At 43.0% G+C, this 51,437-nt stretch overlaps 2 protein-coding genes across 2 annotated transcripts; one reads left to right on the top strand and one right to left on the bottom strand.

Annotated features, from left to right (window-relative positions):
- Positions 1-10,801: 10,801 nt before the first annotated feature.
- Positions 10,802-16,112, top strand: hdac3 (histone deacetylase 3). Its single transcript, XM_085361151.1, has 15 exons — positions 10,802-10,959; positions 11,656-11,738; positions 11,893-12,035; positions 12,296-12,377; positions 12,995-13,051; positions 13,141-13,196; positions 13,282-13,415; positions 13,846-13,926; positions 14,019-14,092; positions 14,179-14,243; positions 14,343-14,432; positions 14,508-14,566; positions 14,816-14,895; positions 14,993-15,150; positions 15,233-16,112. Exons 1-15 carry the CDS (start codon positions 10,905-10,907, stop codon positions 15,300-15,302), a joined length of 1,287 nt encoding a protein of 428 aa, XP_085217277.1. The 5' UTR covers positions 10,802-10,904; the 3' UTR covers positions 15,303-16,112.
- A 93-nt stretch (positions 16,113-16,205) lies between these two features.
- Positions 16,206-50,017, bottom strand: myot (myotilin). The gene is made up of 18 exons (XM_085361140.1): positions 49,864-50,017; positions 43,548-43,580; positions 43,117-43,303; positions 42,848-42,910; positions 42,582-42,723; positions 37,775-37,798; positions 36,974-37,093; positions 36,688-36,889; positions 27,239-27,458; positions 26,155-27,116; positions 24,776-24,926; positions 24,487-24,588; positions 23,864-23,901; positions 22,573-22,711; positions 22,251-22,458; positions 21,979-22,144; positions 21,725-21,858; positions 16,206-18,653 (listed from the first exon to the last, which is right to left on the bottom strand). Exons 2-18 carry the CDS (start codon positions 43,553-43,555, stop codon positions 18,511-18,513), a joined length of 3,009 nt encoding a protein of 1,002 aa, XP_085217266.1. The 5' UTR covers positions 43,556-43,580; positions 49,864-50,017; the 3' UTR covers positions 16,206-18,510.
- Between the last annotated feature and the right edge of the window lie 1,420 nt (positions 50,018-51,437).

The following is a 51,437-nucleotide window of genomic DNA, read 5'->3' as shown; positions in this document are numbered from 1 at the left end:
TCTGCTGGCAACCTTGAAACATGCTGGAGTTTGAAACACCTCCCCTGACATCCTTTGCGCACTAGAGGAAAACCAAAGGAAGAAAAAAACATTATGTACAAGCTGAAAGAAAAATCGTGGAAGAGAGATTTTCCTCCTGATTCGAAAAAAAACATCTGGGATTTATTCATATTGACCTTAATATAATCCTGTCATTGTTGGATAAAATACAAGCAAACTTTTTATTGTTAGCTCACTTGCCATTTTTTTTCTGGCCTCAACTTTGACATAGATACTTTGATAGTAGGTAACTGCAAATATCAGTGTCAGTTTTTGTGGATTTCTGTCTCTTTGCAGTTAAACTCTGATGCACTTTAAAATGATACTTACTACTTATATATGTCACAGACAACACCTCTGTGTGTTGTCTATATTGCCATGGCGATAACACACAGGCATGAGTTGGAGAGGTCGCTTGTCCTCTGTGTGTGTGTGTGTGTGTGTGTGTGTGTGTGTGTGTGTGTGTGTGTGTCTTAACAAGCCGGCAGAGACAGATGCTTGACAGAACAGATTTGGACCCTGGGGCCAAAACAAGCCAGCTAAGGAGGAAGCCCACACACACACACACACACACACTTCATAGCTATACAAATAAAAATCTTGACAAGCCTCGAACTCTGACAAGTGTGATGCAGTTATTAAAGTTTAAAAGGTCCAAGGTTGACTGTTTTACAGGCTGCAGGATCAACAGTGTGTTATAACTGTGTTATAACTGAGTGTTATTTATATATTCAGCACTGGATATATCCAGAGAAGGCTGCTGTCACCAGTTGGTAATATTAGTAAAATGTATTTTAATTCAATTCCCGTGTGCCTCTTCCACCACACACTCAGGCCTTCCTTCAGTGATTTTGGTCTGTCTGCGATTGTGAGTCACATTTGTGTATTTATTTCTTAAGGCAAACCTCCCGTCCACTTCCTGTACTGTAGTAGTCACCACCACATCACATGTGACACAGCTACTGGAGGGACTGGGCTCTCCCACCTAAGGCCACAGATGAAAATATCTGTTGACCCTTTGCAGTTTGCATACAGACCTAATGTGGAAGTGGATGATCAAATCTGCAGAGAGCTTACTCCTTTCTAGAGCGTGACAACTGTACAGTGAGGATCTGTCAGTATCCACCGTGTGTATCATGGATTACTGACTACCAAACAGACAGGCTGCAGTGCGAGCAGTACTTGTTTTGATTTGCAGATGTGCAGTACAGGAGCTTCACAGGTGACTCTGCTGTTTCCATTCCAGTTCAATTGTACACCTTAAACTTTCAGTACAACTTTGGGTCATGCCACCTACAGAGAGACAATTCTGCAGTGGCTGGATGTGTCAGCAAGAGAAGGATAAAGAGCACTAACAGATGATTTATGGGACACCATCTGGACCCCCTGCAGTTTGATTATTGGGCAAACAAGTCGGTGGATGATGCAGTGAACATGGGACATCCTGCAACATCTCAACTGTCCGGGAACTTATGCCAGGATCCTATTTGTGGACTTTAGTTTGCCTTTAAATAGTATTGTGCAGATGACACCACCGTCATTGGCCTTATTTAGGATGGTGATGAGTCTGCGTACCAGCATGAAGTTGAGCAGCTGGTGCTCTGGTACAGTCAGCGCAATCTGGAGCTGAACATGCTTGAGACTGTAGAGATGACAGTGGACTTCAGGAGACAGCCCTCAACCATATCAGACAGCCCTGTGTCTACTGTGGAGATCTTCAAACTCCTGGGTACCACCACCTCCCAGGACCTGAAGTAGGAGACCAACAGCTCCTCCATCCGCAAAAAGACCCAGCAGAGGATGTACTTCCTAAGACAACCGGGGAAGTACAGGTTTCCACAGGAGCTGCTGATCCAGTTCTACACTGTAGTCATTGAGTCTGTCCTGTGGTCCTCCATCACAGCCACTAAACAGGACAAGTGCAGACAGCAGCGGACTGTACGGGCAGCAGAAAAGATCATCGCCACCCCCATGCCCTCCATCCAGGACCTGCACCTCTCAAGAACCAGGAAACGGGCAGGGAAAATCATCATAGACCCCTCACACCCTGGACACAGACTTTTTGACCTGCTGCCTTCTGGTAGACGGTAGAGCCTGCAGAACAGTTTCTTTCCCCTCACCATCTCCCTTCTAAACAGTTGAACTGTCACATTGCTTCACACTGCCAGACTGCAGCTGCACTTTATGTACATTCTGTGGTATTAATTTTTGTAATCCTGTATTTTTTATATAAGGATTTAGACTGTTTATACTGTGGTTTATTTATAGTGTTCATTGTGTCGCTCATAAATTGTGTGTTTTACATTGCTGTGCTTGAGAGACACCAAGCACAGTAGGTCTGTGAGGAATTGTCTGAAAGATGGGGATCGACTTGAGAAGGACGAGGAAGGTTGTGTGACCAGCATCTATCCTGGGACAGGATATTGATGTGGAGGAGGAGTACGAGTACCTGGGTGTCTGCATCGGCTGAACTGGGAGACCAAGACAGAGGCTACAGAAAAGAGATGAGCAGACTCCTGTTGCAGAACGATGCAGATTTTCTATTAGTCATTAGTCTATCGTGGGAAGTGCTGTCTGATGGGAGAACCTGTGACAGCAACAGACGGAACAAACTGATTAAAGTTGGCTCTGTGATTGGCTGCAAACTGAACAAAAGGTTGTCCAACATGAATAGTGGTAATGACTGTGCACCTGTCATTAATATTTTATTATTAGTAGTATTAGTATTACTATGCATCTTGGTATTGGCTTCAGTCCTTTATACACATTAAATTATTATTGCAAATAAAAAGTTACATTTATACATTAATACATTTAAATCTATACATTGTGATCTGCTGGGGGAGGGGGGCAGCAGCATCTCTGCCGGGGACAGGAAGACTCTGAACAGGCTGATCCGAAGGGCCAGCTCTGTTCTAGGATGCCCTCTGGACCCAGTGGAGGTGGTGAGTGACAGGAGAATGGTGGCTAAGCTGTCATCCCTGTCGGACAACATCTCCCAGCCCATGCAGGAGACTCTGACAGCACTGAGCAGCTCCTTCAGTGGCTGCAGCACCCATGATGTGGGACGGAGAGATTTCGCAGGTCTTTTCTCCCCACTGCTGTAAGACTCCACAACAAAGACTTCAACTGATCAAACACACACATCCACACATGTGCAATAACACTAAGTGCAATACTTTTCTGGCATCATTGTATTATACTCAATTGTATATAGCATTTGTATTCTATTTTATCCTATTGTACATAGTATTTTATTTTATTCTATTCTATACAGTTGTGTTCAGTATCTTATTCTTATCTTATTCCAGTGTTTTTCTAATTTTTCTATGTAAATTTGCACTGTCCACTTTCTGCTGTAACAAAACTAATTTCCCACGTGTGGGACTAATAAAGGTTATCTTATCTTATTTTAAGTTTTCAAAATAGTTTTATTAATGATTTCTGTGTTAGTCGAGCTCTGGTAAGGACAGCTTGTTTACTGTAAATGTGATCTTCTAGCTACGGTGGCCCCTAGAGACAAAGCATGTATAAACTCCAAAACACTTACAAATTCCAAATAGCACGCACAAACTCCTCAACACATACAAAATCCAAAACACATGCAAACTCCAAAACACATGCAAAATCCAAAACACGTACAAAATCCAAGACACGTACAAGCTCCAAAACACATACAAAATCCAAAACACGTACAAAATCCAAAACACGTGCAAAATCCAAAACACGTGCAAACTCCAAAACACGTGCAAACTCCAAAACACGTACAAAATTCAAAACACGTACAAAATTCAAAACACATGCAAAATCCAAAACACGTACAAAATCCAAAACACGTGCAAAATCCAAAACACGTACAAAATTCAAAACACGTGCAAACTCCAAAACACATGCAAAATCCAAAACACGTACAAAATTCAAAACACATGCAAAATCCAAAACACATACAAAATCCAAAACACGTGCAAAATCCAAAACACGTACAAAATTCAAAACACGTGCAAACTCCAAAACACATACAAAATCCAAAACACATGCAAAATCCAAAACACGTGCAAAATTCAAAACACATGCAAACTCCAAAACACATACAAAATCCAAAACACATGCAAAATCCAAAACACGTGCAAAATCCAAAACACGTACAAAATTCAAAACACGTGCAAACTCCAAAACACGTGCAAAATCCAAAACACGTGCAAAATCCAAAACACGTACAAAATTCAAAACACATGCAAAATCCAAAACACGTACAAAATCCAAAACACGTACAAAATCCAAAACACATGCAAAATACAAAACACGTACAAAATACAAAACACGTGCAAAATCCAAAACACGTACAAAATTCAAAACACATGCAAACTCCAAATCACAACGGAAGTGCTCCAGGACGCTAGGGGCAGTGTTGAGCTCGATTTGTAAAATAAACGGCAAGTTTGTTGCAAACACATGGGCTCTAGTCTCCGTTGCCTAGCAACTATGATACTAACAGCTGGAAACGTGTCATACAACTTTTTTTGACAGAAATGAAGGAGAACATATTTTTTTTTCATTTGTTTGTTTGTTTCTACAAGAGCTTTGTGTGATTTGATAAGTATCTGAGGCTGAGACCACAGGACAGTAAAACATGATTTTTGGGCTTCATTTCTGTACTGAACAGTCATTTAAGATTAGCTAGTAAATAACAATTAGCTAATGTTGTTCATGAGACTAAAGTCATATCACTTTGGTAATGTAAATATAATATGGCCAATATTATGGTTATTATATTAGTCATTATTAGGTATTACAGCAGTGAACATGAACTCTTTGTCAAATACTGAGCTTCAGTACAGATTCAAGTTGCAGTTATTTACATGTCTTACCACCTTAAATCTTCACTCAAAGACAAGTATATAGGAATGACTGCCAAATTTATTTGCCACTGAAGCCGAAGGATGGCATCTGAATAAAACCTCTCTTGACATGCCTAGATGACATTAAAGCTTGGTTGGCTCTAAACTTTTTAAATTTGAATGAAAAGAAAACAGATTTGTTGGTGTTTGGACCCAGTGGCCCCTGTGAGTCCTCTTCTTTTCATTTGGAACCCCTGGAGGTTTATTTTAAACCTGTTGTTACTGCCCTTGGTTTTAAGTTGGACCAGTCCATTTTTATCATTTAAGGCGACTGGCAAGAGTGAAATCGTTTCTTTCTAGGCAGCACTTTGAAACCGTGATCCATGCTTTTATTTCTTCCCCTGTGGACTACTGTAACGCACTTTATGTGGGGGTCAGTCAGTTGTTACTCTGACATCTGCAGCTGGTTCAAAATGTATATTGACAGTGCATATATAGGTGTATCATATATAAGAGACAAATGTTGTTCCTTCAGTATGTTGGCATTACTAAATTTGGCTCAAATGCTTACATACATGTGTAAAAAGAAAATGTACAAGCTGTGAGCTGTTTCAAATCAAATCACTTTTATTGTCACATCACATGTGCAGGTACATTGGTACAGCACATGTGAGTGAAATTCTTGTGTGCGAGCTTCACAAGCAACAGAGTTGTGCAAAATACAATAATGTAAACAAGCAAAATACAAGAATGGCTACATCTGAAACTAATAAATATATGTACAATATATAATAGTATATATATGTTTCTGATAAAATGAAGAGTAGACTGATGTATTAAATATTCCTTTATTGGGTGAGAAAATCAGACCATGTCATAACTGCTTTAAGTCATACAGAATAGATATCAGAGCTTTAAACAGGCTGACGTCTGCTAAATGGGTCAAACTGGGCAGAAAGTATACAAACACATAACATCCTTATAGAATATGATGTAACACTATAGATCAACTTACCTCAGAATATATAAAGCATATAAACAATTACAGCAATATGATGCAACAAACACAGCAGTGCTACTGATCCAAAATACTCAAAGCTTCATAGAACTGAAACAAACATTTATTTTTAGTTCCATTCTGCTGCTGATACAGACTTTAGGTTTCTGAACATCAAACTTGTTGCTGCCTTTCATAGTGCGTAACTTGAAGGCCCTGAGTACTTTCTCCCACACTGGAAACACTGGAATGATAAAATTATTTGAACATTACCTAATAAGACTGATTCAGGACAGACAATTAGTTATTTTAAACTTTTCTAGCAGTCCTTCACAAACAGGGAACAGTCTGTCTATTCTCTCCATCTGTCAGCTGCTGCTGGCTCTTCCTCCTCCTCTTCCTCACATACTGCTGAGATTGTCCTGGTGGATCATCAGGGGTGCAAAGCCTCACAGATGATGTAATGCAGTGGGTCCCTCAGTCTGTCCTCACTCTGGACACTTGCAGGTGTCACACATAGAAATCAAATGTGTGATAAGCTGCAGGATTCAAACACAAGTGTGACTTATAAATACATGTTCATACTTTTATTCCACAATCAGAGAGAAAGAAACAGAGAGAGAGTGCAGGACAGACAGACAGGTGACAGTCTCAGGTGTACACACTGCTACAAAACAGCACCAGAGAAGGAGGATTTAGTGTTTGTGTCATTACGAGTGCTAAACAAGAAGAGTTCCCAGATGGTACAGTGGACACATGTGTGACTCCTGTGATTAAAGCATCTTTCTTTCAGCTTAAGGAGTGAACCGTCAGCTGACTGACATGACTGACTTTAATTACGCATAAAATCATCACATTCTCTGTAAGATTAAAGTCAGCTATTGAACGGCGAATATTTTGAAGTGAAGGCTTTAAAACCAAGTTAGTACAAACGTCGCTAATGTCACATAACTTTCCCGACATGTTGCCAACAGTAATGTTTTAATGTTCTTCATTATAAAAACATTTGCGCATAAATAAGTGACATAATATTCAGTACTTACTTCTGGAAGTTTACTCTTCGTCCGCTCCGCTTCCGCCGTTTTTTTTTTCGGCAAAATTATCCAAACCACCGCCGCGCTATGAAGTCTGGGATATGTTGGGCCATGAAGGCTACACAGACCCATCCTTAAAATTCAGGGAAATTAAGGACGCATTTGAGGGCCGCATTTCGAGCAGCCTTTGAATTGGGACAGTCTTTGTCGTGTCGCTGTGACATAATCGGCCTTAAAATGCGGCCTTTAAGGCTGCAGACCCCAAATCCGGTCATTGGTACTTCCTGGCTTGTGTAGTTACTAGGTAACAAAAGCTCAACACTGCCCCTAGCGTCCTGGAGCACTTCCGTTGTGTTTTGGATTTTGTACGTGTTTTGGAGTTTGCGCGTGTTTTGGGGTTTGCACGTGTTTTGTATTTTGTACGTGTTTTGTATTTTGCACGTGTTTTGTATTTTGCACGTGTTTTGTATTTTGCATGTGTTTTGTATTTTGCACGTGTTTTGGATTTTGCACGTGTTTTGTATTTTGCACGTGTTTTGTATTTTGCACGTGTTTTGTATTTTGCACGTGTTTTGTATTTTGCACGTGTTTTGTATTTTGCATGTGTTTTGTATTTTGCATGTGTTTTGGAGTTTGCACGTGTTTTGGATTTTGTACGTGTTTTGTATTTTGCACGTGTTTTGGATTTTGTAAGTGTTTTGGAGTTTGCACGTGTTTTGTATTTTGCACGTGTTTTGTATATTGTATGTGTTTTGTATTTTGTACGTGTTTTGTATTTTGCATGTGTTTTGTATTTTGTACGTGTTTTGGAGTTTGCATGTGTTTTGGATTTTGTACGTGTTTTGGAGTTTGCACGTGTTTTGGATTTTGTAAGTGCTTTGGAGTTTGCACGTGTTTTGTATTTTGTACGTGTTTTGTCTTTTGCATGTGTTTTTTATTTTGTAAGTGTTTTGGAGTTTGCACGTGTTTTGTATTTTGTAAGTGCTTTGGAGTTTGCACGTGTTTTGTATTTTGTACGTGTTTTGGATTTTGCATGTTTTTTGTATTTTGTACGTGTTTTGTCTTTTGCATGTGTTTTTTATTTTGTAAGTGTTTTGGAGCTTGCATGTGTTTTGGATTTTGCACGTGTTTTGGATTTTGTAAGTGTTTTGGAGTTTGTACGTGCTTTGTCTCTAGGGGCCACCGTAGTGTTGAACTCTCTGTAACTTGCAACTTCAGCAATGAATAATACATAAACGATTCAATTCCAGAGCAGCACTGCCTTTTAGCTCCAGGCAGAAAAACACGGAGCAGGGAGGGAAACAGAGACAGGGTGAGAGGAAGCAAACAGGCGCAGATAGAAAAATCAAACATACCTCCAGAAATTCCAGCGCAAAACGACTGACAAGCCAACACACATACTGCAGAGTGAAGGCTTTAGTTGTGCCAGCCTCTCCAGCACACTCCTTAAAATTCATGGATGACCACCTGTCCTTCCCCTCCTGTACACCAGCCCAACATAGTGTGTTACTATAAACTTAACCACAATACTGCACAATAACCCATTTACCCTGCACTAAACTGTATCAACTCCCCTGGGATTTTCATATAACCTTTCATGCAGCAACACAGGCATAGATCCAGTCTCTCATTTAAAGTGATTGAATTTTACTCGTTGAACAGTCCTTGTCTTTTAATAATATCTCCCATCCTCCCCTCCTGCCCTCCCTTTTTCACACCTTTCTCCAAAATCCTTAGGGACCAAACTGTTTTTAGAACAGGTTGTAATGATGCTGTAAAGTTGCCTCTTTTATAATGACTGACTGGGATTTGGAGCCAGGTTTTTAAGCTTCCAGTGCCAGAAGTTGTTGCTTGGTCCTTACCAGTGTTTGTGGTGTGGTGTGGCATATTGCTGGGGCATAGCCCCTTAGCCCTAAACCTAACCATGAAAAAGGATTGCCTAACCTTAACCCTAACCATAACCCAATTGTAACCCTGACACTAAAACCACATTTTTAGTCTCTATAATGCCTTCAAACTCGTGGGGACCAGAAATTTGGTCATTTAGCCATCTAATTCAGCTGTGATGGATCAAGGACACATCTAAAACCTGCAGGACACTGACCTTTGAGGCCTGGAGTTCCCCATCCCTGCCATAAGGGCTGTTGGTCCCCACAAGTATAGTAAACTTCCAATTTTTTAGTCCTCACAAGGATATGAATACACACACACACAGATTTTTTATTTTTTACTGCAGAAAAAAAGGAGGACACACGTGGACAAGACAAGAAGAATACAGACGGGCACGAAGAGGTGAAGGAAATGATGAAGAGGAAATTTCAGTGGGAGCATCTTTGAAAGACATTAAACTTTTAAAGCTTCACAGTGCGACCACATGTTTACTGACTTTTACTGATGCTGGATACAGTGGATAGACAGTAACATGGTTGCTTTGTTTCCTACCTCTGTTAGCGTCCTTTCATTGCCACGTGTATACAGTCTGCCCTTTTTTTCTTTTAAAAAAAAAAGCATTTTATGATGCAGAGAAGCTCCAGCAAGTTCCGCTTCATCATTTTTAAATGAGCAGGTGTTCAAGAATTAAACTGGTGCCACTGTTAGTGCTTTGGTGCTGTTCTGAATTCGTCCTCATCTAATTTGTCAGTAAGCTTGCAGAGACATGCTGTCTTGGATGAATAATAGATGCTGTCAAAATCACCTGAATAGCAAAATAATCCTCTAAAAATAGCTCAAAGGTAAACATGAACTACATTTAAACCTGACACTGCCAAGTGATAGCATGCAACAGATTTTAACCAGAAAAGTATTCTAACAGTGTCAGATCAGATTTATTGAACTGTTTGTCCAAGTTGTGGCTATTGGGGAGCAAAGAAAAATAATAATTGCATATGACATACATCAAAAAGAGGGTTAAAACTGATTAAAATTGGTTTGCAAATGGTTAGGATAAGCTTTGTTTTCTTTTCTTTTTCTCAGGTTTGTGTAACATTGGGTATACATAGGATTTATACAGGTAAACAGAAAGGAAAATAAATCCTTAGCAGGTCTTAGCAGGCAGTAAAGATGTGATGTGAACTATATGCTCAAAGCACTTCATAACGATGGAGGTGAATGCTACTGGGGGATAGTCATTGAGGCAGCTCAGATTCTTTGGGACAGGTATGATGGTGGTCCTCTTAAAGCATGAGGGCACTACAAGTTGAAGATTTCTGAGAAGACATCGTGAAGGCATGCTTTGAGAGCACGACCTGGGATGTTATCCGGTCCCGGAGCTTTCTGTGTGTGGTAGTTACACACGTCTGCTTGAGGGATCTAAAACAGACCGGATTATTCTACAATGTTTCTCACTGCAGAATAATGCACTTCAAATTCTTTTAAATGCCCTTTTAGCCAACTGCTAAAACTTTTTACACTCACACCAATCAAGTGTGTTACTCTCTCAATCACAGTTGAAACATTAAAAGTGCATTGGCTTTTCACACACTGCTTCTGTATTTTCTATTTAAAAATAAATAAATAAATAACACAGTGTATATCATATGCCGTGTTATGCTGTTCAGTCTGAGATTTTATTTTCCTAATTTTAAGACCCGACCAGGGGATTTGTATTTGCACTGATTTGTAAAAAATATAAGTTTTAATTATGTGTGGATGAGTTTATTAAAGTAAACTGTATATTATATGTACTGTATAACTTAAGCACATTGCTCAAGGTATCTTTCCACTCTTTTTTAATTGCACTTCTTTACCTTCATGTAATGAAAAATACAGAAAGCTAGTGTAACTTTCTCTCCATCTGTCGCGGCTGTTTTGTTGTTTTTCTTTCCGGCTCCGTGGCCCCACCCATCCCCTCCCCGTCGCTGCTGTCTCCGTGTGATGACGCAGACGCCTCGGTGTTTACTATGGCGGCTATCTGCTAATTGAAAGAAAAATGCGGGTTTTGTAGCTGCAAAGACGACAACAGTTTTTCGTAGAAAGTCGGGAGACATTGCTTTCAGAATGACCAATAGAACATCTTACTTTTACGACCCAGACGTGGGCAATTTCCACTACGGTAAGTTTAATTATTATAGTGAACCGCCCTACTCAGGGAGCTGATGCTAAGGAAAGCTAGCTACATGCTAATGTGTACGAGACTGTGCTTTATTCTTATTTTCTCAGTTCTTTTCTTTCTTTTTAACATTTAGTTTTGCGTCACTGCTACGCTTTAATATTTAATTTGATTTGTTTATATATTACAGTTGGGCTTTGCTTGCGCCTTTAACCTTAAGATGTAACGTTATTGACGCGTATTGTAGCCCTGTGTTCAGTATTTGCCTGTAAAGCTTTTATTAGGATGTCTCGGTGCTTCCTACGGTGTCCTGAATGGATAACGTGGCGGTTGTGTAACAGTAACGATAAATAAAGTAATATGTCTGTCTACGCTAATGCTGCTTTTACGAAATGATACACTGTACAAATTCAAACTTTAGTGCTGCAATACGCATGCTCACAGGATATACTTACCGTGCTTATTTTTTTATTTTTATTTTGCGAATTACCTCAAGTATTTTCGCTTTTGTAACAGCGCATGGATGGCTGTTTCAGTGTTCCAAATCTCTTTCGTCATAAATTGTACCAATTTCAACCGTGTTTCTCTTTTAGGTGATTAGCCATAATGTGTACACTTAATTCTTTTTTTTTGACCTGATTAATGTCTGTGAGATGCAGATATAAGCCCTGTAATGCATGAACTGTGTGTTTCTGTTAGGTGCTGGCCACCCGATGAAGCCTCACCGGTTGTCTCTCACTCACAGTCTGGTGTTGCACTATGGACTTTACAAGAAAATGATGGTGAGCGAGCAGTAGTGACAGATACTGTCACGTGTTCACACCTGTTGATGCTTTTCACACTGAAAAAACATTTGATAAATCTTGTGTTTGTTTGTTTTTTATTAGAAACAACAAGTTCATGCTGCACTCTATCAAATGTTCTTATTCCCACCAGGTGTTTAAGCCCTACAAAGCGTCTCAGCATGACATGTGTCGCTTCCACTCTGAAGACTACATTGACTTCCTACAGAAGGTCAGCCCCAATAACATGCAGGGCTTCACAAAAAGTCTCAACGCGTTTAATGTGGGAGATGACTGGTGAGTGTCTCTTTCTCGTTAAATACGTTTTTATCGAGAAAAAGAATCTGAAGGATTTAATGAAGTTTTCACAAGACCTGTGAAAAACTAAGTACACCTTTACTGCTTCCATAGGAACTAAGGACTGTAGTTTTCAAGCAGCTAACTTCCTTTTCTTACATCTCATCTGTCAGGATTGTAAATGTTTCAGCATAAAAGCCTCTCTGATCATCATGGCTGACAAACCCATAACTTAAATATTTCATGTCTGTGTGTTTTAGTCCGGTGTTTCCAGGACTGTTTGAGTTCTGCTCAAGATACACGGGAGCATCCTTACAGGGGGCTACTCAGCTCAACCACAAGGTACCACGCACACATAAACCCAGCTGATGGTTTTGGTGCTACAGAGAAAAAACAAAACAAAACAAGACTGAGGTAGCCTAGGGTGGCATCTGTTGGTTTCATTTTGAATTACAACTTAAAGTGTCGTCAGAGACACTCATTTATGTGATATCCTTGAGGAGTAGGTTGAGTCATTGATTGTTCTATGTGGCCAAGGCTCTCTAGCTGAAGTAAGAAAGAAGAAGAAAGGCCTCTCTTCATGTTTGCTGGAGGGAACGTATCTCTCTCTCTCCCAGCAGCAGTAGACCTGCTGTTCAGTCTTTGGTCGTGACCAAATTCATGTAGACCGTGAAGGCCGGGTCCTCAGAAGGATGCAGCCCATGAATTTGGACACCCCCTTTCTGTTTGTAAAGGGCAGCTAATCAGAAAAAAGTGAACTTAAAGGGAGGATAGGAGAAGCATTGAGGAGTTTTGTGAGAAAATTTTAGTTTGTGTTTAAAAACTAAAATCGTTACTCATCAAAGACATTTCTGATTTCTTGTTTTGCTTTCCATCCTTTAAAACTGTCATGGTCTTCAGCTTCGTGGTCAGTTAAAGGTGTGAGCTCTAACTGATGCTGACTCTGCTTTATTTTCCAGATTTGTGACATTGCTATAAACTGGGCCGGAGGTTTGCATCATGCCAAAAAGTTTGAGGTTAGAACAAAGCCACATGTATTGATGTGTGTCTTCTCTGTTCAGCTCATTTGAGTTAAATGTCTTTTTTGGTTCTTGTGTTGGTGTAGGCCTCTGGGTTTTGCTATGTCAATGACATCGTCATCAGTATACTGGAGCTCCTCAAGTAAGACGGCGCTCCGGAGTAACTCTCCTCGAATCTTTACCGTGTCTGTTTGTGACATAAATCTCCTGCTCTGTGCTTGTTCAAGGTACCACCCCAGGGTTCTTTACATTGACATAGACATTCACCATGGCGATGGCGTCCAGGAAGCCTTTTACCTCACAGACCGAGTCATGACCGTGTCCTTTCACAAATATGGAAACTACTTTTTCCCAGGGACAGGTAAATGCAGCTTTAATTATCTAACAAATGTTTGCTGTCCACATAGTGGTGTTTATATCATTTATTATTTTACTTGCGTGCATATTCAGCCCCAAAAGTCCAATTTAAAGACATAGAAATACTGAAGTAGTCCTCTGTCAGCTGTATAAGCAGATAAATGATAAGTGTATTCCAGGCGGGTTTCTATCCGTAGACTCAGGGTGTATCTGACCCTGTTGTTATGAGCCGTTTGGTCCCTATTAAGTTTGTCTTGGACTCTGTCCGGGCTGCCCTTTGTCACTGAGTCAGCTGTTTAGCAGTGTTATTTATTTTATTTTTAAATAAGACTCTAAAGTAGTGTTTGTTTTTCTGACTGTGGAAACATTGAATGGAATTGAAAGTCCAGCAACAACAGAAGTTCGTCATCTGTTCTTCGCTCTGCTTCCTGTAGGTGACATGTACGAGGTCGGGGCAGAGAGCGGCCGGTACTACTGCCTCAATGTTCCTCTCAGAGACGGCATCGATGACCAGAGTGAGAGCAACAACACATGAGGTCACACTTTCTTATTGTTCTGTGACTATCACATGAGATTCGACCAACGTGTTTGCATGTTTTGTTTTCAGGCTACAGGCAGCTGTTCCAGCCTGTTATTAGACAGGTGGTGGATTATTACCAGCCGACCTGCATCGTCCTGCAGGTCAGTCAGTAGCTCCTATCATTTGCTTCTGTATGATTTAATCTGCGTGTGTGCGATTGTCTCACCTGGTGTGTGTCTGTCTGCAGTGTGGAGCGGACTCGCTGGGCTGTGACAGGCTGGGCTGCTTCAACCTCAGTATCCGAGGACACGGGTGAGACATAAAGTTTTTTCCAGCTGAACTCAAATATTTTTAAACAGCCAGCACATGAGTACTGATAGTTGCAACATAATCTGTGTGTGTGGTTTTCAGTGAGTGTGTGGAGTTTGTGAAGAGCTTTAAGATCCCTCTGCTGGTTCTGGGAGGAGGAGGATACACAGTGAGGAACGTGGCTCGCTGTTGGTCAGTCTGATGTGCACTTTCCATGAATACAGCTTTAAGATGATGATGATGATAATAATCTGTGCTGTGTTGTAGGACCTATGAGACGTCTCTGTTGTTGGATGAATCCATCAGTGATGAGCTGCCTTACAGCGGTGAGCTATGTTTCATGTTTCAGTGAGATTTTAATATCTTTGTTGGATTGTTTTTGTGCGTTCTTGTTGTCCAGGATGTCACAATGAGCCTGAAAAATGATTTATGCATAAACAACAAATTAAAAGCCAGTTAGTAGTTACTCTTAGAGTCGCTACACGTGACATTACAGAGGACTGCGGGTGAAACAAGAAGGAAAGTGAACAGAAATACTTGGAACATCCTGTTTGTCTGATTTGGTTCGTCTGCAGAGTATTTTGAGTACTTTGCTCCAGACTTCACGTTGCACCCTGATGTCAGCACCAGGATAGAAAACCAGAACTCCCGACAGGTAAAAGCATCATTCCTCTTTTCATTGGTGTAAAGTGCACAGTAGAGATCCTGACATGCAGTCGGCCGACCCTCTCGCTGTGTTCACGTGTTTGCAGTATTTGGAGCAAATCCGTCAGACGGTGTTTGAGAACTTGAAAATGCTGAACCACGCGCCCAGCGTTCAGATCCACGACGTCCCGTCCGACATGCTGAGCTACGAGCGCAACGACGAGCCCGACCCCGATGAGAGGGGAGCTGAGGAGAACTACACCAGGTCAGCACGAGTCAGCAACACGCGTGTATTTATAAAAGATTGGTGTGCACAATCCTCACTGTTCATGACGTGACTCCCACAGGCCGGAGGCAGCAAACGAGTTCTACGATGGTGACCACGACAACGACAAAGAGAGCGACGTAGAAATTTGACGGTATTTTCAAATCCCCTGTGGTGCAACAAAGAAAACATTTCTTGAAGGACTCGAAAGACTGAGAACAGACTCCTGTGCGTTCTGGTCTTTGTATACACACAGAAACGTGACATATATCAGACGTGCTGCTCTTTTTCTCGTTTGTGCTCCAGATGTTTTGTTTCATTTTTTTTCTGCTCATGATCTTCATGTTATCTTAATGAAATGTTTGGCTTCTGAAAGACTTCTGCTGCACACAGCCTACGATTTAGATTCACCAGTCAGTCCACAGGAGTTGTGAGCAGCTGGTTGGAGGGCAGAGCGCATTAGGCGAAAAAACTGCAACACCAAGTTAGCACCAGGTGGGAAGGAAAAGGCATAACAAGAAACAAACGTGGGAGTGCCTGCTCGGTGGCATTAGTCACACACAGGCCTGCTCAGATGGTTGCTGAAGTTTTCAAAGACACAATCTCAAATATACTCATTATTCATGTGCCTTACAGCTCTGAGAAGTCCAGCACTAGCACAGAGCAGGGCACTATTTCAACTCTCACTGATCTGGCAGCTTCTGTATGCAAGGCCACCGAGCAGAAGCTGATCCAAGAACTGCCCGTGCTCCAGTTTCTTCTGGTACCCGTTGCTGTTCTGCACAAAACTGAGGATAACTGCTGATGAAGCCTGTAAATTATCTGATCATGCTTTTGCAGATGAACAGTTCTGTCTGTGGTCTTGGCAGCCACAGTAGAAACACTTTGCCCTCTTTTAGTCATAAACAGCTTTTTTGTCAATTTTGATATCGTCTTCAACTTGTTTTTAATAAACTGACTCACCCGTGTGTGTGTGTGTGTGTGTCACATTATCTGTACGTTTTCTCTGCTGCCACCTGAGGGCGACATCGTGACATTGAACTGAAGCTGATCAAAAAAAGAAAAATGCAGGAGGTCAAGGTCGTGTAGACTTTATTCCTCATTCATCCAGTGATATTTAGAAGTTCTTGTCACAACAAACAGTACAGGAGAGTACACACTGCAGTTTAAAATCTCTGAATTATGACTTAGTCCTGTGCTTTATAAAAGTTTAACCCCATTTGAGCCGCATGTCTTAGTGACCAACTGAAGATCAACTAGCTAAACCAGTGGATTAGACCAGTACAGGACACTGGTTAGTCCAACTACTTATTGTAACACCTGGGACTACATTAAGGCAGAAAATGTAGTTTATCCAGACCTCAGCAAACAACCGTCACTGCGAGGCCGTGGCCACACAGGGGTCAACACCAGATTTTCATGGCCACAGAACACACGTTTCCATCTTGGTTTTTGTGACGTGAGCTCCAGGCTGGTAATAGCAAGCAGTTTCAATGTAAGCACGCAAATTAAGCATATCTGATGAATCCATTTGGATAAAGTCACCAAAAGACAGACTGAGGCTGACATGCTGATACCTGCCTGTACGCTTAACAGGAAAAAACATTTTCTGTCTGGAGTTCAAACGTATCTGCACTGCAGATGTGACCAAGTGTAAACGTTTAAAGTTCAGAGCACGTTTTGGGTTCAGGTATCAGGATGGCAGCCTGTGTTTAGCAGCAAAAGGCTGCACACATGAAAAGTCTCAACACTGATAAAAAGCTTCAGTCACATAAACTGTATCAGAACATTTCAACCCGATTAAATTCATACAACAGCAGAGAATCTGATCATTTAAAAAGCGTTACAGACACACCACAGGCAGCATTAATGCAAGGACACACAAAATGATCCTTAGCAGTAATTCACGAGTACAGAACTCTTTCTCCTCACTGGCAACCTGTCCACGGCGTCCCCACCTCTCACCCTGTGACAGCACAGAAAAGATGGACGTAACTTTAAGCAGGTCTAAAAAGTGGAGCCGATGCTTTGCTTTGAAGCTGCATTGTTGTTAAATGGACAACAGGGGGCAACGTTGGTTGCAAAAAGACTTGATTGTATAGAAGCTATGGGGGAAAATAGCCCTAGGCTTTCTTCTTGTGTGACCTCTGTAAACACTTTCCTGATGACTCCGTGACTAGTTTCGGGTTACACTGAATAATGGAATTACGGTTATTATTAGAGCCAGAAAGGAGGAATGTCCAGGATATTCTCATTGGCTAACGACGCGTCAATCACAAGCATGCGGTGTTCTCAGTTTCACAGTCCGAGTCGCCCCTACCCTATCACATCCTGTTTCAAAACACCAAAGACGGAAACGGCTCGAGGCTTCAGAGGGGACTTCACTAATCAGTGACGTCACAGTGGCTACGTCCATCTTTTTTTTTTTTTTTTACTGTCTGTTCCCGTGACAGGTGGGATAGGTTCCAGCCCCCCCCCCCGCAACCCCAAGTTGGATAAGTGGTTAAGAACATGGATGGATGGACAGAGGAGTGATAAGCAGACAGCTGTCAGGATTAAAGTGGAGTGAGTGTGATGTGTAGAGACAGTGTGGGATTGTGGGAAGACTTGGTTCTGTTTTCTACTCTCTACCATAGAAGAGTTTATCTGAAGGGTGCACTGCAACACATGCACTGCTGTGCAGAGGATGTTTGTCCTCCCCTGTGCAGCAGCATCCAGTTTGTCTGACTTGGCCTGCTCCAATCACAGATTTTACAATAAGACATGGGAAAAAACTTAAAATGTGCAAATGTTAAAGAACCTTTTAAATATTCAGTACATGTAGTAACATATGGCCGGTGTCCTGTCATCATTGCTTGAAATGTGCGTTTTGAAAATGGTTTCTGGACTGGAGGAGATTATGTTGCAGTAATGTGGCTGCCCACTGGGACCAAACCTGACAGCAGCGCAGCCTGTGCCACAACATACCCAGCTCTATTAATACATCCATGACCGAGGAGCCGCATTCTGCTGAGAGCAGCCAGGACGGGCACATGAAGAGACGGAGAGGAAAAAGCAGAGCAGACAGACAGATGGGCAGAAACAGTGTGACAAACAGCAGCACATGGACGAGAACAAGTCCTAAACTCTCCCACAGTAAAAAGTCTCCAATGCTGCATCATAATCATTTTACCCAAGTGTTGTAAAGATGGCAGATGTGCTTTGCTGTTGCATGAAGCTTGGTGAATGTGTTACTACTGTGAGTTGTGCGCGCTGCGATGATTATTAGTCTGCACTCATGTTTCGGCCCTGACGCGACAGTCAGAGGCTCCTCTTTACAGTTCTGACATGGTGGTTAGTGGAGGGTGGGAGCGTGTGGGTCTACAGCTCTTCGCTCTCGTACAACGGCGCCGTGTGCTGGGCGGGGCTCTCCACCGTCAGAGCAGGGACGTGGCTCAGAGAGGACAGCAGCTTCAGAGTCTTGGAGCCAGCAGGAGCAGTCTTCATGGCCGGAGTTGTGCGGGCTGGTAGGGGCGGAGAGACGATGGGTTAATATATTGTTTTGGGTTTTCAGATTATTTATTTAAACTTTGATTATAAATCAAAGTTTTTAAAGAAAGCAGAGCAACACCTTTCCTGTCCCTGAGAGCAGCATCAAATCTTACTAACACTCAGGGGAGAAAAATTCCTCTCATGCCAGGTGTCTGAAAATAACTCTTCTACCCTGCATGCCACAGTACAGCATAGCTCAGAGGCAGATATGTGACCAGCACATATATGCAGGAACAGTGGATGCACAGTGTTCACCTCCACAAGCCTGAATGAGACAAACCCACAACACCAACTCATCATATCCACATACAATAATGTCACCATTAAAATTTGATAATTTAAAAAAAAACAAAAAAAAAAAAACATCTTTAGTAAACATAGAAATTCACCACTTAATGTAATTTACCTTTTTATATTTTCAAAGCAAACGTTCTACTCTTTAATGACGAGGCTGCAGACTCTTGTCTGGTACAGAATTAGTTCAGCTAAACTTCACTGATATATGTTGTTATTAACCTTCTAGGACCTGCCGTCCACATATGTGGACGTCACATTTTGGGTTGTCTAGACCAAAATTTTGCTCTACGAGGGCCTGATATCCACTTACGAGGACGTTTTACTGCCACTGTTCCATTGAAATTTAAAGCAAATGTCATATGTGGATCTAATTTTTCTCAGAAAAAAAAAATCAGGTAAAAACAAAAAGTAATTCTTTGTTTTTACATTAATCAGGTCCCAATCATCTCTGCTTTTCGCAAATGATGTGGTTCTGTTGGCTTCATCGGGTGAAGGCCTCCAGCTCGCACTAGAACAGTTCACAGCCGAGTGTGAAGCAGCGGGAATGAGGATCAGCACCTCCAAATCTGAGGCCATGGTTCTCAGCCGCAAAAGGGTGGAGTGCCCACTCCGGGTCGGGGATGAGTTCCTGCCCCAAGTGGAGGAGTTCAAGTATCTCGGGGTCTTGTTCGCGAGTGATGGGTGAAGGGAGCCGGAGATCGACAGACAGATTGGTGCAGCGGCCGCAGCGATGCGGATGCTGCATCGGTCCTTCCTCTGAAGGGTGGCTGGCCTCTCCCTTAGAGATAGGGTGAGAAATTCAGCCATCCAGGAGGGGCTTAGAGTAGAGCTGCTGCTCCTCCACATTGAAAAGAGCCAGTTGAGGTGGTTCGGGTATCTGACAAGGATGCCTCCTGGGTGAGGTTTTCCAGGCATGTCCCACCAGGAGGCGGCCCCGGGGCGGACCCAGGACACGCCGGAGACATATCTCTCAGCTGGCCTGGGAACACCTTTGTGTTCCCCCGGATAATCTAGAGGAGGTGGCTGGGGAGAGGGAGGTCTGGGCTTCTCTGCTTAGGCTGCTGCCCCCGCGACCCGGCCCCGGCTAAAGCGGAAGAAGATGGATGCTTGGATGGAGGTCCCAATCAGCCCAAATAGCAAAGAGAAATTAAAAATGCATGCCACGAAAGAGTTCGGGTCTTAGGAGGTTAAGCTAAAGTGCATTTAGCATTCCTTTCAGTTCACCATCAGCCTTCCCTGCTGCTGAGCCCTAACTGAATACTGTTTTAGTAAAGTTCTTGTAATAATGCATTGTATGAAGACACAACTATGGTATCTATTACTATTCCCTCCTTTTTAAAAACATTTTCAACACTGAAAGGCTATGATGTAAAAAACAAAAAAAAACAAACAGGAACAATTTAAAAATGATTAAGCATAAAGGCCTAAAGTTAAGATCAGATAACCTCTACTCTTCTGGTCTAAGTCTGAAATGTTATCAACTGACTAAGGTGTCAGATTAAAAACGTTTGGACTAAACTCTGCACCATCAAATGTTTTTCATTTTAATTAAGATGAATAAACATGGAAAGAGTTAGGAGACGTATCCAGACGCTGTGCTTTTCAACTGCATTTTCACACACTGAACTCTGTCATCACTGAGTAACATCCTAACCCAGTGCAATCCACACTATTCAGTCACATAACCGACTTAACACCTCGGTGGGCAAAACATTACTCTATTGTGACAATCCGATAGAACGTTAGAGCACTTTTGCGAATATGTGATGTCTTGATAAATCGAGCAGGTATTTGAAGTTTACACAGCACCATTCTCGCATGAAAATATCTTAAAAGTTTATTTTGTGACCCAGAAAGAGTAATATTTCAAACTCCGCCCCTCTGTGTTCCTCCACCACTGCCTCGTTTGAGTTTTGGACGAAATGGAATCTGGGATATTGCATTTCGTCATTTCGAGCTGATTGGAGACCAAAACAGCCAATCACATTTTTTTTGCATCCAAGTCTGTGATTGGTGGGTTTTGTGGAACAAATATAACGGTGTACAGAAAGAGTTGAGCGCGCACGGGCAGAAATGTTGAGAGCACGTGCAACACATTGCGAGCGAGCGCAAATGCAAAAACTGAGCGAGAGGGGCTGCTGTTGTGTGTGTGGATAATAGCAAACACTGAAATACAGCAATTAATTTTGTTCACTCAAATTCAGTTTTTCTTTGCTCAAAATAAATTTCTCCTCAAAATGCAACACATGCACAATGTTTTTTTTAACGTGCGCTCAGAATAGTGGCACAAAAATAACGCCATAGTCTTCACTTCTAAAAACCTCCTGATGAGTTCCCGTTTCTGAGCTCTGGTTCAGACAAAGTGCTTTAAACTCACTTTCATGTTTGCTGTGTATGGAGGACCTCTCCACGGAGCAGATGGTGTTATGTGAGAAAGCAGAAACCTAATAGCCGTGTTGTATTTGCCTCACAGTTATCGCTCGGCGATTATACCGTATTCCTCGGCAGCTCGGAGCCTCGTGCGTTCATCGAGTTTCCGCTCGATCACATAACGCGCCATTTGTTTGATGAGCTCCCAGAGACAGAGCGGGATTCATGGAGACACCGGGCACACAGCGTTTTCCATCTGGTGTTTGATTTTACAGCCTGGGCTTCTATGGTAACGAGCAGCGTGTCGTATCTCATGCAGCAGATAGCTGAGGCGGCCTCTCAGAGCTTATTTGCATATAAAAATGAACAGACTTACTTCCTACATCCAGCCTGGCGTTGCATGTGGACATGCCAGCTTCGTTGATGGCAGACAGAGTGTACCAGCCAGCATCTGACTTCATCACCCTCTCTATCAACAAGCACTGGCGGCCTGACCCGTCCTGGTACAGACTGCAGTGAAACAGTGAGAGAGACTGCAAAGTTACACATACGGGCTAAAGTGTCACAATCACAGAGTCGATGCCAGGTATCATCACCTGAACAGTGGAGTCTGAACTTAAGCTGACGCACCTCATTCTGTTGGGGTCAATGCGCAGCATGTCTTTATCCTTCTTCCAGAAAAGCTGCGGTGGAGGGGAAGCATCCACTTTGCACTCTAACCTGATCGTGTCGCCCTCTAGAGCTCTGGAGTTCACCATCTTCTGGACAAAGGTAGGAGGACGGAGCGCTTCCTGAGCTGCAGAGACGAACGAGGATACATGTGATTAGGTCCTCTCCCACGGTGAAAGGCGGTATCGTTAAATCAGTCGCCATGACGAAGAGCACAGTATGCTAATATTTACCGATTACATTGAGCCTCATGGTAAATCTGCTCTCCCCGGCTCGGTTCCTGGCCACACACTCGTACACACCAGCATGATGCACCGTCACAATCTCTATGATGAATGAGTGCATCCCTTTCTCACACACCAGCATCTTATGGTAGTCATCTGGACGAATGGCTTTACCGTCCAGATACCAGGAGACATCGGGCGTTGGGAGGCCTCCCACCTGAAATTAACACATTTTTCATGATTCATCACTAGTGAAAAACAGCTTATTGAACCTAATTTTGTTAGGCTTCTGGTAAAGTTTATATGAAGTATTCAGTCTTAAGAGAGCCACCTTGAAGTCAAGCCTACAGAAGCGCCCCTCCTCCACTGTGAGGTCTGGGGGGACCTGCAGGAAGCGAGGCGCGTAACATTTCTCCTGGATAGCCAATCCTTCGTTACCCCTCTCATCTGTGCGCGAGTGGTGCCTCCCCCTGCAGAGGACATTATTTATTTATAACCTCACTTTCAATGACTGAACTTTACAGGAAACTAGTGACCACACACAGACGCACGCAAGCAAATGCACTAACACCGACTGCTTTTCCTTTTCTGTCCACTGACATCACAAATATGCTATGAAGAACTTAAGCCTCCTTACCAGCAGACAGCTGGGGTTGGTTTGCACAACGATTAATTGCTTGGCTTTTGTTTTAAATTGAGGCTTTAACTGAGGTAAAGTGTATAATTTCACAACTTTGTTTTCATTTTTCTCTTGCTTCAGTGATCTGCTATTAGAATGGTATACATTTGCATTTCATGCAGCACAGACTCTGCAGATATAAAGTCAGTTTTAGCCAATTCAAAAAAATAAACTAAGACAAAAAAAGGATGCTGAACAGGTTGAATGGTCAGCTACTGTTTGAGCCAGGAAGTCAGGACGTACTCTAAACTGTCTAAACTGAACCCTTGATGCCCCAACATCCTTCACTGTGCCTAAATGCATCACCTCTATGGAAGCATATGATATTATTAAAGGAGCAGGTCTTTGTGGAAAACTATAAGATTTAAACAGAAGTAATAGGAATTTAGCTTGGGCAACCAGGGTTTCTTTCCAGCAGGTTAATAACAACAGTGATAATGACACGGTGATCAGGGATGTTACACACCTACAGCAGCCGCAGAGAGGTGGAAATGCAGACAGTGAGCTCAGGTAAAGTGAAAGATAACTGCCAACTATAACAAGCATTAGCTACATTGCCTTCAAACCTGGGGGGGGGGGGGGGGGGGGCAAAAATCTTGCACCAAACCTGCTGTTGAACAAGATTAAGCCTAAATAAAGCTGCATTTTCAGCTGCTCCCAGCACCAGAGGCATGTTTACAAAGTCATTTTAAAACAAGCTCAAACACAAGCTCCTTGTACTCAAACTGCTAGCTTAGATTAAATTACTACAACCTGCCAGCCTTCTCTGTTCTAGCAGTGCTACCTGCAGCATCAGACAGATTAAAAATATCAAATCTACTTATAAATAATTGCCATTTTGTTTTTTAGCCTGCAGATGAAGTGCACAAGTGCACAGATGCTGGATAAACATTAAATGAAACCTGGATTAATCATTCTGTGCAAATGTAGAAGTTGTATTTACCATAGTCCACCCGTGTGTCTTCCTTCTGGTGAATCTGGCTGTAACAGAAAGACTGAGATAAACTGACACAATCACACTGTAGGTTTCAGCTTTGAAAACTAGCTCATACAGGTCAACAGGAATGACAGCAACTGTGTGTGTGTGCTGACACAATGGTGCTGTTGTCACGACTGAGAGGTTCATTCCCAGAAACAAGCTAGAAAAAGCTGCTGACAACCTCGTTGGCTTGAGAGGATGATGTGTGTGTGAGAGAAATTAGATGGTGCAAAGCCCTGTGAGCAACAGGCTTTTTGACAGAACAATCCCGCGCGCACACACACACACAGTGACGTGGTCAAAATGACAGTGTGAAGCCGCTCGCTGTGGCTGCTGATTATACTGCTGCACTTTCTCATCTTCAAGCTTGGGAGCCCATCAGGAGGCCCCGAGAGGGAAACTGGCTCCCTGCTCTGCTATTCAAACCCAAATGACTGTATTAATGCGAGGTCTTCACTTAACGACTAAATGAAAGCTAATGGGTTTTGGAACAGGGCCAGCATGAACGTCAGCCCTGCAGCACACTCTGAAACGCTCTCTTGAGATTGGAAATTTTTTCATAATAACGGAGAAAGTCAAAGCTGTACCTGGTCGAGTTGTGAGTCTGAAAGATTGTCTTGGTCAAACATGTAGGTAGTGTTGTCTGGACCCAACAGCCTACGAGCCATGCGCTCCTCGTAAGACAGCTTCTGTAAAAATGAAGCTTCATGTTGGTAAGTTTTAATTGATTACATCATTTTTAACCAACACACAGAATGGGTCACTGATATTTCTGGTAAACTACTGCACTGCATTCTCTTCAAACAGACATTGTGTGTGTGTGTGTGTGTGTGTGTGTGTGTGTGTGTGTGTGTGTGGTGGAGGAGGGGGGCACACCTGGCTGTTTCTCCTCCTGGCTTCCTTTGAGCGAAGCTTCTTTTCCAGATCCTGAATCAAAGCGTCTTTGGAACCTTGAATGTCTTCATCTGTGGAGCGGGCGGAGGACGGTCGAGGAGCTATAGCCTTCTTCAGTATGGGTTTGGGAAGGCTGTGAAGTAGAAAGGAAGGAGGGAGAGAACTGAACCCTTCTCCTTACTTCCTGTGTCCTACTTTATTTAGACGTTTCTTTTTTCTTATATATAAAAGAAAGCACAAATGTATGCACTGAAAGGATTATATGCATACTTACTACAACAAATATTACAATAATAAAGTACTGGTGGATGCTCATACTAAACATGACTAAAGCTAAAAGCTTAGGCTTCAGACTGCTGGGTTGTTTTTTTCTTGAATCTCAACGTCGCGTAAGGGCGGATATTCTTCTTATGGTCGTCTTATGCACACAGCTCGGGCCGTGAGCAGCTCCAGCCTCCTGTTAGTAAAATCTTTTATTTGTACAGGCAGCCAATAACAGGAAAGCTGGATTATAGTTTGGGGAGAGAGAGAGCTAAATAGCTTTGAGACAATGGTTGGACTGAGTGCCTATTATAAAATAAAGATTACTTTGAGTTCAACACTTAAAAACACGGAGAAATAAGTAGAATCTCCTTTAACTCATTTCACAGGACTGTACAGAGTCCTGTCAAAGCTCCATGGCTGGTTAAAAGTTATTCTAAACTCTGAAGAACCTGACATCTGTTCAAAGTGTGTACACTCAGGCAGCCATCTATTAGGTACAGCTATCCATCCATCTTCTTCCGCTTGTCCAGGGCCGGGTTGCAGGGGCAGCAGCCTAAGCAGAGAAGCCCAGACCTCCCTCTCCCCGGCCACCTCCTCCAGCTTGTCCGGGGAAACAGCCAGGCGTTCCCAGGCCAGCTGAAAGATATTATTTCTCCAGCGTGTCCTGGGTCTGCCCCGGGGCCTCCTCCCGGTCGGACACCTCTCCCAGCAGGCATCCTTATCAGATGCCCGAACCACCTCAACTGGCACCTTTCGATGTGGAGGGGCAACGGCTCTACTCTGAGCCCCTCCTGGATGGCTGAATTTCTCACCCCATCTCTAAGGAAGCCCACAGCTTCAATGCGCGATCTCGTTCTTTTGGTCACTACCCACAGGAACGTAGATCGACCGGTACAGCCTGGGATAAATTCTTCCTTCATGAAGTTTTTGTTTAAACTTTCTGACAGAAATGTTTCAATTTTATCATCAGTTTGGAGGCTGCATGGAGTTATGCTGTGTTTTGGTTTATTTTCAATGTCAAAATATCAGAAACTGAATTTGTACCGACTGTAATAATGTGCATGCCAAATTGTAAACTGAGGTATCGAGCAACTCACGTGCTTGGCGTCCCCTTATAGCTGGCAGGTAAGGAGACCACAGCAGGCTGTACACTGTTCTGGGTGCTGGGAGTGAAAGGCTGCTGTGGGACACAGGAGGGTGAGGAAGAAGAAGAGAGAGGGGAGCATGGGAGGGAAGGAGACACTGGCGGAGGTTGTTGAGGGAGAGCAGATGAAGAAAAGGAGGTTCTCAGAGGGAGGAGAGGGCTTGAGGGTGCGAGTGGGGAGCGGGAGGGGGAGGTGGAGGAGAGGGGACGGTTGGTGTTAGGAGACAGTTTGGACGAGGACTGGGAGGGTAACACTGAGCAGAGGTAAGCAGCAGAGGCCGACATGCTGTCCTGGTTAGCAGGTAAGGTGGCGCTGCCAAGGCCAGTAGCACTGGGGACGCTAGGGGTGAGGGTGATGGTGGAGCGCATGGTGGTGCGGGGGAGAGATGAGGATGGGAGAGATGAGAAGGAGGTGGGAGAGTGACTGAGTATAGGGCCGGCGGAGGAAAGAGCAGGTACAGCAGAGGAGGCCGGGGTGGAGACAGGGGAGCTGAGGCTGGATGAAGACGGAGAACTCTTGGCTGTTCCGTTGGCCTGGATGTGGATCTGTGGCGGTGCGGCGGACTGGTATTGGTTGTGACTGAGGCTCAGTGACTGAAGCTGTGACTGGGTCTCTGACAAGGACTTTGACGCGGACTGAGAAAATGACTGACTTTGTGTGGACATGGCTTTAGTTTGAATCTGCGTCTCCAGGACATTTGGACTTTTCTGGGCACTGTTGAGGTTCTGCTGGGAGTTGTTTTGGTTTTCCTGGGCTTCCTTCAGCACGCTGTCATAGCTGGGTGCCTGGAAGGCCGGCTGAGACTGAATAAAATGCCTCGGTCGCTCATAGTTGAAGGCGCTGGGAGGGAACGTGCTGGGAGTGAACGTAGGCAGGTCGGACAGGTTCATGTTGTTGCCTCCTGACTGGGAGGACTGGAATGAAGAGGAAAACCAAATTTGCACCATGGAATAAGACTGGATCATGCAACATCTCAGTGCAATGATTAAATAAAAAATTCTGAGCTTTTTACATTTGACAACAGAAATACTCTTACTGTGAAACTGAGCTTGCTTGGGGTGAACAGCTTGGGCGCCTGGGCTTTCTCCTTGACTTCTGGCGGTGGTGAGGGTGAGGGTGGTGGGGTTGGGCTAGACGTACAAGTTTGGGCAGTAACCTCTGGGGACCTCTGGCCCTCTGAGCTCAGGGCGATCTCGTCCTCGATCCGCCCAAAGATTTCGTCAGAATACTGGTTGGCCAGCTGAGGTTCAGGGAAACTGCCATAAAGACAAGTGTGTTAGCTGTAGATTTAAAATATATTACTACAAGTCCCTCAAAGGTAAAGGATTTTTCTCTCAATAACCCCCAATGTGTCCACGTTCTTCGTTTACCAACTTCTGGTTCCAAAATGTGGAGTCTGGTGTTGTACACATTTTACGGGATACACAAGTTTCCCACAGCTATACAGTCATTTGAGGTGGGAGGGATGTCTTTGAAGTAGTGACTGAAATACTCATGTGTGCGATCCATATGATAAAAAGTGTATTTGTATTGTTTAAAATAAAATAAAAAGATTACAGTATGTTTCAAAATAACTGAAACGGTACCAGTGAGGCTGTTTAATGAAAGTAACAGATATCTACTCCCATTTCAGCCCACTCGCTGGTTTTCCTCCTGTAATACCGAGCCTGGCTCGACCTCTATTTTTCTACTAGGAAAGAATGTTGTTCCCATGGCTACCACGAAGTCTGGGCTACGCAGGAGCAGTAATGACAATAGCAGTCTCCCTCTCTTTACGCGCTCTCACACACTTCCTTGCATCCACACACTTGTTCTGCACTTCTCCTGGGGGCACAAGATGACTAGCCAGCATCAGCTGACCCAGAGCCTAAAACCTTGGATCTGAATCAACGCCGTCTGATAGATGCTTATTGGGAGATTCTGAAGCATGTTAGACTTAGTGGTGTAAGCACAAAAGACAAGTGTAAAGTGTTCTGTAAGTGGAGGTGTGTGTAATCTCTGGCCTATTTTATATCTCCTTTTATATCCTCATTACAAAGAGTTTGTAATAAGGATATAAAACTGTCTTTGGAGAATGGTAAAGCTGGGAGTCTAATGAAAACAAACAAAAAGAGCTGCATGGCTTTCATTTTATTTATTTATTTTAAAGAAATGGGCCCCTAGATATATGTAATCAGGACTTTTTACAGGTGAAAACTTAATGTGTCGATGATCTTTGCTAGACATGCTAAGCAGGAGAAATGTTCTTGGTACTATATCTGTGATGTGTACATATTAGCAGAGAACTCTGAATACGCACATTTCAGTCATTTAACGGTTTCAGGTTAGCATGATTGGATTGAGGATTTAAAGATCAGTGATGTTCCTTCTACCCAAGCGGTTGGTTTATAGCTTTGGACAGTACTGTGTTATCTGAGGGGGTTTCAAAATTCTGACAGCATGAGTTTTAATCTATAAGTAAGAACCAAATTAACTACAGTTTGGGAATATTTGGCATGTTTTAACAGACATGGATGCATCTGTGTGGACTTTCTGCTTCTTGAAAGTAGAGTCCGACTGATCCAGGATTTTTAAGACAAGTACTGATATTTGGGGATTTAAAAATCTGATACAGACCAATCAGACATTTGTTATGTGTAGTTACTCTGCTCAGATCAGCTGGTTGTTTGTCTCATCACCAACTCTTACAAAGTGCCTTCTAATGAACAAACTCATAACACAGTTGAAGGTCGCTTCTCCCATTTCTTCCCATTTCCATTTATTGGCAGTTATAAATGCAAACACCAGCAGATCAGTAAATAGCGCACACTGGCTGCCTGAAAACTTCTGTCTGAAGAGTGTAACACTTTAAATTGCCAGTTTGCCAACATCTCTGCTCAGTACACTTATCGGTTTGTTTCCCTCGCTCTGTTTAACCTTTCTCAGTTTAATACACATACAGTTAAACAGAATTTTAAGTATAGACTGCTGTAAAAGCTTTAGTGTGTCTATCGTCCATGTAACATGCATATGAAATCCGGTCATGTAAAAAAAAAAAAAAAAAAAAAAAAAAAAAGCAGTGTTAGGAGCTGTCAGGCCTTAAATGTGCAACAGTGTAGCTTACTGCTGCAAAAAACAAACAACTTCTATAATAAACTTCATAATAAACATTGTGAACTACCGGTACATTCATGAGTATTCCATCGAGCTCAGAAGAACTGAAATAGTCAGAACTCTGTTGAACAAAGTCATGATCCAGTCTTTAAATTATAGAATAGAATAGAATAATCCTTTAATTGTCCCACAAGGGGGAATTTGGTTGTAACAGCAGCCAAAAAGACAGATATACAAACAAACAGTGCACAGGACATGGAACAGAAACATACACAATTTTTACATATTTACATCAAGGACAGTGGTTACTATATACAGAGAGTATTGTACAGTTATTAAATTAAATAATATGGGGTGGCTGTAGCTCAGGTGGCAGAGCAGGTCAGCCACTAATCAGAAGGTCGGTGGTTCGATCCTAAGCTGCCTCCTGGCTGCATGCCAAATATCCTTGGGCAAGATACTAATCCCATGTTTGCCTACTGGTGGTGGTCAGAGGGCCCGGTGGCGCCAGTGTCCGGCAGCCTCGCCTCTGAGTGCGCCCCAGGGCAGCTGTGGCTACAATGTAGCTTACCAACTCCAGTGTGTGAATGTGTGTGTGAATGGGTGGATGACTGAATGTAGTGTGAAGCGCTTTGGGGTCCTTAGGGACTAGAAAAGCGCTATACAAATGCAGGCCATTTAAATAAAAATAGCTACAGATAAGAGGCAAAGCAGGTTGTAGTGTGAATCGGTTGATTAACTTATTGCAGTTACAGCGCAGATGTAAACATCTATGTTTGTTGGGAGCAGTTCTGATTGTACAGTCTGACAGCTGCAGGGAGGAAGGACCTGTGGAAACGCTCCTTCATGCATCTAGGATGCAGCAGTCTGTCACTGAAGGAGCTCTGCAGTTCAGCAACATTTACATGCATGGGGTGGGAGACTGTCCATCAGAGATGTTATTTTGGCCAGGGTCCTTCTGTCTCCCACCACCTGCACTGGGTCCAGAGTGCATCCCAGAACAGAGCTGGCCTTCCTGATGAGTTTATCCAACCTCTTCCTCTCAGCTGCCGATAAACCGCTGCTCCAACATACAACACTGTAAAAAATGACAGATGCCACCACAGAGTCATAGAAGGTCTTTAAAAGCGCTCCCTGGACTCCAAATGACCTCAGCCGCCTCAGCAGGGAGAGTCTGCTCTGACCCTTCCTGTAAAGAGCATCAGTGTTGTGGCTCCAGTCCAGTTTATTATTCAGGTGAACACCCACCTATAAGAGTCCACTATCTCAATGTCCACTCCCTGGATGTTCACCGGTGTCAGTGTGGTGGGTCTGCGTCTCCGGAAGTCCACCACCAACTCCTTGGTTTTCCCGGCGTTGATCAGCAGGTGGTTCTGCTGACACCAGTCAACAAAGTCCAGAGTCCACTGTCTGTACTCTGAGTCTGTACCTGTGATGAGGCCGACTATGACAGAGTCGTCAGAGAACTTCTGTAGGTGGCAGCGTGGGGAGTTGATGGAGAAGTCTGCAGTGTAGAGGGTGAAGAGGAACGGTGCCAGCACAGTCCCTGTGGGGCCCCCGTACTGCAGACCAGCGTGTCAGAGACACAGCCCTGTGACCTCACATACTGTGGACGTTCTGTGAGGTAGTCCAGTATCCACTGGGACATGTGTTGGTCCACTCCCGATAGCTCCAGCTTGTCTCTCAGAAGTCGTGGCTGGATGGTGTTAAAAGCACTGGAAAAATCAAAGAACATGATCCTCACAGTGCTTCCAGGCTTCTCCAGGTGAGTCAGAGCTTGGTGCAGGAGGTAGATGATGGCGTCCTCCACCCCAATGCCAGTCTGGTAAGCAAACTGCAGCGGATCCAATGAAGACCTCACCAGGGGGCGCAGATGGTTTAGAACCAACCTCTCAAGGGTCTTCATCAGATGCGATGTCAGGGCTACCGGCCTGTAGCTGCTGAGGTCCTTGGGATGGGAGGTCTTTGGTACCAGTACCACGCAGGATGTCTTCCACAGCTGTGGTACTTTCCCCAGTGACAGGCTCAGGTTGAACAGATATCCTAGGATGCCACACAGTTCATCTGCGCAGCATCTCAGGAGCCTGGAGCTGACGCCATCTGGACCTGCAGCCTTCCGTACCTTGATCTTGCGAAGCTCATTCCTCACTTGAAGTGCTGAGATAGAAAGAGTGGATTTTGGGGGAGGGGTGTGTATGTTGGAGTCCACAGAAGCCGGGGGTGGGTGTAATGACTGGGAGCTGGGAGGTGTGAAGCTGAGAGGTGTGAAGTCCTGAGATGAAGGACAGGCAGATTGCAGCAGGGGGGACGATGCTGTGGGAGGGGTGGGTGTTTGATCAAACCTATTAAAATATTTATTTAGGTCATTCACCCACCCCAAGTCTCCTGCAGCCTGTGGGGTTGGTTTTTGTCCTGAGATTGTCTTCAGGCTGTTCCAAACCCCTCTGATGTTGTCCTGTTGCAGCTGCTCTTCCATCTTCCTCCTGTAGTTTTCCTTTCCTTGCCTTATCTTCCATTTCAGCTTCTTCTGAACAACTCTCAGCTCCTGTTTGTCTCCAGATCTAAAGACTCTCTTCTTCTCCTTGAGGAGAGCCTTAATTTCAGGATTTATCCATGGCGTGTTGTTAGAAAAACACCGTACCTTTTAGATGGGTACGGTGTTGTCCACACAGAAGTTCATGTAATCCGTAATGCAGTCTTTGATGCTGTTAACGTCATCCTCCAGGGGGCTGCAGAGGTTGTCCCACACAGTAGAACGGAAACAGTCCCTCAGAGCCTCTTCAGTCTCTGCTGACCATTTCCTTACGGTGCGTTTCACTACTGGTTCTCTGTGTACTAGAGGTTTATACATAGACTGGAGATGGACAGGGAGATGTGATTAAAGTCCCCAGAGATCAGGAAAAGGGCCTGAGGGTGCTGTGTTTGGAGTCTGCTGGTTACAGTGTGCAGGACCTCACAGGCCGCTGCAGCGTTAGCAGAGGGCGGGACATACACAGCTATCATAATCACGTGTGTAAACTCTCGTGGTAGATAGTACGGTCTCATGCTAACCGCTAGCAGCTCAATGTCCTTACAGCATAGCGTCTCTTTGATAGATAAATGCCCAGAGTTACACCATCTATGGTTCACATACACAGCCAGACCCCCTCCTCTCTTCTTACCACTCTCCGTTGTTCTGTCGGCCCGGATCAGATGAAAACCATCCATGTTTACGTGTGAGTCCGGAGTTAGCGCAGTTAGCCACGACTCTGTGAAGCACATCAGGCTGCACTCCCTGTAGCTCCTCTGATGTCGAGTAAGGGCTGCCAGTTCGTCTACTTTATTGGGGAGAGATCTCACATTCCCCATAATAATAGATGGAATCGCTGGCCGGTACCTCCTAACTTTACTGCGACGCCCGATCCCGGCTCGAGTACCGCGTCTCTTCCTCCTCACCTCACGGGGGATGTTAGCTTGCTTGGCGGTAGGCAGGGCAGCGGAGGCTCCGAGGGCTAACAGCTGATCCCTGCTGTAAACAATGGGAGGTCGGACCTCCACGCGCTCTCCGGACAAAGACGCCGTAAAAAATGTAATAAAGAACACCATTGTCCATAGAATTCTGAGCTCCATTGTGGGGGACAGCAGTCCACAATAGAAAAACAAAAACAATAAACACAAAACAACAGAGGAACATATATTAAAGAGAAAAAAGGACTCTGTCAGGTTGGAGCTGCTGATACTGGCTGCCAGCTCGGAGTGGCGCCGGAAGTAGGGACTCGGGCATAAAGATGATTTCTTTGCAGCTTTTAACAGAGATTATATGTGTTTTTCAGCACCGACTGTCCCCCTATACACTTTTGTACACAGCTGAAATTTTCTGGGGGAAAAAAACAACACAATTTTTTTAAAAAGCTAATGCCTTTCAGCAAACGCCCATGTACTGCATTGCATGGTTTTGTTAAATATCCTAAAGTCACTGTACAAAGAAATCAGCTGATTCTGATTAATTTTTCTCAGATCTGATTGGTTAATTCCTCATATCCACACAAATAGTGTCATATACCTACAAGCCTGGTGAAATATGAGGAAGGCCTGAAAAAACAGACCCTGCTCAGGCCTACTGGTTAAACGCTCCTGCTTTGTGTAAGTGGATATTAACCTGCCAGAGGCTCAGTTAATTAATGACAGTGCATTCAATGTGTTGATCCATGTGTGGGATTTTTTTTGTGTGTGTTTTAAATGCTACTGTCTGAATACATGATATATGTGCCCGTGTGCGTCTGTGATCTAATCCTGTGAAAGTGTGTGTGTTTGTGTGATTAAGTGGGCAAAGCTATATTAATCTTGGTATTCGGACATCGGCTGGCAGGTGCAGACACTTTACTGGTGACCCAACCCGTTTAACGCGCGCGCGCGCACACACACACACACAACACACACACACACACACACAAAAAGACTTCCATGGAAGTTCACTGACTGCAACACAGTAACGATATAATATGAATCTATTCTTTGATTCTATCATTTCCCTTTATATCTTGGTAACAGCCATGGAACTTGGGGTGGGGGTGAGTGGTTGTGGGTACTTAATAAAAGAAAAAAGGAAGAAAATGGAAAACAAAGTCACTCCTATATGTGCCAGCTGGGTCACACAAAGTGCCTCAAAGAAAACGAACCCATTCATTTTCAGATTTTAAAGTGCTCTTTAACAGGTGTTCTGGGAATCAATCCTACCTAAAAAAAAACCAAATAAATAAAAAAAAAACATCCTACCCAATGTTTCTGAGCAGACGCGGCGCAGGCGCACAACACCAACGCCGAATTAACTTCTTTTTCTCTCACCCATCCAGAATACTTCTTAAGGTTATGTTTAGGGTTAAGGTTATGGTTAGGTTTAGTCGCAAGTCACCGTCAAATTATAATACGGGTAGGACGTTTTGTCAGAGTAGGATGGTTTCTCAGAACACCGGCCATAATAGGTACACTGCACCATCATTTATCTGGGCTGTTATTTTTACTGTAGGAAAAACCAACAGATGCCTTGCCAGCCTCAGATAATTTCCTCTTCCTGATCAAATAATTTAATCGATAATCAGATAAACTTGATGGCGGCCAAAGAACCTCAACTTGACCTTAATTGCCAGACTGCTGCCAACAGTTTCTGAACAACTGTTGTTGTGTGTAACACAGAGGAAGACCGGGGAGAGGGGGGGTTTCTGAAGGACACCAACGCCATGTCTGCTCTTCACATTACAGATGAGATCATAGCTCTGAACGCTCATATAGGCTGGACAGCCAAACATACTTCACACCGCCAAACACTCGCTCTAACTGAATGTGAACCGAAGAATGAGGACAATCAAAGCAACACACTAAAAACCAACTTACTGAACAGCATCAGTGAAGTGATGTTATTTTTATCTGCAGCCTATTACTAAACTTATATATTATATTTATTTTACTGAGAATTTATTTGTGGTTCATGATCCATTGTGGTTCTGCTTAAACCCATCATAGTAACACATCAGAATGGAGAAGTCTTCTTTTGGATGGAATTTACACACACACACACAGAGAGAGAGAGAGAGAGAGAGAGAGAGAGAGAGAGAGAGAGAGAGAGAGAGAGAGAGAGAGCATTTTGTTTGTTTGTTTGACCGCCGGTGGCTTGAAGGTAGAGTTGCCACTGTACTGATGAGCTCATAGCCCATTCTGAGGTACCACTTGGCCCGAGCGGGGACTGTGCTCACCAAACACAGCTAAACAGCTAAATAAAGCCACATATTTATGGTATACACAGAAAGGACAGCCTGAAAGCTACTCCAGAAAAGCGATGAATGACCGTTTCGCACCTGACGGCGTCGTAAATGTCTTAATTGGCTTAATTTCAGTTATGACGTCTACCCCACAGCCTGGGTCAAACAGCACCAACCAAATGACACCGACCCCCTAAATAGACCAAAGTTCACTTTCCAAGCGCTCTAAACATAGTTTGACCTTTTAAGGAGGACATAGCATATCAGGTTTCCACGATATAAACAAGGAAGGAAAATTATCCTGTTGGAAGATTAAAAAGCGGCGATAGTACGGAGTTAAACGAGCTGGAGTCCAAACAGCCAAAGTTAACAGCAGGTAGTAAAAACATGCGTATTGCCGCTACCGGTGCAGACACATGCGGGGGCTTTCTTACCTCGGTAAACGTTTCCACACCACTGTCCTTAAACCTGAGAGAGGACTCACTGAAGCGGGAAGAGCGCGACCCCCGAAACTCCACTGAGAAGAAGCGCGAGGCAAGACTGCAACAGGTGACACCGCGCGCTCACGAGCAGCACGCGGAGTGACGTGACCGCGCACGTCTGGCAGATTGGTTTAGTTTTTCCGAAAGCTCAGCATCGTTACACGTAGTACACACATGTTATTTCTATTTACTGCGTAAATTTAAATATGTTTCCCCCGAAAGTAGAAATTGTTTTCTGATCAATTATCAAACATACTTCTGGCTCGTTCTTAGAAGTATGGAGTATCGACTGTACGGTGTCAGGTGAGAGAGATAATGCAATAATATAACAGCGACCTCATCTGGATAAAAGTAGAACTACAAATGCGTAAAGGAAATATCCAATACCATACAGTATAAAACAAACTAAAGTTCGTAAATAAAAAAGGGTATTTTTTATACAAAACAGGGATGTAGAGTCATACACATTGAATAGTGCCATAAAACCACAAATACATATCAGTGTGCATAAACAGTGACATCAGAGTTATGTAATATTTGTACTGTGCTGTGAAAAGTGTTTTTCCCCACTTCCTGATTTCTTAGGTTTTTGAATATTTGCCTGGAAATGGTTAAAAGGCCATTTCTAAGATTTTGGGACTGCAGCAGTAGAATGACATTTTGCAACAGTGTGAGTTCTGTTACATCTGGAATAAATCTAACACAGCGTTTCATAAAATGATGATCCAACAGTCAAACATGGTGAGATGGTCTGGGGCTGCTCTGCTGCTTTTGAGACTTGCTGTAATCCTTCAGGATGTCAGTTTGTACCTTGAACTTCAAGATGAGCTTAAATAGTCCATTCATCATCAAACACCCTCCCATGAAGCCAAATGAAAACAACTCTGCATAGAAGAGTGGGCCAAAATGTATCCTCGGTGAGACTCATTGTGAGTTATCACAAAAGCTTGGTTGCAGTTTTTACTGTCAGTGGTGGCACAAGCTGTTATTAGCTTCAGGAGGCAATTATTTGTTCACACAGAAAAAGTAAGTGCATTTTGTATTTACTCAGGTCATCCTTGCCTAATATTTAAAATTCTTTGATGATCTGAAACATGTAAGTGTGATAAACATGCAAAAGCACTGCACTGCACTGTAGATACTGTTGGATGTTCATGAGACCATCATGCACTCACTCTGCAACAGGGATGTCATCTTCTACAGCGCTGTCAGGCCACTCAGGAGGAGGGAGGTTGATACTGTCTGACAGCCCTGGAGGAAAGTCTCTGCTGCTTGCTCTGCAGGACAAAGTCTCTTGTTGGGACATGGCCTCTTTATCTTGCCTGATAGAAACAGCTTCCTGATGAATGGCCTCGGCCTCCAACTGCTCGTCCAGGTCTGCGTGTGGGGTGTAAAGTAACAGAGTCACTATGTGAACTTTTAACTGGAAAACATTGTGGTATGTACAACTGGACTTCCCACCGTCATAAACTTCCAGCATGGCTGAGCAGGAGACAGTGCCGAAAGCGTTGTGGACCACACACTTAAACAGGCCAGAGTCTTCGGGAAAGGCCTCAGTGATCACCAGCGTACACAGCTCCTCTGCAGGGGTTAACACAGCATTGGTAATCAAGACGCCAGGGCTGCAGTTTCACACATGATCAAAGACGCACTGCTCCTGGTTGTTATAGAAACACACCCCTATTATCAAATCAAACGGACCATATCAATTAAAGATGGAGGCCTTTTACGGTCTTAGACCAGTAGCACTGTTGTATAACAACATGTAAAATTGTCAGTGTTTCACTTTCTTTTAGTGGAAAGAACTTTCCCCTCTCATCACAGAGAGCTACTGCGATCGCAAGACGCCTCTTTGGTTTAACTATCTCACTTCGATCAGTACAGGAAGCCCTGACTTTACCATTAAAGAGACTTAAAAACTGATGATTCAGACATGAGGCTCAAATTAATAGTTCAGTGACTCTGGTCATGTGATCCATGCTCCATCCTCTATAAGCTCGATACCATAAACCATCCAGGGCACATGTTTCTTCTCTGATCTTACAGGCTTTGGAAAGTTATTCACCTGCAGAGGGGAACATGGATTCTCTCAAAAACAAAACAAAACAAAGAAAATTTAAATAACAACACAGAAACATCACTTTTAGTAATTTCAGAGACTTTGTTTTTTTGTTTTTTGTATCTTACAATGTCGAGTAGGTTTGACACTTTGGGGAAATGGCTTCTCTTTGAGTTTGAATGTAATTAACATCAGGTACTCACCCGGCACTGATGCAGAACTGGCCTCTGGAAGAATAAGCAAAGAGATGAGATCATTTCTGGAGAATTTACACGGTAATAATATTTTCAGAGTTGTATATATTGAATTCTGTTTCTGGATAGAAAACATCTAAGCGCCTCTAATCTGACCTGTGTGAGCTCTTAACCGTGGGATAAAAAGATGTTTGAGTGCAGGGTGTGGATCTTTACACACTCTTCAGAGGTGAGATCGAGGAGTGTATTTCTGCTTAATCCTTCATCCAAACCAGCTATTATAGTTTAGTATTTTCTAATTAGCTTTGATTTGGATTTTTTTGTATCCAGTTTAGTTGCAGTTAGTTTCCAGAGTAGCTTTTCCTACGTCAGTTTAGTTTTTATTGTTTGAAAATGTTTAATTTTGTTTCTACTAGTTTCAGTCTTTTTTTTTTTTTTAATGATTATTAAGGTCGCCTATGCAGTAGCACACTTCTTATTATTCGTCGGATTTATTCTTCCCAGCCCCAGTCTGAAATTTCTTCTGCTGCGAAACATCTGATCATGTGAAATCTTGCTGCGAAACTCACCCCGCAGCTTTGAGACAACCCCAACATGTTATATCATTTTGTGCGGCTCGATTGGGAATGGTGAGCTATGACTTTGGGTACCGATTTGTCACACGGTTTCTGCAAAATTCCCAAAAAACTTCAGAATTTTTCCCCATTCATTTGAATGGGAAAGCACCCGAAAAAAAAGGCACCAACCCAGGTCACTGTGGGACCCTATCGCTTGGCCGTACTTCATTTAAACTTTATACGAGTTACAAGACCTTGGACTGAAATTCATTCAGGATCAGGAGGACTCATGATCTTCAGCAGCACCTCATCTTCAGAGCTCCACCGTAGGCCCGCCCCAGAAGATGGAGAAGCCCAGCATTTCATGAACAGTCACGGACATCCCCACAAAAGTTCATCTCACAGACAGACAGGGCCGTGGAGGAAGAGGATCAGGGGCGATGGATAACATTGCTCCGAGGTGCTGCCTTGCATTTTGCTCTTTCTCACTACAACTATGCCTATTACTGAAAGGCAGTTCACAGTAAGGCTCAGGCTGCTTGGGAACTGAGCATTTCTTCTCCACTCACATCTTTCGACTTCCCATTTGTATACACCACTGCAACTCTGTCCCCTCAACCCCCATAGACAGTATAGAATATAGACTGTATAAAACATTGATATAGCTACAGTAACATCATCCATTGGTCTCTGAAGTCCCATTTTGTAGCATCAAGATGAGCATTATTACCGTTGCCATCTTGATTGCAAAAACCAGCTAAGGTGGGAAGAAAGAAAGAAAGAAAGAAAGAAAGAAAGAAAGAAAGAAAGCTGTTTTCCTATAGATTTCTATAGGTTTCAATTAGGCTAGCTGTTGCCATCTGGTAGACTTCAGACCGAATGTACATTTAGGGTTCTTCTGTATTGGCTTCATGTTTCCAACAAACAATGCTGTCTATGCCCCAACCGGTCGCGGAAGATGACTGCCCCTTTTTGAGCCTGGTTCTTCTGAAGGTTTCTTCCTGTTAAAAGGGAGTTTTTCCTTCCCACTGTCGCCAAGTGCTTGCTCATAGGGGATCGTTAGATTGTTGGGGTTTTCTTTTACAGTGTAGGGTCTTTGCCATGCAATATAAAGTCCCTTGAGGCGACTGGCTATGAATTGGCCTTAATTAGCCAGTGGTCATATTCCATACCCAGCTATTTATCAACCATCATTTGCATTCTATATTCCAAAAGGTTGAATCTGTTCATCTGGACGTAGTGTTTTCAGTGGGACTCAAATAACTCAAAATGTTAGAAATATTCCAGTGTTAGAAAATCAGCACTGCTCAGTGTTAGGCTTTGTTAATCTTCAAAACTGACTAGGTTACTTTTAAACATATAACACTGTCAAAAGTGTTAATTTAACACTCAACAGTGTTGTATTTAACACTCAGAGGTGTGGACCCATATAGACCCTCTCTAGTGTTAATTTAACACTGGAGATTTTGCTGTGTGAAACCATAAAGCTGCACTTTCTTTTTGCCTTATAGTCTGATTTGTCATAACTTTTCCGTTTTGTGACAGTTTTCTTTGGCTGTCACTTCTGCACCCTGACCTGTCTTATTTGGCTCAGCAGAACTAAAATATATATCCTGCTGCTTTTACACACGCACTCACATAATGCTCAGCGATTCTCTGTGCAAGCTTGCTGCGGGAGATTTCACTTGTCATGTTTGCATAGTAAGCTAACGATTGATAAGACGATGTCAGAGGAATTGGTGCGCAAATTATCATCACTCACCAATCAGTGCTGTCGCTCTCTATACACAGTTCACGTGATTGCAAAGTGAAAGCAAAAAACAAGCGCAAATTCAAACGCGATTTCAATATGTCACATATTGACAGTGGCTCACCGATGCCAATAACTATTCAATTCAATTCAATTCAATTTTATTTATATAGCGCCAAATCACAACATAAGTCGCCTCAAGGCGCTTCATAGATACAGAGAAAAACCCAACAATCATATGACCCCCTATGAGCAAGCACTTTGGCAACAGTGGGAAGGAAAAACTCCCTTTTAACTACACTGACACACTGGTTTTGTCTTTGTTTTGTAACTTCCATTCCCTCTTCCTCATATACATACATATACATATTGAACCTCAAATTGAACCTCCCCCACCCTCATTCAGATCTGGCGTTTGGAACTATTTTGGTTTTCATGTGACGTATGACCCTGAAGGTAAGCGCGTCATGGACTAAAGTAAAACAGTATGTTGGATGTGCCACGCAATGCTCAATTACATGGGTGGGAGCTAGTGTGTTAGCGCAGTTAGCTCGTTAACGTGTTGGCCATCCAGCCCCATGCACGGGACAATCCACGGTAGCTCGTTAACGGAGATTTGCCGTGTTGTGGCGTTAACGTCATTTCAACGAGATTAACGCTGACAGCACTAGTGGGAACACAACGAATATGACTGAACATTTACACCGACATCATCCTAGTGCAAAGACAAGTGGAAGCAGACAAAAACAACAAGCACGCATGCTACAAACTTTACCCGAGTAATTTAGACAGCCGTTAGCACATGATTCTCCTTATGGGGACCTGATATGTTTAATATGCTGCTGAGAATATAGCCCAGAAGAAGCGTATAGTATAGCTTTTATTTTGGAAAGAGCCATTTCTCTGTAATAAACTCTCTTTTCCAAAGATGAGTGATTCCTCAATCAGATACAGGGCTCGCAATATCGCTAGCCCAACGTCCCGGGGCTAGCGAGTTTTCCAGTCGGGCTACAAAAATCTATCTCTGCCCTGCCCATCGGGCTATCGTAGGAAGGAAAAATATATGTCAATGCTTTTGCATTCTTTCGGAAATGTAGCTGGGTAATTATGTCATTGGCATCGGTGAGCCACTGTCAATATGTGACATATTGAAGTCGCGTTTGAATTTGCGCTTGTTTTTTTGCTTTCACTTTGCAATCGTGCGAACTGTGTATAGAGAGCGACAGCACTGATCTGTGAGTGATGATAATTTGTGCACCAATTCCTCTGACATCGTCTTATTAATCGTTAGCTTACTATGCAAACATGACAAGTGAAATCTCCCGCAGCTTAAACATGTGAGAGGTTGATCGCGCAGAGAATCGCTGAGCATTATGTGAGTGCGTGTGTAAAAGCAGCAGAATATATATTTTAGTTCTGCTGAGCCAAATAAGACAGGTCAGGGTGAAGAAGTGACAGCCAAAGAAAAGCTTACCACAAAACGGAGAAGTTATGACAAATCAGACTATAAGGCAAAAAGAAAGTGCAGCTTTATGGTTTCATGGACAAAAGAATTTCTGTGGCTGCAATATGATGAGCTAAATAACCGGGGCTGCACATAAGTGGTCCGCAGGTGCGCTTTCGCTGTCAAAATAAAAAACACGCACAAGATAAGAAGTTGCAACGCGTGTTTGCGTACATAAGATTTTCAGGAGGAGGACAGATATTTGTTTAGAACTCTGTCGAAGAAGCTCCTTTAAGCAATTACTTTGGTCTTCCTCCACCTCCAAACAAATATCAGAAGGAGTCCAAACCACAAAAGAAGCACGTATTCTCGGAAAAGTGGTTGCAGGAGGTGAGCTGGCTTCAAACAAATGATGAACGCACAGAGATGTGGTGCGGAATGTGCCGTGAAAATGTAATATATGACAAATTAAAAAGGCATGAACATTTTTTTTTGTATCGAAAAAATATCGAACCGAACCGAACCGTGAATTTTGTGTATTGTTGCACCCCTAATATATATATATATATATATATATATATATATATATATATATATACACGTAACTATCCTTGCCCTCTTTCATTCAGTGTCATCCTCAGTGACATAGGAGTAACGGTTTCCTCGCAAATGCCATCAAAGTGCAGCCTCCTCCCTGTTTGTTCCCCATAGAGGTCCATTTAAATCGGCTCCCAAATTTCAGCTCACTGAAATTCTTTACACTGTCACCACATCAATATAATAAACTCTACAGATATGAAAATTTAATATTTTGTAGACTGGAAGTGGCTTTCAGTCACGGTGAAGAAATCTTTGCGATACAAATTATAGTTTTCTCTAGGAAAACATTTTTTTCAGAGCTTAAATCCTGTTTGCCCTGTGTGTCTGACCCTAAGGTGCAGAAGGGTGTGTATTCCATCACCCCCTTCCGCTGTCTAGTTTTAATTACTGTCTCTTATAATGGTATGGAGGGCACATGTTAGAACCAAGATTTAGGAAAATCAGAGCAAGTATGAAAACACTCACTCTTGCGGAGTATCCTAAAATCATCGGAGTCCAGTATTTGCTCATCCTCTCTGTACCACATAACCTGCAGGGGCGGAGTCCCCCTCAGTCTGCACTCCAGGACCACCAGCTGACCCTTCACCGTAGACACGTCGTGGAGACACTGGCAGAGGGAGCAATGATGACCATGATCAAGAGAAGGTATGACAACAGGTTCATATGAGTATGGTTTCTGATTTTCTTTGTGCACTTTCATGAACAAATACAAGGGTGCACATTTATTTCACCTTAACAAATGTGGGAGCCACTGCGCTGCTTGAATGCTGCTGGTTGTAGATGGGACTCTGAGTCTGGGGAAATGGAATAATATAAATCACCTAATTTGTTTGAAAATCATTTGCCATGTCCATTTCTTTATTTACAAAAAGGTTGCTTTCAACATTACAGGACATTAAAATGACATTTAGCTATTTAACCAGTTTATCCCCTTAATGAAACATACTCGTGTGTTTTATCGAATGAGGTGAAATGACTCATTTTAAATGGCTGTAATTACCCTCTGAGGGCTGACACACAGCGGCTGCACCAGGCTGGAGTGTCTCTGACCGAGGAGAGTGGAGGAGGAGGAGGAGGAGGAGATGGTGGAGGAGCAGGAGGAGAGCTCACGAGTGGAGGATGCAGCAGCAGAGGAGGAGGAGATGGTCAGAGACATGGTGCTTGTCTTCTTCTGCACCTTCTGGACTCTAATCGCCAATAATGAAATGAATAAATCTGTGTTTGGATGCTTCCTCGGGTTGTGAGGACATAAGTCTGTATACAGAGTCACACTGTGGGGATTCTTTCCTTATTGTTAAGGACAAAAAGTAAGTCTCCATCTTACAATCATTAGAAATTTAAAGATTTATGATAAAATTAGGTTAAATTGAGTCAAGTATTACTTATGGTTCATGAAAAGGAAACGTGTGTTTGTGTGCAGGTCTAACTTACTGTTCCATGTTCCAGGCTGCAGTGACAGAGGTCCTGCAAAGACAAAGGGACACTCTCAAACATGCTGTGCTACAGTGTTGTAGAAATGAGTGTCTGCAGGTATGACTGAACACATACATTTCATTTTACAAAGCACCAGCACAGACTTTTAGCAACTAATAAGATGTTAATCAAGAATTAGATTCCAACCCATTAAATCATATTAATTCAATGTTTTTTCCAACAGTTCGAAACACGGTTCAGTTTTTGTTTGCTTCTGCACACGAGTCACATGTGCAGTGGGGAAGTAATTATGTGATCTCCCGCTGAATTTGTGAGTTTACTCACAAAGATGTGAACAGTCTCTAATTTGAAGGTAGTTTCATTTCATTTAATAAACATGACTTAATACTTGGCTTAGAAACCCTTGCTGGCGAGCACAGTGGTGAGGCGTTTCATGTAGTTGTTCAGCAGGTTTGCACATGTCTCAGGACGGACTTTGGTCCACTCCTCTTTACAGAAACTCTCTAAATCCTTTAGATTTCTTGGCTGCTGCTCAGCAACTCAAAGCTTCACGTTCCTCCATAGATTTTCTGTCAGACTGAGCTCTGGAGACGGGCTCAGCCACTCCATGACATGGCGGTATGTTTTGGGTCAGTATCAGGCTGGAAGACCCATCCATGACCCATCTTCAATGTTCTGGCTGTTGGTTTTATGGTTCATTGCTCCATCCATTGGCCTCTTAATGGGGCTTAATGTTAGTCAAGCTGTCCTGTACCCCTAGCAGAAAAACAGGTTCAAACAGGTGTGCTGGAGTGTTGGGATGGTGTTCTTTGGGTCACACACATTCTCACATTTTTGATTTCTGCCAACCCTTCACTGAATCATTTATATGTTCACTGGCAAACTTAAAACGGGCCTGTATATGTGCCTTCTTGAGCAGGGTGACTTTGCATCGCAAGATTTCAATCCATTATAGCGCACTGATGGTCTTTTAGTCCAGTCCATCCTTGTGCAGGTCTACAGCCTTGTCCCTGACGTCCTTTGGCAGCTCTCTGGTGTTGCCCGTGGTGATGGAGAGGTTGGAATGGAAGAAACTGATCATGTGGACGGGTGTGCTTTATACATATGAGTTGAGATCAAGCGAATCTGTAACTGATCGACTGGTAGGTTGATTGAGCCAATCTGTGGGAGCTTGTTCTGACTGCATTTTAGGGGATGAAATACTTCTTTCTGTCTTTGGTCGATAACCTGTCTCTTTCCATTAAATTGCAACAAGCATAAAATTTAAAAACTATTCATTTCCTTGTACGTGAGCAGACTTAAAAATTCAGCCAGAGATCAAATAATTATTTCCTGGATTGTAAGCCTCCTTTCTGCTGTCTTTCTGTTTTGTGTAAACCATCAAATAAGTAACACATTTTTGGATTAATGCTGAACATGTGTAGGCCTATAAACAAAACTGATGTCGGCACTGGTATCAGTAAAATCTTCTGAGAGCATCCCTGGCCAGAAAACGCCTCAGACAAATGCTTGAGATTAAAGCTGGATGAGCCCCTGTTTAAAAAAGACACACAGTCGGGTGTTGATTAAAACAACATCTTGGCAGGACTGTACGTCACGTTTGGATCAATGAACGTGCACAAAGCCTATGTAATTATGAGATTTCACGTCTAGTGAAACTTTAGACAGGTTTAATTTATAGACTGTATAAAAAAAGATGTGCCTTAAATCTGCATTCTTCCAAATGGCCAGAATGGAGAGAACTATCTTACTGCAACAAGAAGAAGTTTTGTCCAAATGATAGTAAAACAGATAATAAGGCAGGACGGAGCTACTTTGTAACTGACAAGCTGTTCGTTTCACAGTCACTTCCACCCCTCATTTATAATACTGAACTCAAAGCTTCAAAACAGGATTTCACAACTAATTAACACACAACACTTTGTTTGCCTTGAATTACATTTTACAGCCACATTTGCCTCAATGCAAATTATATTGTAAAGACCTTAGAGAGAAAACCCAACAATCAGACAATCCCCTCTGAGGAAGACCTTGGCAACAGTGGGAAGAAAAAACTCCCTTTTAACAGGAAGAAACCTCCAGCAGTTATATTTAATACAGCTAAATTCAAGCTTGATTACATGCATTTCTATTGATCTGTTGTTTCTTTCAGGTGGTGATATACAAACACAGTAATGTTTTGTATTACTATTTATCGTCCCCAAACAAATGAATGGTCACGCACGCTTACGCAGACTCAAAGTTAGACGTGGAAACATATAAGCTTAAACGCTTGAGCTCACACACTGGATTCCTCAAACAGGGCACCAAATCACTCTTGTAACAGGTCACTGTTTCTCCATGACTTTGTTTGGCAACAGCATGGCCATATCTGAGCTAACTGAAGGCATAAGGAGACTCATACACCCAAAAGACTCCCTCAGATCTCAGCCTTCCGGCCTTGGGAGGTCTGTCTTGGTTTCAGAGAAGGAGCTGCCTGAGGTTCAGGTTTCTGGGCTAAATTAAACTTTGTCACCTCCTAAGCACTGCACAGACTGTCTGAGCTGTGATAAATCAACGCATCTCCATGTCGAAGTCGCAGAGGTAAAGAAAAGTCTTTACTCTAGAATTATATACATTTAATCTACAACAGTACATCTTAGCTGGGTTACTATTTGTACTAGTTGTGCTACATGGGGTCACAGCAGTCAAATAAACACAGCCTAAACATTGTCTAAATGAGAGGATCACAGCTTAAGAAAGAAGAAACAACTAAGGCATGTATGACATCCGTGTGTACATCCAGTTTTCCCCTCACATAATCACTCCAAACAGCTGTGTGTGCGCGTACTAAAGCCCACTGCTGATACAACAGCAACTGTTGCTAAACCCTTTGTATCAATTGTCTCTCTTATATAACTGCAGAATTTGTGGCAGCGACAACAGGACAGGACAAGTTCATGCAGTGCAACAAATCCACTACCTGGCAAGCAACAGATGGACAGAGGCACACAAGCAGTGACAGCCAAGTTCAGTGACGTCCCAAACAAGGATGTAACATTGATATTATCTGACGGCAGGCAAATCAAAGACACGGGTGACAGTGGCATCCTTTTTGCTTTAGTGTAGGTGAAGACTGAGCAGTATTAGACCCTACATTTCCCATAATGCAACTTGCTGGAGGCTTCTCAGTATGACCTCCCTCCCTGGGTGTCCGATGTAGACTGTCATGCCTTCAGATTATTAAGTTTTTCTAAGTGCCTAAAGTTTAAAGTGAGACGAAAGGACGTCCAGACTGACAGAAGATGTTAAAACATGAATCCAAAGGAGAACAAACATCATCACTAGATCGTCCAGAAGCTTATTGCCAGTTGGCCTTTAGCAGCCCTCAAAGAGGAAAGATGCTACCCATCTCAGACCTCCTGTTTCCCTGAAGCCATACCCAGTCAAACATGGCCAGGAGTTCGGTGGGCTCCTGCACCAGAGCTCTGAATACAGTGACTGGTCTGTGTGGTGAGAAGCATTAATACAGTATAATGCATATGTAAAATCACATAACTTTAGACCAATCGTAGGTCCCTATTACGGCAGACTGCTACTCTGAACATTTGCATGTAATTTGTCAATATGGCTTGCTAATGCGTATGGCACACGACTCCGTGTTGCTCACTGATGTGTCAATGAAGAATCATGGCTGGTATTTTTAACAGCATGTTGAGCCCACTGATTCTGTAACACGGGGAAAGAGGAAGATGGCTGCACTCTGTCTGAGTTCAGTATTCCAGTAAGTGCATTTCCAGTGCACCTGTTCTCACCTGACAGGAGAAAGCCAGCCTTTGGAGATGAGTCATGGTGATGACTGTTTGTCATTTGGTTTGCTATTACAAACGGTGAATGGTGATAGTTAACAGGTGCCACAAACGTATCCTCCAACCTGTGTTATTAGCATAAATGATCTATTTTATACACTAACAGCATGTATAGATGTGTCATTTACAGTTATCAAAGAAAACTGAGCTGTCCTGCAGTCGACGAGGAGATTCTGACAAACAGGAAGAAACAGCCAGCCTTGCTCATTTAAACAGATCCCTCTTTGGTGTACACAACACCATGAAGCTTTCAGCCACTAGCAGCTCTCAGCTGTGGACAGGAATGGCACATTAGAGCAGAAATCCAGAATGAAGTGGACCGTGTTAAAATTAGCTAACAAAGCAACCTTTATATAAACCTGTGGGCTTTGAAAAGTACCCTCCAAAAATCTAGAGTAATGTATTAACCACTGAATGTAGGAGGTTTATAACAGGCTAAGCAAAATGCACAAACACAAACATCATGTTAAACTTTTTCCATACATCTCTGTGACCAGACCAAGAGCACACCAGCAAAGAGAAAAGATACAAAAAGGCACACACTGTTGCTTTACTCAGTTGTAATAGTTGTGATAAAAGTAGCATTACATGATGCATACTGCACACAGCTATTATTAGTTATTTATGAAAAACTGAAACTATAAATCTAGTACTATTCATTGTTGTACATTAAGAAATATATTTAATACATGGGTCTTTCCAGGAAATATCTTTGTAATTAATAGAAGACTCTTAAGTAAGTGAATGTAGCATTAGTGTCAGTTTATACTGTATATGGTATGATGTTTTGTGATAGCAGCAGGATATGATAAGGAATTAAATTGTATCTTCTCTAACAGCATGAATCTTGGTTCACTCCAGCGTTTCTCTGAGACTGTTCAGATACAGTAGTAATTTAAGCTAAATGCTAATATTGGTAACAATGGTTGTTTTGGTGCGTTCCAAAATAAGTCAGAATTCGGAAATTTGACATTCCCAGTTGGAAATTTTTTGCGGAATTCAGAGCAGAATGTCAGAGCAGACCAACATACCCAACATAGTTGTTGGGTATGTTGGTCTGTAATGTTGTGGGGATGGAGTTGGACTCCCTTAAAGTGGTGTTGGAGAGGCGGATGTTGTCCAAGATAAAGACAATGTTGGATAACACCAAATAATTACCAAAAATCACCACTGAACCACACAGGAAATCATTCCTGCCTGTTGCTCCCTGTACAACTCATCGACTTAACACACTGTATACTGCAATAGCTACACCCTTTTTGCCCATGCTCTTCTTTCTTATTCAGCCATTTATCAATAAGTGACTTAATTTTTTAGTGAAGAGGTGATTTCAAAGGCCAACTCTTTGTAAAGGGACTACTGATAACAAAGAGAAATTACGTTTTGAATTTTCTCAGTTGCATCACTCCAGAAACCGTCCTAGTCCTCAACCTATGACTCTCCAATTCTCCTACCTCCTCAGCTTGGCTGTGCACAGGACCAATTTAGCGCAGACTGGGTCACCTGATCTCTCTTTTGGCCAACCAGAACCCAGTGGCTGAATACAGTGTCACACAGGCATGCCAGGCTTGTACACACACACAGCTCAAATTTGGCTGGTATGTCTTATGTTGCCTCACACTGCAGGACATGTAACTGACACAGTTCCTTTTTTTATTTATACCCTTTAAATTCCCCTCTTCATTTGCTGCACTCGATATCCTATGTGGATAGTTTGCACCAATGTCTTTGAGTGTGCCTATATATTTTTCAAAGACTATCATTGTGCTAATTTAAAGATGTGCATTGGGATGTTCTCTTTTGATATATGCCGTTTTGTAACAGTAACTACAAAGAATCTTTAGTGGTGTCACTAGAAGCTGAAGGCAGCCAGGGGAAAGTAAGTAGGTAGATCAACAGATGGATAGGCGAGTAGAAAGGTAGGTTATTAGATAAGCATGTAGGTAGGAAGTTACATAGCTACAAAGGTTGGTAGTTAAAATAATAGCGTGTCGAGGTAACTATTGTCAATGAAATATAGCTAGATAGCACATGACGCAGCATATAAATTATAAATAACTTTAGACAGATCATTCCAGCTGTCCTCTTCCTTCTGGCTGCAAACTCAGTCACTCCAGTACTGCCTGCAGTATCAGGATCTCATTGGCCATGGACCAAATGAATTACACCATTTGATGATCTGATTAACTTGACTTTTGCTTTCTCTTTTCTTTGAATCCTGACAAGGAGCAGGGCTTGAAGCATGCCACACATGCTGGACTTACACTTTTGCGAAACTTTCTGGATGTCTCTACCGAAAAGCTAATGATTTGAAATGCAAGCTGGGTTGCACAAGTTCCTCCATGCTGTAATTGTGTGTCATATGCTCCTAGCTTAATTTAGACAAGCAACAGGCAGCTCTGCATCCTCAACACAATCTTTAACCCATCTGAAGTGAACTTCCGCAAAAATATCCCCATCCTTACCTGTCTGCTTTATCCCCAGCAGGCCACAAAACCAAGAATAACAACAAATATATTGATCCAACAAGCAGAAAATCCAAATGTTAAAACCAAAACTGCTATATGACTGTGTGGCTGCCAGTCATGGCTTGGTTACTGGACGCTCCACAAGCAGGAGCTTGTGTGTGTGTGTTGAAGAGGTTGGGGTGTGGGACGGGGTTAGGGGGGAATCTGAGGCTGAGGAGGGGGGGTGAGAGGAAGCCACGTGGGGTTTGGTTAGAGGGGTACGGAAGGAGCAAATTTAGAGCAGAGTGAAGTGTTAATTAATGGTCAAAGAGAATAGGGAAGCTCAAGTCTGCCCCAGCCGGTGCCTCATGCCTTTGTGCTAATGTGCACAGCTAATGCCAAATCCAAATGACCATGGATAGCTGACACAGAGCTAGCTTGTTGCACGTTGCTGCACAAACTATAAAGATATATTGTTCCATCTGAAATTACAAAAAGTGGCGGAGGCGTCATGACCGGACCAAACTTCATCCAAGTGTGAGAGACAGGGGCCAGAAAACCTGCAACCGGTGCCAGTGAGTCTTTGGGTAGAAACCTGAGAACCAGAGAGAGTCGGACAGACGGAGGGAGACGTGAATACACAACCTTGGAAAACAGATCACACTCAAGCTCAGCTCATCAGGGCTTTATTCATCATATTTCACATAGATCTAACTGATGCAATATACTGAGTACATCAAACAGAATCATCTCATTCCAAAAGGCTTCACTTATTAAAGTAATGGACATAGAAGCTTCTGGGATAGTTTAAAATACATGCCTGAATATGCAAAACCTACATTGATCCATACAGGATCCCTACAGGTCCTCTGCGAGGGGTCTGGGAGCTCGCACGCCTTGTACAGCATCTTTGCTGTTTCTACGACTGCGCTCTTGCTCTTCTGGACAGAGATTTTCAATGTTGTTCCCTATCACTATCGCCCCCTGTCACTATAACTAGTGCTCTGCACTAGTTATAGTTATCTGCACTGCTACCTTCACCCTCCACATCTTCTCGAGCTCTTCTCTGAGCCCTTGGTACTTCTCCAGCGTCTTGTGTTCCTTCTTCCTGATGTTGCTGTCATTCGGTATCACGCTCTTCCTCTGCTTGTCCACCACTACTATGTCCTGTTGGTTAGCCATGACCACTTTGCCCGTCTGAATTACGAAGTCCCACAGGATCGTAGCTCGGTTATTCTCCACCACCCTAGGTGGCGTCTTCCATTTTGACTTCAAGACTTCCAGGTTATACTCGGCACAGATGTTCCTGTACACTATGCCGGCCACTTGGTTATGGCGTTCCATGTATGCCCTGCCTGCTATCATCTTGCACCCTGCTGTTATGTGCTGGATTGTCTCAGGGGCATCTTTACACAGCCTGCACCTGGGGTCTTGCCTGCTGTGATAGACCCCAGCCTCTATGGATCTTGTGCTCAGAGCTTGTTCCTGTGCTGCCATGATTAGTGCCTCTGTGCTGTCAGTCCAGCTTTGTCCAGCCACTGGTAGGACTTCTGGATGTCAGCAACTTCCTCTATCTGCCAGTGGTACATACC

This window comes from Diplotaxodon limnothrissa, linkage group LG2 (assembly GCF_057381915.1).
Source record: "Diplotaxodon limnothrissa isolate DT_005_m linkage group LG2, D_limnothrissa_male_GT1.1, whole genome shotgun sequence".
Taxonomy (NCBI): domain Eukaryota; kingdom Metazoa; phylum Chordata; class Actinopteri; order Cichliformes; family Cichlidae; genus Diplotaxodon; species Diplotaxodon limnothrissa.
The sequence above is the reverse complement of the archived record's forward strand: the minus strand, read 5'-3'. Positions and strand labels throughout refer to the sequence as shown.

What these genes read in the sequence shown, in the direction of transcription:
- myot (XM_085361140.1), bottom strand. An exon ending in CAGACTCACAACTCGACCAG is followed by an intron (nt 23,902 to 24,486) that starts GTACAGCTTTGA and finishes TTTCTGTTACAG; the next exon opens with CCAGATTCACCAGAAGGAAG. An exon ending in TCTGTAGGCTTGACTTCAAG is followed by an intron (nt 22,459 to 22,572) that starts GTGGCTCTCTTA and finishes TGTTAATTTCAG; the next exon opens with GTGGGAGGCCTCCCAACGCC.
- hdac3 (XM_085361151.1), top strand. Translation starts at nt 10,905, where the DNA reads ATGACCAATAGAACATCTTACTTTTACGACCCAGACGTGGGCAATTTC. An exon ending in TTTAATGTGGGAGATGACTG is followed by an intron (nt 12,036 to 12,295) that starts GTGAGTGTCTCT and finishes TGTGTGTTTTAG; the next exon opens with TCCGGTGTTTCCAGGACTGT. An exon ending in AAAACCAGAACTCCCGACAG is followed by an intron (nt 14,896 to 14,992) that starts GTAAAAGCATCA and finishes ACGTGTTTGCAG; the next exon opens with TATTTGGAGCAAATCCGTCA.